This window comes from Panicum virgatum, chromosome 7N, assembly GCF_016808335.1.
Source record: "Panicum virgatum strain AP13 chromosome 7N, P.virgatum_v5, whole genome shotgun sequence".
Lineage (NCBI taxonomy): Eukaryota > Viridiplantae > Streptophyta > Magnoliopsida > Poales > Poaceae > Panicum > Panicum virgatum.
This window is the reverse complement of record NC_053151.1, coordinates 14,730,378-14,802,466: the sequence shown is the minus strand read 5'-3', so window position 1 is coordinate 14,802,466 and position 72,089 is coordinate 14,730,378. Positions and strand designations below refer to the sequence as shown.

At 47.0% G+C, this 72,089-nt stretch overlaps 1 protein-coding gene and 1 non-coding gene across 2 annotated transcripts; both read right to left on the bottom strand.

Moving 5' to 3' along the window:
- Positions 1 to 36,439: 36,439 nt before the first annotated feature.
- LOC120683014 lies at positions 36,440 to 37,015 on the bottom strand (the record flags this gene model as incomplete). Its single annotated transcript, XM_039965031.1, has 1 exon — positions 36,440 to 37,015. A coding segment is annotated over one exon (576 nt), but the record flags the coding sequence as incomplete, so codon positions are not given.
- Positions 37,016 to 47,051: 10,036 nt separating this feature from the next.
- LOC120684116 lies at positions 47,052 to 47,160 on the bottom strand. The gene has a single exon (XR_005679099.1). It is a non-coding gene; the product is annotated as a small nucleolar RNA R71 (small nucleolar RNA).
- Positions 47,161 to 72,089: the final 24,929 nt, after the last annotated feature.

The following is a 72,089-nucleotide window of genomic DNA, read 5'->3' as shown; positions in this document are numbered from 1 at the left end:
CCCCTTCCAATTCCTCGGGTCCTCCGAGGAGGACAGCGAGGAAGAAAGCAGCGGTGGCGGCGGCCGGAGCAGCGGCGGCGGCCGGAGCAGCGACGCCGAGACTAATGGCGGCAACAGCACCTCTGACGGCGCCAGCAACGATGACGACGACGACGACAGCGACGGCGGAGATGCGCTGGCTCGAAGTCCCAAGCGCCGTAGGTACTAGGTACCTACGAGCGGTAGATGTAGGTAGTACTGTAGAAGTAGTATTGTAAAGACGAATGATTTTTCCTTTGTCAAATCGGCTCCTTTGTAAGAATCCAACTTTAATGAAGCTTATTATCCCTTAATCTTGCTTGTTTGGATTATCCCCCAAAAAAGCCGATGGCATCGCACCAGGCTTTACTAATGTCCAAGAGCCGACGAAATTCAAAATTGGAAGCAACCCGTATAAGAACAGAACACCACTTCCACTTCTGAATCCAACTCGAACTAGACACTCCAAATCCGAGTGTAATTCGAGAATCCCGCTCCATAAGTTCGAGCAAAGACTCGCAAAGCATCCGGAATTCGAACCAGAGCCCGCAAAACAACCAAACCCTAAGTCAGCAGATCTAAACCATGGCAGACTCTGCAGCTCAAACAGCGAATTCTTCAATCGACGATGCGGCAATCTGTGGCCTGAAGGTAATATTCAGCCTACTCTTTTAACTTTCTTCAGCTCATTAAGCCTCCGACAAATTAAACTCTGAAATATGACACCATACATAAATTTCTGAATCTCTGAACTTCCAGGTGTCAGATATCCTTCTGCCGCATCCTTCCAATCCCAAATCCTTTTGTTTTGGCCCACGAACTTATGAAAATCCCACAGATTTAATCTCCTGTGAAACGAATAGAAACCCTTTCGTGAGTCAAGGCATTAATTTAAATTCCTAGGCCGACTGCTTAAGAGCCTGGCCTAATCCACCTGAAAACTGGATTACATGGTATAGCAGAATAGCAAAAACCTATATGCCCTTGTGGCAAGAACTGAACATAGCTGATGCACTCAGTCTATCATTATCTCCCCTGGATAAAGATGAAAATCTTCTGAAAACCATCGGCTATTTCTGGTCCGATGCTTTAAACTGTTTCCTCTTTGGTCATAGACTCATGACCCCTACTCTGCTGGATGTTACCATGATCACTGGCCTTGACATTGGATCCCCTGATCCTGCAGCTCACAGAATGGTAGAAGTCCCCTTCAAACTTTCATCTAAAATAGACTGTACAAACTGGAGCACTTACATGAACCAGCACATGAAAACGAAAGGTCTAGTAAGTAAAAAGGAACACATAGCCTTTGTAAATCTTTGGTTAGAACATTTCATCTTCTGTGGTCCTTCCTTAGCCCCAACCAAGAATTATCTTCCTTTGGCCTACCATCTGGCCCATGGCAACCGCACCAGCCTAGGCAAGCTTTTCCTCGGAGAAACATATAGATGTCTCCACTTAATGACAACTAGCTTGCTTAGCCAAAGGAAACTCAGAACTGGAGGTCCTTGGTGGTTCATTCAGTTATGGGCACAACTCTATTTCCAGCATCAAATTCCAAACTTTCAAAGCTTAGCCAAGAATTCCTTCCCTGACGAGAATGGCAAACCAATTAGATGCACCAGCTATGACCAAGCCCTATTCAGCCTCCCTGGCAGTTAACTGAACTCAACAGATGTAGCAAAATGGTTCAGAGTTTTCTACAAAGGCCTAGAGAATCCCCTCTACTTTCCATTCACTGAATCTGAAGCCTTTGAAAACCCAACTACCTTTAGGCTGGACAGCTTTGCCGATGACAACAGCACTCGGCATCTATATTCTCTAATGATTTGACCTAGCTTCCTTCCTGTCGGCATAAGCACTTCCAACAGAATCATCAAACCAGGTTATGAAACCTATCAACTAGTCAGAGCAGCTCGGCAATTCGGCCTAGGACAAGTCCCTCCCCACTTCCATATTCACCACTTGGTGGAGAGGAGAGCCGATCTACCTGACGGTCTTACCAGTTCAAGATGCTACAGCATGTTTGACAATCTCCACATTCCAATACCAGCCGATCTATCTTTTACTTTCTCGTCAATCGGCTTTAACACTTGGTGGGAAATGTGGAAAACTCATGTATTCAGAAGAGCTTTAGGCCCTCGATTGCAGCAAATTGATCCTGAATATGCAATCCCCGAGGAAGAGGTACTGAATCTGTGCTCTTATTCTTTCTAAGCCCTCTCCCACTTCTCTTGGCTAACCTTGCTTGCAGCAACAAGATGATCCAAATCCCATGACAAATAACAGGGAGCCATTCCACTTTCTTCCATCCGCCCCTGATGTTCTCTTTTGCAAGGGATCACCACCAATGAAGAAAGTGATAATGACTGTTCAGCCAGACTCACCCAAGGCGGCCTCTAAGCGGAGACAAACCTTTGGAAGTGCTGCCCCCCGAGTCCCAACTAAGAAAAGGAAGATCTTCATGAGACGGGTCATCAAGAAGACAGCACAACCTTCCCCAAGTCCATCAGACTCCAACACCAACCAAGTAATTCATCTCTCTGAATTTTCCTGAATGTTTTTTTATATATATGCACATATACTCTGGTTGATTATAATTCTTCCTCCAGGACACAACTGAAGAAATCCTTAGCACTGGAAGCCCATCACAACAGAGAACCATCGTTCATGAAGTCAGCACCGGAACAACTGAAATCCCTAAACAGCAAGAACCAACCATCGTCCAAACAGAAACTCGCAGCAAAGAAACTACAGCAGATGATGTGACGATGGAAGCCCAACCCGGAACTCCCGACGCTCTAATAGAGGTGTGTGACGAACAAGCTGACATGGCCGGTGCTACTGTCGCTGCCCCGATTGAGCCGACCACACTCGGACCGACCATCACTTCTTCCTCACAACAGGTAACATCGCATGAGCCGATTCTACATCAGCCGATAACTCTGTTGGTATACCTTGCCCCCAAAACTAACTCTGATATCCCCACAGGGCTTCAACATTTCAGACTTGCTCTCCTTTGACCCGGCATCAATGGGTCTGATCGCCCCTAGAGCGAAGGTACCACTACCACAGATGTCGATTGGCCTCGCGGATCAGCTTCAACAACTCAAAAATCTACTATCTGCTCCAATCAGTACCGTGGTCGATGACTCCAGCGAAATACAGAAAGTCCTTGAGCAAATAGAATCCCAACTCCCAGAGTCACTTCGGGTCAAGCTCTGGCCAGCCGGCCATCTTCCCTTCTTTCGGGCAGAGGTGAAAGCAGCGCAACAGAGGATAGAACTGAAGCATTCTCAAGTTCCTCTGAAAGCCGTCATCGCTGAAAGGTGCAAGATGCTAAACCAGAAGAAGGCAACTCTGGATGCCAAAGCCGATATCTCAGCGAATACAAGGCGACTCAGCCTCCTGGAGAAAGAACTAGCAGAACTCGAAGAAAAAGTCCGCATCACACAGAGACTGATCCAAGAGGAGAAAGCCTCGATTGCAAACTCCAAGCAAGAAGCCCAAGAAATAACCGAGCAAATACGGGCAGAGTTTGCAGAAATCAACACCTTGAGTCAACAGATAGTAACAGGTGAAGACGAAGATGACGAAGCAGTTATAGCGAGAGCTGACACCATACGCGCAGAAGTCATCCATGCCATAAAAGGATTCCTGAACTAGTAGAATAATTCATAAAACATTTAGTGTTGCCTGTTAAACTGAAACTCGTGTCTATTAAAAACATCTTAAGTCGATGGTGACACATCGGCTGCCTTGCATCCCATATATATATATTTTTGCTGGCCAACTCAACGTGTTGGCCTCTCTCATTTTTTTACTGGCCAACTCAACGTGTTGGCCTTTTATAATGCAGCCAGATGGATCTCATCGGCTCTTGTTAGTCACCTTCCCACATGCTCGGAAAATATTTCTTGAGGTGTTGGCCATTGATAGCTACAGGAAACTTGACACCATCTAATTCTTCAAGCATGTACGCATTTCCAGGTAGGACCTGATCAACCTTGTACGGTCCATGCCAAGTAGGGGACCACTTACCATACTTCCTGTCTTTAGTTCCCAACGGTAGCACTGCCTTCCAAACTAGATCTCCAACTTGGAATTCTTTCGGCTTGACCTTTTTGTTGCATGCACGAGCAACTTTAGCCTTGTTTTCCTTGATTTTCTCAAGTGACCAAAGTCTTAGCTCTGTAAGATCCTCCACATTACCGTTCATCAAAGCTGCATACTCTTCAGCCGATAGATCATTCTGAAACTCAACACGCCCTGATCTGGCCGTGATCTCCCATGGCAACACAACATCTTGACCGTAGACCAGATGGTATGGTGACGTCTTGATGGATCTGTGACATGAAATACGATATGCCCACAAAGCCTCTGACAACACTTCATGCCAGCGCCTAGGATATTCATCGATCTTCCTTTTGATCAGCTTGATAAGGCTCTGGTTGGATGCTTCAGCCTGTCCATTAGCCTGGGCATAATATGGAGATGTTCTGATCAGCTTGAACCCCGTATCATCGGCAAACTTTCTAAATTCCTCTGATATAAAGACCGATCCTCCATCGATCGTAATGGTCTGAGGAATCCCAAACCTATGAATGATGTGCTCTTTAATGAAACTGATCACATCTTTCGATGCAACCGACCTCATGGGTACCGCCTCCACCCATTTTGTGAAATAATCCGTGACAGCTAACACCCATTGGTGACCTTTGCTAGATGGCGGGTTAATCTGGCCAATCATATCCATGGCCCAACCCCTAAACGGCCATGGCTTAATGATAGGATTCATTACTGATGCTAGCACCATCTGAATCTTGCCAAATTTCTGACATGCCTGACATCCCTTGTAATATTTAAAACAATCCTCAAGCATGGTAGGCCTGTAATATCCCGATCGTCTAATCAGCCATTTCATCTTATGAGCCGATTGATGAGTACCGCAGGCTCCTTCATGAACCTCATGCAAAAGCCGATTCGACTCCGAAGGCCCCAAACATTTAAGCAACAGTCCTTCCAAAGACCTGTAGAACATGTCGTCCACTATTAGAACATACTTCATAGCTTTGAGCCTTATCCTTCTGGGTGCCCCCCGAGCTGAATCCTTCAAATAATTGAAGATATCGGCTCTCCAGTCTCCAGGTTCTAGAAACTGCACCTCTACATTGACTCCATCGGCTGTCTCCTTGTATCCGGAAGCCATCTGTGCCAAGTCATTGGCTTCACTGTTCAAAGTCCTTCGTATCCAGTGGAAATTAATGTACCTGAATTGTGTCATCAACTCACGGCACTGCATCCATATCGGAAAAAGAGCCTCGCTCTCACATTTATATTCTTCCGTGAGCTGAGAAATCACCAGTTTTGAATCCCCAAATATTTCCACTGTTTCTGCACCAACTTCCAGGAGTAATTCCATTCCCTTGCGAACGGCCTCATACTCTACTAAATTATTGGTGTATGGAGTAGCCATCCTGATGGAAAAAGAATAAGTCACCCCACGAGGCGATACCAAAAGAATTCCTACGCCGCACCCATCATCACAAGCCGATCCATCGAAAAACATGGCCCAGGCACGTACAAAAAGTGCAGACCCGTCAGTGTTGACCCTGTCTGCAATGAGATCCGCCAGTGCCTGCCCCTTGACTGCCTTTGCAGGTTGATATCGGATATCGAATTCTGATAATGCAAACATCCATTTTCCCAGTCGGCCTTTCAGAATAGGAGCCGACAGCATATGCTTGATGACATCCGATTTACATATGATGATCGTTTCCGCCGAGAGGAAAATATGTCGAAGCTTTGTACATGTAAAGAATAAACAAAGGCAAAGCTTTTCAATCTCAGGATACCTGGTCTCGGCGTCTAACATGCGCCTGCTGAGGTAGAAGACAACCCTCTCCTAGTCGTCATGTTTCTGAATCAGAACCGAGGCGATGGAAGTGTCACCCATGGACAAGTACACGTAGAAAGGCCTACCCTGCCATGGAGGAACCAAAACTGGAGGCTTCGACAAGTATTCCTTGATTTCATTGAAAGCTTGCTGCTGCTCTGCCCCCTAGTGAAACTCATCCTCGGACTTGATCTTCACCAGACCCATGAACGGCTCGATACGCCCAGACAGATTGGAGATAAATCATCTGACAAAGTTGATTTTGCCGATGAGCTTTTGTAACTCCTTATTCGTAGTAGGCGGCTTCATTGTCTTTACCGCTTCTTGACTCTTTAAGCCGATCTCGATTCCTCGCTCATGTACCAGGAATCCTAAGAACTGACCGGCCGATACACCAAAGGCACATTTCTTCGGGTTCATTTTGAGCCCAAACTTCTGAGTCTGCTCCAAAACCTTACGCAAATCTTCCAGATGCCCCCCAGCCAATGTGGACTTGACTACGACATCATCATTGTAGATTTGTACCAGCTTGCCGATGAGATCATGAAAAATGTAATTCATGGCGCGTTGATACGTTGCGCCGGCATTTTTCAATCCAAAGGTCATAACCAAGTACTCGAACAAGCCGACCGTGCTTGGTACTCTGAATGCGGTCTTGCTTATATCCTCTAGGGCCATGAAGATCTAGTTGTAGCCGGCATTACCATCCATAAAGCTCAACATTTTGTGACCGGCAGCGGCGTTGATCAATGTTTCTGCCACGGGCATCGGATATTCGTCCTTTGGCGTTGCTCTGTTGAGGTCTCTAAAATCCACGCAGACTCTCCATCGGCCATCCTTCTTCTGTATAGGGACCACACTGGAGATCCATTCTGCATACCTACATGGCCTGATGAACCCTGCGTCCAACATCTTTTGCACCTCTTTCTTGACCTCCTCCAGGAATTCAGCCTTCATCTGCCTTGCTCATTGTTGAAACGGCCGAAATCCTTTCTTAAGCGGGAGCCGATGTTCAATGATGCTTCTATCTAGACCAGGCATTTCAGTATAATCCCATGTGAAACAATCCTGGTATTCCCTCAACAGTGCTATCATCGGCTCTCGCAGGCTCGGGTCTAGCTTCTTGCTGATAAATGTTGGTCGCGGCTTATCCCCGGGGCCAATATCAACTTCCTCCAAATCGTCAGCTGATGTAAACCCGTACCCTAACTTGCCATCGCCTGTAAGATCGACTGTGGACGCAGGCAACTCATCATCATCTGCCACGTCGACAACAAACACGGGGAGATGACAAAAGAAAATTATCGGCCGACCGCACGGGCCTGCCGTTTCTATATTATCCATCGAAACTGAATGCTCATTAAACAACCAGCTGCCAGAACAGGCTAAAGTCTGTCCACAATGTAACAGTTTCGACTCTAAACAAGAATTGTCTATTTTGGGGGGCCGGTCACTGGGATTGGCCTCTCTAAACCTGCTAGGCTCCGTAGCGTGCCAGGACGTATTTATTCTGTGAGGCCAGTGGATAAGATTAGCCTCAATCCGTTTTTTGTCGATTCGATCCAGTCACAATCTTCCAGCGCGATCCCTGAAATCGGCTCTTGCCCTTCCGCGTCCCAGGCGTTCATGTCTGCGAGCGAAACCTCGCTGGAGTCATCTGCACGGACCACCTCCACTTCGTCGCCATCCCATTGGACCAAACACTGGTGCATCGTGGAGGGGACACAACAATTGGGGTGAATCCAATCCCTCCCAAGCAGCACTGTGTACGCACTCTTACTATTGACGATGAAGAATGAGGTTGGGATGGTCTTGCGGCCAACTGTCAACTCCACATTAAGGATGCCCTGTGCCTCCAACGGCTGGCCGTTGAAATCATTGAGCATCACATTAGTCTTGATAAGATCAGCAGCAGAACGACCCAATCGGCGCAGTACTGAGTACGGCATTAGATTGACCACGGCGCCAGTGTCGACCAACATCCTGTTCACAGGCTTGCCGTCGATGAGGCCCTTGAGATATAATCCCTTCAAGTGCTTGTAGCTTTTCTCCTTGGGTTTTTGAAGATGATCGGCTGTGGGCCAAGATCCAGCTGTGCGACGGCCAATTCCTCCGGTTGGGGCGCCCGAAACTCTGACGGGAGCACGAACACCATATTCACATCAGCTGATGGCTTTTCGTCGGCTCTTGGCTGCTTGGGGCGCCACTCCCTCCTTGGAGGGCGCCTTTCCACCCTTCGCGGGTGCCTGACTTGCTCCGCGAGATCTGGGCGCGCTTTCCTCAGCACGTCGAGGTACCTTGCTTCTGCTTCCTCGAGATTGAGCAAGCGCTGCACTCTGCGCTTCTGCGAGCGGCTGAGCCCGTCAGGACACCATCGTGGACGATGATACTTATCTTCCTTTTCTAGCTCAAAATCATCCCCGGATGGCCGCTTAACATGGTCGTCGTGACGTGCTCTGGGCCCCAAGTGCTGGAACACTGATGTCTCGCCTGGCTGGCGTCCCCGAGGCCTGCACTCCAAGCAATCATCGATAGTAGGCAATCGGCTCATGCCGGAATTCCAACAATACCTGAAGAAGGGGCAATGCCAGTGGTCGCGTATAGTCTGGCGCCTCCCCAGCGTCCTCCCTGTGCGGTGCTCATACTCCTCTTCCGATTCATATCGGCGGCGCAACTTGTACTGATACTGGTATTATTCCAGAAGCCGATTGGAAGCTGGGAGTTGATAGCGGATGTGATGCACTTGTTCTTCAGTAACATGCTGCTGCTCCGGTTCGTCTTCATCCTAGGTCCATTTGCCAGAAGCGGCCTCTTTCCTCTGCTCGTCGTGGCGGCGCATGGGTCCCGCCATATTAATCTGGAATGCCAAATCCTGGCCCTCAGGTCCAAAATCCGACAGCTCCACCACATTAGCTTGTGGGAATGGTTGACTGTCCACCTTCATCGTGTGTTGGGCCAGAATTAATCGGCCTTCCTCGATAGCCGATTGGATCTGCCGACGCAGCTCCTTGCAGTCATTCGTGGCATGGGTGATTGAGTGGTGCCACTTGCAGTACAGTCTCCCCTGCAGCTCTTGCGTCATTGGCAGCTTGTGATTCTCTGGGAGCTTCAACTGCTTCTCCTTGAGCAGTAAGTCGAATATCTGCTCTGCCTTGGCCACGTCAAAATCAAAGCCCTTCACAAGCCCCTTCTGTTTGACCCACTTGCACGGGACGGGGTTTGCCCCCCGGGTCCACTCTGCCACAACTACTTCTTGTTCCCCGCCAGAATCGTCAGAATCTTCTGCTTGGGCCATGTTTACATGGCACTTGAATTTTTCCTGGTACAGCTCTGGGTGATAGTGTTCATACGCCGTGAGTTTCTGCACCATGTGCGCCAGAGAGGTAAACTCCAACTGAAAAGCCAGATTCTTGATCGGCTTAGCGAGCCCCAGAACTGCCAAATCGACTGCCTCCTTTTCTGTGATGCGCAATGAGTAGCATCGATTCTTAACTTCTCTGAAGCGCTACACGTACTTTGACACACTTTCCCCACGCTTCTGCTTGACTTGGGCGAGGTCGCCAATCCCGACTTCAGCAGCCTCTGAATGATACTGGTTGTGGAACTGATCTTCCAGCTGCCTCCAAGTCCGGATCGAATCTGGGGGCAGTGACGTATACTACCCAAAGGCTGAACCCGTGAGAGACTGGGAGAAGAAATGGACCCTTAGAGGATCCGACACTGAGATCATCCCGAGCTGCGTTAGGTATCGGCTCACATGCTCGATAGAGCTGGCCCCTTCTAACCCGCTAAACTTGGTGAACTCTGGGAGCTGATACTTGGGTGGCAACGGGATCAAGTCATAATCACTTGGATACGGCTTAGAATAGCCGATCGCCTTTCTCTTGGGCAGGATGCCGAACTAGTCCCTTAGTATTGCACTGACCTGCTCCATACTAAGAACCCCTGGGGCCGAGGGCTCAGCACTCGGCCCGGTAGCGTACTTCGCTAGCCACGCTTGTTTCTCCGCATCTGCTCCTGAAGCTGCCGCATTCGCCAGCTGTCCCGCGCGCGTTGGGTTGATGTTATCAGGTATGTACACGCAAGTGTAGCCGTGCGGGATCTCCTTAGGCGGCTCGTTCAGGAACTGGCCCTCCCCGGGATCGCCGCCGATCTTGTAGACGACGTAGATCGGCGAAGGCTGCGGGGCTGGATTTGCGAGTGAGTACGATATTGGCGGCCAAGAATGAAGTGAGGCCTCTCCCATGTGACTCCCCAGGATTGGTCCTGATGGGGAGTACTGGTGCTTGATCACCTCTTGGACAACGCGATGTGCCACACGCTCGAGCCCATTCACCAGGCCTTCTGAGTGCCGATGAAGCGTGTGAGCCACCATGTAGTTCATCTCCTGACGCAGGGCTCTGGTGCACTCCTCTGATGGTACGGACATGTCAACATTGTCGAGAGCGCCTTCGGGTGAGAACCCCTTCCACCTGATGCCGTGGTTGCGGGTCCTCTCGAAAGAGCCGATGAGATCGGTTTCGAACTGAGCTTTGACCTCATGATATTTTTGCTTGTGTTCTGGAGTCAGCTCTTCATATGTGATAGGTTTGGTGACCGGCGGAATCGGTGCTTGGTCCTGAGGTCCTGTCATCTCTGCGGCGGGCGTTGTTGCTGGTGAAGGTCCCACTGGGCGTGCCAGAATGTGTTGTCAGTCAAAACCCACCGGCGAGTAGCGACAGGCAACACGAAGAGTCGGGATGTCGCCGGGGTGCTGGCAGGCACTGCTCCCTCGTCAACGGCCCGCAATCCTAGCACACGCCACGGCTTTCTAAGACGCAGGGCGTGCCACCTGACCTATACCCGATCAGGAAGGTGCGAACGTGCTTGCGACGATTTGCCTGCATACACAAACACGTGCAAACATAAGTCCGAGCCGTGGTCGGCACCCCGGGACTACTCTTGCATCGGCTTTAAAGAGCCGATCGAGTCCCGGTGTTAGATTGGATCTACATATCCAGATAATAATGGATAAAGCAAATAATTGTAGAGCTGCTTCAATTAAATCTAGCTAATCTAATCCACGACGGTAAAAGCTTCACTGCTAGATCAGAACATCCTACATGTAATTGGGCCTAATGAGCGTAATAAATAACTAAACCTTAACCAGAATAGATGCCTAAGAACAAGCGAAAGTCGATTCCCGGATCAATTCCCTGTTAAGACTAAGGCAAAGTATTTAATACGTCACCGGATCATCCAACCCGTTTGCAAGGCCTAACCTAGCAGATATTATGCCAATTCTTATATATAAGAACAAACCATAATAGATTAGATCTACTAGATAGAAAAGAAGCAGGGCATCACCTCTACGCGACTAATTCTATGCAACGAGAATTAGTATAAGATTAGAAACATGATTGCGCAGAGATGACACGATATTCGTAGATGATAAGCAACAAAAACATGATAAATCTACTAAAGATCATGCTACGAAAATCAGGATAACTAGTACTACTCGCCATCAAAAACACTTCAGTACGAGTAATACCAAGGTAAAAGCAAGAACAACGCTGCCCTGATCGCAAGAAGCGATCAGGGCAGCATGGCGCTTACTTGGTTGAAACCCTAGAATTAGGGGTGGCGATGCGCCACGAATTGTTATTTGCGAAACGTGATGACGTTCTTCTTTTACAAATATCATAGGGCACATATTTATAGTCCGAAGACTTGGAAAATAATCTAAACTAACGTGTCCATATCAGATTCTATCTCTAACTCAAACTGGACTAAATCTAAAGATACATGGCCCACATGGCCCAAATGCTCACACAGGAGCCGATTCGTAAGCCTCCTTCAATTTCTTCATTAAGCCCAACTCACTCGCGGCCCATTAATTAACCTGTTAATTTATGGCGATAACATAAAGACCATATCTGGTTGAGAAGGCTGTCTTGGGTATATCACAAGGTCTGATTTTTATTTGATGATACCCTGAACGAATATCGATTTTAGAGAAGATCTTTGCTCCAGCTAACTGATCAAACAAGACATCAATGCGGGGAAGTGGATATTTATTTTTGATGGTGACCGCATTGAGAGGCCGGTAATCAACACACAACCTCAGACTGTTATCTTTCTTCTTTACGAACAATGTGGGACAGCCCCAAGGCGAAGCACTTGGGCAGATAAAACCTTTGTCCAGTAGTTCTTGCAATTGGATTTTCAATTCTGCCAACTCTTTGGGCGGCATTCGGTACGGCCTTTTCGAGATAGGAGCTGTACCGGGCTGTAGTTCAATGACAAATTCGATATCCCGGTCTGGTGGCACACCAGGTAAATCATCCGAAAAAACATATGCGTATTCACGGACTATGGAAATATCTTCAATACGAATATCTTTCATGGCATATGCACATGAGTTAACATGTTCCGAGTGAGGCAGATATAGAACCGAGTGGCCATGGGTAGGCGAATTAATTTTGACAGCTCGGGAAGAGATATCTAACAGTACCCCATGTCTATTCATCCAATCCATCCCCAGGATAATATCCATCCCTTCGAGTGGTAATAAGATTAAAGTGGTAGGAATGATTTTACTACCCAACTTAAGTGGTGCATTATTAACAATTTGGTTCGATGCGACTTTACCACCCGGAGTAGAGACCATAAATGACCCTTTGGTGTGACAAAAAATCTAACCCAACTCTTGCTCCAAATTTAGAGCTAATGAAGCTATGGGATGCACCAGAATCGAATAAGATAATTGTAGGATGATGGTTTATAGAGAATGTACCCGACATAATCTGTGCTCCTTCTGGAAGTTCAGCTAGATTGGTGAAACTAAGTCGGCCTTGCCTGATGTGAACAGTTTGCTTCTTGCCCTTATTTTGATCATTTCTGCGAGAAGCTTGTCCTGGATTCTGTCCCGCTTGCGGGCACATCTTTGCAAAGTGATTCGGGCTCCCACACTTGAAACAACAATTGTTGTTGTCGGGGCGAGCGGCTTGCTGAAAATTCGACTTGGGGCCGGTCTGCTGTTACTGCTGTGGTGGAGCATAGCGAGTTTGCTGCTGCTGCTGCTGAGGAGGTCGAATAACCCAACGCCCTGGCTGAGGGGCCTTCTGAGAGGGTGCAGCTGGAGTATTCTGAACAATACGATACCTTGGTGCAGAGGAACTCGACGGTCCAGCAGGTGCCTTGCGCTTCTTTTCAGTGCGGTGTGCAGAGATAAGATCCTCCTGGGTGATAGCCAAATTCACCAAATCATTGAAAGAGTCCGCACGGACAAGATTCAGCCTTTCCTGTAACTTGGTACTAAGGCCTCAACGGAAGTGTTCATGCTTCTTAGCGTCGGTATCCGCATGATGTCCAGCATATTGACATAAGTGATTGAAAGCCTGTGCATACTGCAACACAGTCCGAGTGCCCTGAGTTAATGCCAAGAACTCGTTGAGCTTACGGTCAAGCAGTCCAGCTGGAATATGATGAGCTCGAAAAGCATTCTTGAACTCATTCCAATTCACTACATGATTAGCCAGTAGCATCCCGTGGTAATGATCCCACCACATATGAGCTGATCCACCAAGTTGCTGCGCGGCATAGCGAGTCTTGTTCACTTCGGAACAGGGAGCAGTCAATAGAGAAAACTTGGACTCGATTGTGCGAATCCAAGCGTCCGCGTCAAGAGGCTCATCCGCTTTAGTGAATAGCGAAGGCTGCATACTGAGAAAATCCTGGTAGCTTGCTTCTTGCACTTGATGAGCATGATGCCCACCCCGCGGTTGCTACTGAGCTTGAACCAACTGCCGCAATATTTCAGTTTGCGCAGCAAGAACTTCGGCGATACCCACGGGTGGAGGAGGTGGAGGTGGATTGCCATTCCCTCCGGCTCCAAAACCACTAGGGCTGCCTCGAGTTGATCCAACCATCTGAAACATGAGTAATTAGCATTAGGCTCAATATTTTCATCATTTCAGTTGGAACATACAACTCAAGACATAATGGACTTGATAAGAATTGCATAAATCATGTTACACAGGAAAACCGGTGATATGAAAAAGCACATAACTGGAGTTCTGTACATGATATGAACTTGAAATTTATACAGGAGATAGATAATTTCAGGAGCTACAACTTTGGTAGTCGTCGCAAAGTTAGATTCCCAGAGTAATTTAGTCGAAAAATTCAGTTACTCCTCCTCTGGTTTTCTGATTTCACAGAAAACAGAGCTTCTGTAATTTGCGATTATCTCCTGCTATATACCTCCGTTTGAGCTGAAATTTTGTGAGAATTTCGATGATGAAATTTGGAACAACTTTGGTTTTCAACTCACGAGCTAATTCGGAAAGGAAGTGAGGATAAAAAATTTGAACTAGCTGCTGCGTTCAGCTTTTCTCAGATTACCAACATCCCACATGAGTAACATTAGGGGTTCATTACTTGCATCATCTTCCCTTCTCTAGTTGGGTTCTTCTAACATCAGTACTAGGAGTTACTCAACTCTAAGTTAGCCTAGTTGGCTAGTAGCCCATGATCCAAAAGTAGGCTACACTAAGAGGAGTTTACAAAAGCTAAGAAAACAACGCATCGATCTACATGTTGACCGATGTCTCGCTCGCTACGGGAGTGTGAACCTCAACCGGCACGGGCTGTGGCGCCTGCTCCTCAAAGTCCATCTCCAAAACACCCTGGATCTCTTGAGGCTCCTCCTCACCATCCACCTGCATGGGCAGGGTGGCGCGGGCTGATCGACCTGCATCTGGTGGAGCTGAGCCTGAGCGTCGTCCAGGTCAAGCTGGATGTTGTGAAACTGGTCCTCCAGGAAGTTGATCATAGCATCACGATCCATCACTGTGTCCTGAAGCTCGTGGACCTGGCCATGGAGCTGGGTGATAAGAGCACCCCGGCTCTTGAGCTCGGCACTGGCCTCCTGAAGCTGCTCATCCCTCAGCTGTACGGTCAGGTGCAAGGCCTGAGCCTGGTCAACCAGCTGAGCGACGGCGTAGCTCTGGAAGGTCTGAAGTCTGTAGAGACCGTCTAGGCACAATGCTATCGTCCAGAGCACCCCGACCGGGTCGAGGGTCGCGACTGCGTCCACGTGAGTCATCCGGTCAAGCCAAAGCGGGTCGGCCAGGTCGGGTGCAGGGAACAACCCGAACGCGGTCAGAACCACCTCCAAAGGGTGCAAGGAGCAGAAAGTGGTCATCGCCCTCATTGCGGTGAGCTCCCAAGTGTCCAGCAGATGGTGGCCGATCACCTGAGTCACGATTGGCTCCCACCCGTTGAGCGGGTGCTGCGGGATCACCATCGTCACATTGCAGCGACGAACCCCGCTCTCCACAAAGTCGTGGCCATCATAGAGCGGTGGCTGGAGGTAACCGGCTGCACTCAAAAGCTCCCAGAGATGGCGAGGAAGCCCGTCCCAGTGCAAGCAATTGGAGTGCATGTGCCCCTGCTCGTTGACAAACGCCAGCTCGCCCATCTGTCCCAACAAAAAGACCGATGGATCAGCTGCTGGTAAAACAAGGAATGGCTGATTCTGGATAGTGAAAGAAATTGATTGAAATGCTAGATAACAAGCTCAGAAAATTCTCAAAAATTTACAGAAGATTCCTATGATATAAGGAACATTTCATGTAGTTATCACTAAGATCAATTCGGATCTTAAGAGGGTGATATGCTCAGGTTTTCAGAGTGATGTCAACCAGAAAATCTGTTTGTCCAGAGAGGGTGTAATTTGACCAAAACTACCAAACCAGTTGACCAAGATAATTCAAATTTTTATGGTAAGTTCACCATTAAGTTATCTACAACTTTCGTATTGTACAATTTTTCATTTGAGCAACTTAAGTAGGTCGAAGAATTCAGTTTGTGCAAACTGCTCCAAGTTGACAGATTTACAGAGGGTTGATCTAAATTCAAAAACACTAAGCTAGGAGGCTTCCAAAATTCTCAAATTTTTACAGGAGTTTGGTGATTTAGGTAGCTTCATTTCATCTCAATAACCTAACTTGATTTGAGCAATTTATCATATGTTTAAAATTCGAGGAAGCCAATTTCCCTGAATTTGCAGACTACCTAGATGGTCCTTAAGATAGGGTTTTAACCTTTTTGATTACGATTTCTTCCAGGGATTTCTTTGCTGATAATTTGAGGATGAATGCAAAACCTATCCGTCCTCACCAAGAAAAAGAATTGCCAAGTAGCCTTGGTCTTACGCAGTTGACTTTGGTGGCATACATATTACATCTCTCGCTATATAACTACTCGATATAGCTAGATAGCCTAAGATTCGTTTTCGAGTTAGCGTACCTGCAGAAAATTGATAGTATACAAAATGAACCTTTCGTGCCAGCACTCACGAAAGTGTTCCCATACATTACCGATCACTATAGAACCGGCATCCATACAATTCCCGCCGTATGGACAACGTTAAGCATACGTCATCGAAATAACGTATTGACTGAGTACCGTCTTTGATGGGGAATTGAATTCCAATTTCAAAACATTACTCCCCATATAATCAACCAAAGGTTGGTATATGGGTAGCAGCTCAAGTAGGCCACTACTTGAGCTCCAGCGTTCGGCTCGCATCACCGACGGGAAGGTCAGACTCCCTCAGCTAACTGAGTAAGCATACCTCCGCGGCGACGATGTAGTTGCAGAATTTAAATACTGAATTGTAAAGTGCTGGAAGTTAGTCATACAATATAAGCCACCTGAGTATACCCGTAAGATCCCCTAGGGCTTTACGTTCTAGACTTGTCCTTGGAGATCCTAGACTTTTCAAAAACTTTAGTAGTTTTCAAATCAAGTTTTAAGTTTATTGTTTTGAAAACAAGGGTTGCCATCTCTAGTAGGCTGTCTGCGAGCTCTGATGCCAGCTGTGGCGGAACCACCCAAACTAACTGGGCCCGGGTGCACTGATCTTCGTTGCTAGGCAACTCCGACCCAAATCGGCACGCACTGGTAGTTCCTCGAGTGAAGCCTCGATAAAAGCCACGCTATTCCAGGATCGCGCAGACAACACTCACATGAAGGTGAGCCCAGAGATTACAACACAGAACATCTCATACATCTCAGAGTGATTGCAGCGGAAAATAAATTTATTACAAACCGAGTTCAGAATAGTAAAGTACTACAAAGTTCAACTAAGCAAATTATTCAAGTCCCATTATTCAGCGGAAGCAGTAAAAGATAACTAGCAAATGGAGGTGACGCAACGATAAAGCCCGTACGAAAGCGTCACTCAGTGGGAGGGCGGCCAGCACCGGCTAAAGGACCATCCCACTCAACAGACCAGCCCGAAGGCAAAGTACAAGGCCATGTAAGACTCGCAATCATATCCGTGAAGTTAGTACCTGAAAACAGTGCCACAGGCAAGGCTAAGTATACTAATACTCATCAAGACTTACCTGTCACCGGATATACCATAGTCCGATAACTAGACATGCAAGGCTTTTTGGTTTGTGGGGTTTGTTTTGCCCAAAATGCCATTAAGAGTTGATCCTTATTTTCAGATTTTAACTTTGCCACATTCTAGTTGAATTAACTGTTCTAAGTTTGCATCTATCTCTACACAAACATGGTAGATCAACCATTTAATCATACAACACTATCATCATCATCATGTGCCACTTGTTACTCTGTGTGACCGAAACCATTAAGCAATTTCATGTCGTGAGAGGCGGATGATTCCGAATCGAATTTTAACCTGGCTAGGGGAACCTAGACCACACGCATGGGGATCGACTTTGCTTCCGCCCACGCTACTATTCCCCCTTCTTTCCAGCCTGTGGATCCGGCACCCCCCCCCCGACTACAGAGTTCGACCACACTGCACCCGTACGTCCGGACAAAAATAAACCTACTACAACCAAGGGGGTGCGAGATCGTTCCACTCACTGGTCCAATCAGGTACTTAAGCATACCGATTACCATATTTCTCGGTATGTGGCTAGTGCTTTCAAACGCTTAACGAAATGAGCCACACACCGCGACCTTAACCCTTTTTGACTACACCAGCGGGGTATCACAACTACACAACCCTGTCCGTGGTCCTTATATTTCAGCAGGAATTTAAAGTCAGTAAAATTCCTATATGCTCGCGAGAGGCAGGAAACCCCTCGACTTCTACCGTTCCTAATTAGCGGGGCAACTAGTCGATAAAAAGATCCGGGTATCAAATACAGGTACCTAGGGATCATGCATCTAAGGTTTTCGATCAACGCCTAGAAAACTTAAATGGAGAAATAAAATTATTACAACACATTATGAATAGTTAGATGAATAATAACTCTAAAAATAATAGGATTATGCACCGGAGCATGCCTTCTTGGGCACTGTCAGGTAGAAAAACCTCTGGGGCTTGGCTCAGGTCTTGAGCTAAGTTAGTGCAATTCAGATTAGCCTCCTGATCAATACGAGAGTCCGCGGGCACCAATTTGTATTCACCGTCAGCAAGATTAACTGTTTCTATATGCAATGCAAGATTATGAGTTACAACATGATAAACGATTTCTTTCCTTCACGATAAAGTTGTAGTCCAACAAAATAACTTAGAGATGATCTTTGTGAACTTATTTACTGGGTAGTCATTTATGGAGTAGTATTCGTTACTATGTTTCTTCATGAATGAGTGTGTGGTTTGGTTTTCATTTTCAGCATTAAAGCATAGCATGTTTTCACAATTTCAAAACAGCAAATCTACTCATAAGCTAGTGATGAAAATTTAATGTAGAACAGCTCATATACGTTAGCATCTACTGTATAAATTTCAGTATCTACCCATAGAGCATTTAATTATAATAATTCATGTAAACAGATTACTCTAAATGCTTCATGAATTTTCACAGAATAAAAGACTTGGGTTCTGGTGCTACAAATTTTACAGATGCATCTAAATATAATCTACTCGGCACTGTAAAATTTGCAGGTTTTATTTCCTTAAGCATCAGAGGTTATAAAATTAACAAATTTAGCAAGCTATTGAATGAGATTAATTTTACAGAGAGTTATACTAAAGATATGGTTCTCAAATTTTTACCAGAGCCTATATAGGATCTAAGCATGTTCCAAAAAAATTATCAAGCATTATCGTTAATAAATAAATTAACTATGCATTTAACTTTACATGAGCTAGCACAATAATTCAAGGTTCAAGATGATCAGTACTGCATGTGAAATTTTTCTCATAGCATTTATGTGCTGTTACCAAGAATATGTCCAAAAATCATGATCAAATAGGGTTTAGGATACTTTGAACAAAAATAGTAAATCTAACTAGAACATTTTAAGCATGATTTTTGACTGCAACAAAACTTAGTAACTGTAGCTCAAACATTGCAGGCAGGATTACAGAACCAAATTAAGACTCCATAAATTAATCTAGATTTTTCTAGGCATATTAACTATATATGATGATTTAAGTTGGTTTGTCAAGCATTAAATGTGGTATATAGCAAACTAACTCTAACTGTCCTGAAATTTATGGATTAGCAAGGTTTCAGTTACACATGCATGTAGGAAAAATTCCAGAGCAAGATCTTATCCATGTTTTCCAGCATTAAATCATGAAGTGCTTTAAAAGATTTGAGAATCTGGCTTGTTCTAACAAGTTAACAGATTTAGCTGGGTCTCATCTTTTTACCATAAGCCTAACATTCTACCAGTGTCAACATATCCAAAAACCAGGGTCATTCAGCGAGTAACTTCTAGAACCACCATTAGTTGGTTTTCTTATTCTTTTTCATAGATTAAAATAGATAGAGTTTTTGCAGATTTGTTGTTACAAAACATGTAGATTTTGTTACCAGGATTCCAGATCAATTGTGTTTGCATTTTTACGATTTTTTTGTGATTTGTTATGCATTTTTGAAGTTCACTGCCAAACTCTAAAAAACTTGCAACTAGTAACGGAAAAAGAAAATTTACAACCGGGTCCTTCGCCGGCCTTCTCCGCCGTTGCATATTGCTGGTGGTGTTCTGCTAGGCAGGGCTTACCGGGGCTGCAACGGGGAGGCACGCTAGGTAGAGGAGTTCGAGAGCTACCTACCCATGTCGATGTTCGGGTGGATGGTGACCGAAACGTGCTCGTCGGCGATGACGGCGGCGGTGGTGCTCGGGTCGTCGGCGGTGCAGGTGAAGGAGAGCTTGGGGTAGTCGAACGTCGCGTGCACGAGCATCGCGAGAGCGTGAGGAAGCTCCTGGGGTGGCTGTCGTGCTCAGACTCCCCCGGATTTGGCCGGTCCACGGCGGGCCTCGAGCTCGCCGGTAGCGGCGCGAAAGGGCAACGACATCTGGGTGGGTTCTGGTGGGATTCAGTGCGCGTATGAGCTTCGCTGGGTTGGGTGAGGCTGCTGGTGCGGTCGGGTGAGGCAATGTGGGTCTGGGTTGGCCTGCCCGCGCGAGCTCGAGCTCGCCGGCAGTGGCGGGTGGCGGCGGGAAAGGGAAATGAGGGGGTCGCACGACGGCGGGGGTTCTGGTCCTATTTATAGGCGAGAGGGCGTCGAGGCGAAGCCAATGGCGCCTAGGGGATGTCAGTTTGGGCCGGGACGCGCTCGGCGGCGAGGTGGCGGCTAGAGGGGGCGGCGCTGCGCATGGCGGGTGGCGTGGTGCCTCGCCAGCAGGCCGGGGGCGTGTGGCAAGTGAGGGAGAGGCCAGCTTGCGTGCCAGGCGGCAAGTTTGAGGTCCACTGGGGGTCCAGATGGACGTGGACGGCGTCCACCGTACGCTGGCGGCGGGTGGTGCGCCGCTATTGTCGGTCGAAACCCACCGGTGAGCAGCGACGGGCAACACGAAGAGCCGGGAGGTTGCTGGGGCGCTGGCAGGCACTGCTCCCTCGTCGACGGCCCGCAATTCCGTCATGCGCCCGGAGGTTTTGTGGAAAACCAGGCGTGCCACCTGACTTATACCCGATCAGGAGGGTGCAGACGTGCTCCGAATAGTTTCCTGCATACAAAGACACGTGTAAACGTAAGTCCGAGCCGTGGTCGGCTCCCCGGGACGACTCTTGCATCGGCTTTGAAGAGCCGATCGAGTCCCTGTGTCAGATGGGATCTGATTGTATCCAGATATGGTAAATAAAGCAAATAACTATAAAACTACTTCAATTAAATCTAATTGATCTAATCCACGATAGTAACAGCTTCACTGCTAGATCGGAACATCCTACATGTGACTAGGCCTAGCGAACATAACAGACAACTAAACCACAACCCAAAACAGAGGCCTAAGAACTAGCAAGAGCCGATTCCCGGAACAATCCCTATCAAGGCTAAGATAAAGCATCTATTACACCACCGGATCATCCAATCCGTTTGCAGGGCCTAACCTAGCAGATATTATGCCAACTCTTAAGATAAGAGCAAACCATAACAGATCAGATCTACTAGACATGAAAGAAGCAGGGTGTTGCCTCTGTGCGACTAATTCTATGCGATAAGAACTAGCGTGAGATTGAAACGTGACTGCACAGAGACAACATGATATTCGCAGATGATAAGCAACGAAGCACAACAGATCTACTAAAAGCCATGCTACGAACATCATGATAACTAGTATTACTCGCCATCAAAAACGCTTCAGTACGAGTAATACCAAGGTAAAAGCAAGAACAATACTGCCCTGATCGCAAGAAGCGATCAGGGCAGCATGACACTTACTTGGATGAAACCCTAGGGTTAGGGGTGGCGATGCGCCGAGGTTTGTTGTGGTGGAGACACCCGCCGTGTGTAAACGAATGCCGTCGTCTTTATTGAATAGCATATGGGTACATATTTATAGGCCGAAGACTTCTTGCAGTGCAAGGCAACCCCTAAACTCTTTCCTAACTGAAAACTAGAGATAGATTACAACTCAATAAAGACTCTAAGATTAGATAATATGATCTGGACTCTTTCCTCCACCGGCCCAAATCTTCATGAAGCTTCCAAATATCAGCCGAAACATGCCGTATAGTTGTGGCAGATTCTGGTCGTCCTATTGTTTCGGTAATTTCTGTCGACTCCGACCGAATCTGGACGTGATTCCAGTTATATTGCAAAGATTATCTCCTTAGCTTTCCATGCATATCTAGAACATCCAAAACGGAGTCCATATGTGGCTTGGGCGTCCATTTTTGCGCAGCCTCTTTCTGCAGTCCGAACTAGGCTCGCGAATAGACTGGGCTTCAACATGGATTAGGCCCGTAACTCCATCTCGGCTTGAGCCTTGAGTGCATAGTTATCATCATATTTGGCCAAACTTATGATATAAGCCTGGCTAAGTGGACTCCTTCACCGTGGGCTTTTTCTGACATTTGGCCTACCAATCCTGGTCAAATTCTGGCGATAACACATGCCCCCCAAGTTTGGCCAAATATGATAGAATCTTCTAAGCGCCAGCCATAAATCAAGTAAGAACATCATCTCTTCAAATTGTCTTCTCATGCCACTGATGGTCTTGCCCCCCGAGCCGATAGATCGGCTATTAGCCAACTGACTTTGTGGCCGATTGCTTGAACCATCTTCACGCCTTCATGAACCAATCTCAATGTTGTTGCAGATCAGTCCTAATTTTCATATCCCATGAATGGCACTGACTAATGGGATCACACCCGTGCTTCATCAGCTCAACATCAACACACTTGGCCTCTTCTTGATGATCGTTGATCGCCAGGAGTTGGTGTAGACAAATATTCAATAGGTAGTCGATTCTCCATCGGATAAATAATAATGTGGGCTACATGGATTACCTGCAAAAAACAATCACTTGCCGGACCGGCTCTACGAAGATCATTGTGAATCGGCTAAAAGCCGATGGATCATATTCAGTTAGCCAAACAGTCCACATAAACCAAACCATCATCACTGATAAAAATTTCTTCCCCCCACAAAAATATGCTATGTCATGCAAAGAGTGAGTGTGAGCTTCCAGGTATATCTCAAAGCATTTACAAGTGCTCGCATGTATATACAGTGAGGGTATAGCATAAAGACACCGCATAGAAAAGCTCAAGAGAATATATCTATATTAGAACATGAGCAAGCAATTTTTAGAATTTTCAAAATAAAAAGCATCACCACTTAACCCAACCAACTAGTACATTAAAGCTTGACAAGCAAAAACCAGCAAGTATTTATACCAGTGAGCTCTTTCCGATACATGATCTTTTAACAAGCTTGATTATTCATGCCCTCAGGTCTTGCAAGTTAAAACATATTGCATTTGAAATTCAAGCAAGCCGTTTGTTCTGTGCCAGGGGTTATTTGCTTATCAGGCCACTTCTTACCAACCAATGCTAAGCCTAGGTCCGTTGAACCATCAGAAGCTTAAAGCAAGGTTTTGGTCATTCACAGCCTAGTCCAAGTTCATGCTAAAGTGCAATAGCAAGCAGTCTCGAACTAGACCAGTGAGACAAAACAAACCCACCTGGATCTTTTCATTATAGCACAGCATGGACATCACTCAGATTTTTTTTAGCACAAGATTATCATATAAGCATTGAGACTCGAACTGCGTAAATGATTCCAAGCAAAGGATATAACTACCAGGCATGTACAAGCTAGTAAAAGCAAAGTCAGCCTACACATACTAGTAGCCAAGCAAAGCGGTGACCATATTTCAGATTTTCAAAGGGTAAAAGCCATGCTCGGTATCAGATATTCAACATATTCAAATGAGCCTAACTACACATGGTCACCAGCATCCACACCTCAAAATATATACATGAAACCACAAGTAGAAGCTACTAAGAATACAAGGAAGCTAGTGCAAGTGACAAGTGCATAAACTGTATGATAATGCAATGGTGGGTTTGAATATTACCAATCAAATCGGCTGTTGATGAGCCGATGGTTAAAATCCCGTCAGGTCCGTACTTGTCACAATGCATTCTCATCACAACTATCGGCTGTTAGAAAGCCAAACATCTGTAGCCTGCAGTAGACAAGTGAATCATATATATAATGGGAACAATACATGCTGACTTGAGGATACAGCCGGCCTAAAGTCCAATCAGCATATCGCCATCGTAGAGAGTTGGCCGGCTGATGTGACGAATGCCCTGACCCTCTATCCACGGGGGTTGGGCGAGATGAACCTCGTCCGCAAAAGTTAGGCGAGGCGGACCCATTCGTAGGCGACGAATGCCCTGACTGTAAGAGCCGAATTCGCCGATGTCGATGGCTGGATCAGAACGAGAATAGCCGATGACAATGGCGACGCAGAGGTACTATTGGGCGGATCGACCAGCTGACGTAGCAGACACTCCCACGCCCACATGGGAGCAGAAATGGCCGATGTCGATGGCCGGAACTGCGAAGGGGCAGAAGTAGCCAATGGTGAAGAAGCTGTAGGAGCACCGGCGGTAATTCTTCATCCGGACGAAATTTTTTGTATGGGTCTCCATATTTCATCACCAAATCATGCCAGAATGTGTTTACTCTATGAGGCCAGTGGATAAGACCAGCCTCAATCCGTTTTTTTTCGCTTCGATCCGATCACAGTCTTCCAGCGCAATCCCTGAGATCGGCTCTTGTCGCTCCGCGTCCCAGGCGTTCATGTCTGCGAGCGAAACCTCACTGGAGTCATCTGCACGGACCACCTCCACTTCGTTGCCATCCCATTGAACCAAACACTGGTGCATTGTGGAAGAAACACAACAATTGGAGTGAATCCAATTCCTCCCAAGCAGCACTGTGTACGTACTCTTGCTGTTGACGATGAAGAATGAGGTTGGGACGGTCTTGCGGCCAACTGTCAACTCCACATTGAGGACGCCCTTTGCCTCCGATGGCTAGCCATTGAAATCATTGAGCATCACGTTGGTCTTGATCAGATCGGCAGAAGAACGACCCAATCGGCGCAGCACAGAATAAGGCATCAGGTTGACTGCGGCACCAGTGTCGACCAACATCCTGTTCATAGGCTTGCCATTGATGAAGCCCTTGAGATACAATCCCTTTAGGTGCTTGTAGCTTTTCTCCTTGGGCTTCTCGAAGATGATTGGCTGTGGGCCCAGATCCAGTTGTGCGATAGCCAATTCTTCCGGTTGGGGTGCCCGAAAGTCCAATAGGAGCACGAACACCATGTTCACATCAGCCGATGGCTTCTCATCGGCTTTTGTCTGCTTGGGGCGCCACTCTTTTCTCGGAGGGCGCCTTTCCTCCCTTCGCGGTCGCTTGACTTGCTCCGCAAGATCCGGACGCGCTTTCCTCAGCTCGTCGAGGTACTTTGCTTCTGCCTCTTTCAGATTGCGCAAGCGCTGCACTCTGTGCTTCTGCGAGCGATTAAGCCCGTCAGGACACCACCGTGGATGATGGTACCTGTCTTCTTCTTCTTCTTGCTCGGAATCACCCCTGGTTGGCCTCCTCACACGGTCATCATGACATGTTCCGGGCCCTAAGCGCCGAAACACTGATGTCTCGTCCTGCTGGTGTCCTCGAGACCTGCACTCCAAGCAATCATCTATAGTAGGCAATCGGCTCATGCCGGAATTCCAACAGTACCTGAAGAACGGGCAATGCCAGTGGTCGCGCATAGCCTGGTGTCTCCCCGGTGTCCTTCCTGAGTGGTGCTCGTACTCGTCCTCTTCCGATTCGTATTGGCGGCGCAACTTGTACTGGTACTGGTACTTTTCCAGAAGCCGATTAGAAGCTGGAAGCTGATTATGGATGTGATGCACTTGTTCTTCGGTCACATGCTACTGTTCCAGTTCGCGTCTATCCTGCGGCCGTTTGCCAGAAGCGGCCTCTCTCCTCTGCTTGTCATGGCGGCGCACGGGCCCCACCATGTTGATCTGGAATGCCAAATCCTGGCCCTTGGATCCGAGATCTGACAGCTCCACCATGTTAGCTTGCGGGAAAGGCTTTGTGTCAACCTTCATCGTGTGTTGAGCCAGGATTAATCGGCCTTGCTCAATAGCCGATTGTATCTGACGACGTAGCTCCTTACATTCACCCGTGGAATGAGTGAACGAGTGGTGCCATTTACAGTACAGTATTCCCTGCAGCTCTTGGGCCGTCGGTAACTTGTGATTCTCTGGGAGCTTCAGCTGTTTTTCTTTGAGGAGCAGATCAAATATCTGCTCCGCCTTGGTCACGTCAAAGTCGAAGCCCTTCACAAGTCCCTGCTGTTTGACCCACTTGCACGGGACAGGGTTTGCCCCCCGGGTCCACTCTGCCACGGCTACTTCTTGCTCTTCACCAGAGTCATCAGATTCATCCGCCTGGGCTATGTTTACATGGTGCTTGAACTTGTCCTGGTACAGCTCAGGATGATAATGCTCGTACGCTGTAAGCTTCTGCACCAGGTGCGCCAGAGACGTGAACTCCAACTGAAAAGCCGCATCCTTGATCGGCTTAGCAAGTCCCAGGACAGCCAGATCGACTGCCTCCTTCTCTGTGATGCACGACGAGTAGCATCGGTTCTTGACTTCTCTGAAGCGCTGTATATACTCCGACACAGTCTCTCCTCGCTTCTGCCTGACTTGGGCGAGGTCAGCAATTCTAGCTTCTGCATCTTCCGAGTGGTACTGGGTATGGAATTGATCTTCAAGCTGCCTCCAAGTCCGAATTGAATCCAGAGCTAGTGACGCATACCATCCAAAAGCTGGGCCTGTAAGGGATTGGCCGAAGAACCGGACCCTCAATGGATCCGACACTGAGATCATCCCAAGCTGCGTTAAGTATCGGCTCACATGCTCGATGGAGCTGGCTCCTTCTGACCCGTTGAACTTGGTGAACTCAGGTAGCCGATACTTGGGTGGCAGTGGGATCAAGTCATAGTCGCTTGGATACGGCTTGGAATAGCCGATCGCTTTCCTCTTGGGCAGGATGCCGAACTGGTCTCTTAGTATTGCACTGACCTACTCCACACTAAGAACTCCTGGGGCCGATGGCTCAGCACTTGGCCCAGTAGCGTACTTTGCCAGCCACACTTGTTTTTCTGCGTCTGCTCCAGAAGCTCCTGGGTTCACCACCTGCGCCGAGCGTGCTGGACTGACACTATCAGGGATGTAGGCGCACGTGTAGCCTTGCAGAATCTCCTTAGGTGGCTCGGTGAGGAACTGGCCTTCTCCAGGATCACCGCCGATCTTGTGGACGACGTAGATCGGCGAGCTCTGTGGTCTGGGAGCTGCAAACGAGAATGGCAATTGCGGCCTAGAATGCAGTGCAGCTTCCTCTGTGTGACTACCCAGGATTGGTCCCGATGGAGAGTACTGGTTCTTGATTATCTCCTGGATGACGCGATGCGCCATGCGCTCAAGCTCGTTCATCAGGCTCTGAGAATGCCGATGAAGCGAATGGGCCACCATGTAGTTCATCTCCTGACGCAGGGCCCTGGTGCGCTCCTCTGATGGTACAGACAGGTCCACATTGTCGAGAGCGCCTTCAGGCGAGAACCCCTTCCACCTGATGCCATGGTTGCGGGTCCTCTCAAAAGAGCCGATGAGATCGGCTTCCAGCAGAGCTTTGACCTCATCATACTTCTTCTTGTGTTCAGGAGGAAGCTCTTCATACGTGACGGGCTTGAGAGCGGGTTCTTGATCTTGAGCTCCAGTCATTGTTGCAGTAGATGTTGTTGCCGAGAGGAGTCCCACTGGGCATGCCAGAATGTGTTGTCGGTCGAAACCCACCGGCGAGCAGCGACGGGCAACACGAAGAGCCGGGAGGTTGCTGGGGCGCTGGCAGGCACTGCTCCCTGTTCGACGGCCCGCAATTCCGTCACGCGCCCGGAGGTTTTGTGGAAAACCGGGCGTGCCACCTGACCTATACCCGATCAGGAGGGTGCAGACGTGCTCCGAACAGTTTCCTGCATACAAAGACACGTGTAAACGTTAGCCCGAGCCGTGGTCGGCTCCCCGGGATGACTCTTGCATCGGCTTTGAAGAGCCGATCGAGTCCCGGTGTCAAATGGGATCTCATTGTATCCAGATATGGTAAATAAAGCAAATAACTATAAAACTGCTTCAATTAAATCTAATTGATCTAATCCATGATAGTAACAGCTTCACTGCTAGATCGGAACATCCTACACGTGACTAGGCCTAGCGAACATAACAGACAACTAAACCACAACCCAAAACAGAGGCCTAAGAACTAGCAAGAGCCGATTCCCGGAACAATCCCTATCAAGGCTAAGATAAAGCATCTATTACACCACCGGATCATCCAATCCGTTTGCAGGGCCTAACCTAGCAGATATTATGCCAACTCTTAAGATAAGAGCAAACCATAACAGATCAGATCTACTAGACATAAAAGAAGCAGGGTGTTGCCTCTGTGCGACTAATTCTATGCGATAAGAACTAGCATGAGATTGAAACGTGACTGCACAGAGACAACATGATATTCGCAGATGATAAGCAATGAAGCACAACAGATCTACTAAAAGCCATGCTACAAACATCATGATAACTAGTATTACTCGCCATCAAAAACGCTTCAGTACGAGTAATACCAAGGTAAAAGCAAGAACAATACTGCCCTGATCGCAAGAAGCGATCAGGGCAGCATGGCACTTACTTGGATGAAACCCTAGGGTTAGGGGTGGCGATGCGCCGAGGTTTGTTGTGGTGGAGACACCCACCATGTGTAAACGAATGCCGTCGTCTTTATTCAACAACATATGGGTACATATTTATAGTCCGAAGACTTCTTGCCGTGCAAGGCAACCCCTAAACTCTTTCCTAACTGAAAACTAGAGATAGATTACAACTCAATAAAGACTCTAAGATTAGATAATATGATCTGGACTCTTTCCTCCACCGGCCCAAATCTTCATGAAGCTTCCAAATATCAGCCGAAACATGCCGTATAGTTGTGGCAGATTCTGGTCGTTCTATTGTTTCGGTAATTCCCGTCGACTCCGAGCGAATCTGGACGTGATTCCAGTTATATTGGAAAGCTTATCTCCTTAGCTTTCCATGCATATCTAGAACATCCAAAACAGAGTCCATATGTGGCCTGGGCATCCATTTTTGTGCAGCCTCTTTCTGCAGTCCAAACCAGCCTCGCGAATAGACTGGGCTTCAACATGGATTAGGCCCGTAACTCCATCTCGGCTTGAGCCTTGAGTGCACAGTTATCATCATATTTGGTCAAACTTATGATATAAGCTTGGCTAAGTGGACTCCTTCGCCGTGGGCTTTTTCTGACATTTGGCCTACCAATCCTTGTCAAATTCTGGCGATAACAGCCGCGGCAGAGGACTGGGGAGCGGAGATGAAGGTAGGGACTTATTTGCAAATTCAGAAAGTTCAGGGACCTCTCGGTAAACTAAAATTTTCTCTATTTCCCGGGACTCAAATGAAAAAGTGTTGAATACCAAACTTGCATAACTTTTCAAGATCTACAACTTTTGTTTTATGCAAATTTTCATTTGAAACCCACATTTTGAACTATTTTAAATTTCCTAATTTGCACATAAGGGCTTTGAGTTTCATTCAGTTTTTGGATGGTTTTGGCTGAAGGTTCTAATGAGCACATGTCATTTAAGGTACCATTTATGAGCCAAACTTATTTTTGTGCACATTTTTTAATTGGATTTTGAGTAGGTTTTCAACCCTTTTCCTTTCTCATTTTAATCCCATTTGCATAGTTTGACTTTTATTTGACCTTTCCTTTCTGAATTTAATTCCCAAACACTTCCTTTAAGTTTTATTTAGGTAAAGTTTTCTGTGTTTAAATGCTCAGACACCAGAGGTGTCACATTCGCTTTCTTCCCGGCCAAAATCATCCCCTGGACCTCCTCTCGTGCTAATACCCTCCACATCTGGGCTATAAATAGCCCGCTCGAGCTTCTTCGCCGGCACACACCGCCGCCACATTCCTCCAACTTCGGCGAGCTCTGTCACCGTCGATCCGCCGCCGCAAGCCCACCCCAATCCTCACCACTCCCTTACCAGCTTTGCCTTGCTCCAGCGCAGCTCACCAGCCTCTCCTTCCCGCCAATCCATTGCTGGAATCCCGCATCCGCCGCTCACCTCCGCCACCTCGCTCGGTCCATCGCCGACGAGCCTCTTCCGACCACCCCACGCCCCACCAAGCCCCTCTACAGGTGCGCCTTGAGCTCCTGATCCTCTCTGGCCCCTCGGCCCTCACCGCCGGTGACCCTCCTCGCCAGAACACAGCCGGGCCCCTCCCCTGTCCTCTCCTCCCTCCGGCCAAGGACCCATTTGTAAGGATTTAAAATGTTCCAGGGTCCTTTCTACAAGAATTTAGATCCTTTTCAATGTGAACTTTGAAAATTCATAGGAATTTCTAGAAAAATCAGAAAAAATGCAAAACTAATTCTTGTCATCTCCCAAAAATTCATATTTCAATCCCTTGGGGAGTGGCTTCATCTCAATATCGGGCGCACCATCCTCTTCTTGATCTAACTCTCCAATGTCTTCAAATTTTTCTTCCCCCAAATTCCCGTGTTGCGGCTTCAACTCTTCCATTGTTTCCACTAGTTCTCCGTCTTGATCATCTTGAGCGTCTCCATTCTCCAATGCGCATTGGAGAGGATCCCTGAAAGAATCACTAGAACGAATGCTCTCTACCTCTTCGTTATCAAGAGGTAGAGGTGAAGCAAAAGACGGTTTTGAATGAAATTCGAATGAGCACTTCTCTCAATCTAGATCAAAAGTGACAATCCCTTTTCCAACATCTAGAACAGTATTTACTAATTTGAGAAAGGGTTTTCCAAGGATTATGCCTTCATGCTTATCATCACTAGCGTTAATCACAAAAAAGTCGGTAGGAATTTTTTTCCCGCTATGGCAACATTTTGATTTCTAATCACTCCTAGCGGTTTAATTAATCTACCATCTCCCATGATCAATTTAATGATTGTGGCATCTAGGTTTGATGTTTCGTTAAAAAGCTCAACATAAACCTTGGAACTCATCACACTAATATGGGCACCAACGTCACATAAAACATTGCAACATTTTGTTCCGTCTATCATGCAATCAACATGAGGTGTGGGTGCTGGATTACCTTCGCCTTGATCGCTTCCAATCGCATATACTTGGGCTATGTGCACGTAGGGTGATGATTCCGATTTCACTCCCATGATCTTTTTGACCTCCAGCACTTCGTCCAAGTCAATCTCTTCCTCTTTTTCTTCAAAAAGTTTCCTAATAATATCACCGGCCGTTTCCTTGCCAAATGTATATCCCGTGTGATTATCCGGCGGGAAGTCTTCCGCTATCACCTTCACCATTCCTCGCTGATTTGGATGCGGTCTTGCTTTGTCGAACAATCTTCCAAAGTCAATTGGTATCCAATCCATTTGCTCGAATTCTCTTAGCGATTTGGCGGTGCCCATGGTTCTTCCTTTCTTTTCCGGGTCGTCTTTCATTGCACTCCGGATCGATGCTTCTTCATCGTGGTTTGTCTCTATGACTTTCCGATGCTTCGGTTGTTCTTCCCTCACTTCCGATGCCTCTTTTCTGAAAATTCCAGCAAGCACCCGCACTTGAGATTCTTCCTCGGAGCTTGCCGAACATCATTTTTCCCAATCTCTTCGCATGGCCGCACCCTTGCTGATATTTTGTAGGAGTTGGGTGGCTTCCGTTAGTGTTTTCTCCATGAGATCTCCTCATGCACACATTTGAACAAACTGCATACACTCGGGGGTTTGGGAAAAGTAAAAGGTATGCAAGAGTACTTCACCGGAAAATCCGAGCTTCGGTCCTTGTTCAATCAATCCATTGAATCTATCCCATGCTTGATCTATCCCTTCTTCTTCTCCTTGCGCGAAGTTGATCACTTGCTTCCGAATATGTTGAACCTTGCTTAACGGAAAGAACCGCTCATAAAATTTCTTCATCAAGTCATCCCAATTTCCTTTTACCTCAAAGGATGCAAGTGCAAACCATCTTCTCGCTTCTTCCACAAGTGAGTATGGGAAGAGATTCCATCTAAACCAAGCTAGCAGAACTCTGTCTTGTTGTACCGTGTTGCATAGCATTGTGAACCACTTGATATGTCTATATGGGTTGTCCGTCTCATCTCCTCTAAAGGGGTTTGCCGCCGCCATCTTGATGATTTGAGGCTTGATCTCGTACTCGATGGCTCGCAACACCGAATCTGATTTTTGCATGTCGAAGTCCTTCGATCGCGGGCTTGCATAATCTCTTAGTGATTTTTCTCCTTCCTCCACGTGTTGAATGAGATGGCCCATCTAGACAATCAAAACAAAAACAAGAAAATAAAAATTTTCTAGAGAAAAAGGTTAGGTGTTAGTGACCAACAAAATTAATACAAAGTTAAACGTAGCAAAATCGCTTGTTCCCCGGCAACGGCGCCAGAAAAGCTTGTTGACGCTTCTTAAAGCGCCAATTTATGTACCGCAAGCGCACAGATCGTGTAGCTTTTCCCTTAGAGTATTCCCCCAAGGTTTATCAATCCACGGAACAAGTGTATTACTATGCTTAACTAAGCAGTAATGATGTTGGTAAAAGATCTATATTGAGTGATTGAGTGTGAAATAGATCTAATCTAACCAATCTAATCTAATCTAGACTAGTGAGCAATGGTAAGTGTGTGCACAAGATATGAAGAGCATTTGTCCATAGGGTCTAGGATCACTAGAGATGTAATCGCCAAGCAACGAAGAACGGATCTAATCTACCAAAGGTGTGTTCCAAGATAAAAACCTTTCCCTCCCGCATACTGTCACTACACGAGGATAATCGGTAACGAATCAACAAGAATACGATAGTTGATGTAATCTAAGTAAACCATGCAAGAGCAAAGCAAACCCAAAGCCAAGTCGCGAACTATTAAGCATCAAAGCATCATCAACAAGAATCGTGATAGATCAATCTCATAAAGGATTCGGCAATTACAACTCAAGATCTCCTTACAACCCCATGAACAAACGAGGACTTTACCCCATGAAGCTAAGCGAAGCGTAGTCGATCATGGTGGTGAAATGCAAGGGATGGATCCCTTGCTGTCCTCCAACTTGCAGCGGCGCCGAGGGATGATGAAGCCTCCGGTGTCGCCTTTCTCTTGTGTCTAACTCGAATGTATCTCTGGATGCTCTCTCTCTGCGATCTGCGCGATCCTCCTGCGATCCCCCCTAGATGCCCCCCTCTTTGACGGCGGCTTCGGGGTATTTATAGGCAGTTATGGTCGGTGGTTTTGGTAAAACACAGATTAGGGTTGACGCATACTTCGTGCTGAAGAAAACTGAGACCGATTGGGCTCCGAAATAGGCTAGGCCGGCCGGCCCAGGGCTCCAGGCCGGCCGGCCTGGGCCCTTTCTGGCCCCTTTCGGTCCCATCTTTCGCGTGTGGCCTCTTCTTCTTATTCCTCATCTTAGCCCAGTTGTAACCATGCGTAAAAACATCTCCAAAAATGTCCAATTTCCTATCAAAATGCAACATGCTCAAAAATCCAGGACAAAATCGAAAACGGTCAAGTTCGGGTGCGAAGTGGCGGGTTAGTACATGAATCATCCCAAAGAATTTACCAAAACAACTCCTAATCATATAGTAAAATGGGTACTTAAGGAGCGCCAACATTCCCCCCATGCTTAGCTTTTGCTCGTCCTCGAGCAAATCAAATCATCAAATCCTTCCAAGGGTTGCTCAAGAGTTCTCGAACTGCAAAATTCACTTATGCAAACAAGTCTAATAATATTTCTTCAAACAAAGGTCAGAGGAGCAGCGAGGATAACCATATCATGGGCGTTTAAAAACTCATCCAATATTACTCCACGACTCTTACCTTTAGCTGGCAACTCGAATATCGACAACACTTGCTTTTCTTGCCATCCTTGGAGGTTTTTCTCTCCTTTTTCTTCTTCTTTTTTTAAGAAACAAAATACCCTGCAACAAAGGTTAGACCAAAAATTCTTGCACAAGTCCTTTCATGTCTCTCGATAAAAGTGGCTTTCCTATTATTATTTGCAAACTCTCATCTCCCAAAAGTCTCTCAAGTATAAAGTGGGGCTATAGGTGAGGCTTAGCAAAGTATATACATATATTGTCAAATTAAGAAAACCTTCTAATGATTGCTTACCTTCCGAGCCAATGATCATGAGAGTTTCTCCATAATGTAAAGGGTTCAAGGGTAAGAAGATTTAGAATGGTGGACATGTGCAAAGGCATACAAAAAGATTGACTTCAAGGCACAAGCATCATCCTCGTTGTCGGATTGCACATGGTTGGAATTGAGGATATTGTTCTCAAACAACAAGGTGATATCTCTTTGCACTTCTCTAACCATAGAATCGCTTCATTTATTCTTTTCTTTTTCTTTTCTTCTCATTCATTTTTTTCTTTCTTTCTCCCGAATTTTCTTTCTCTCTTCCGAACCTTTTCATAGAACACTTTCTATAAAACATAGATAGGCAAATCTCCAAAGTGTCTCCCTAAATTTTTAGAGCCCGAACCGAGACCAGAGAGGCCTAGGCCGGTCGGCCCAAGGGGTGTAGGCCGGCCTGGGGCTTTCCCAGGTCGGATTCGGTCCATCTTTCGAATACTCCTTCCTTTTTCATCCCAAAATTTTGTTTTATACAAATCATGCGCAGAAACAGAACGTATCCTCATAATTGGGTTGTGGTCAAGGAAGACAATAATAAACAAGATAATCTCGGGTTCGGGTTTTGGAATCCGGTAGATCTCATGAGTTATTCCAATGAGGAATTCTCATTACCGAATATTGATGTGGCAAGCAATTCAGAGATGAAAAGTACGGACATGATCATTGCTCGAAATTAGAACTCCCAAGAGAAAGAAATCCTAACTCAACTCAATGTACATCCAATACTTATGGTGGAACGAATATAGCTTTTGGATGATAGGATTTTTACTCTCGACTTGACAAGAACTTGATCAACCTTATGCTTGTAGGGGTTTTATTATTTTTATGAAATTAAAGTCCTCCAAATCATGCCTTACTCGCAAGCATAATCAAAACCAAGTGCTAGATCAAAGCTCAAGTGTGGGTATTAACATGGATGAATAATTTACTAAGCTCCACAAATACGAATTAATTTTCATGACAACGCTCGTGAACAATTGCTTTAAAGAAAATAAAGTAAAACTGAATGCATAAATAAAATGCACGATCCAACAAAAAAACAAAGACTCTTTTTATTTTGTTTTCATGACTCAACACTAATTTAAGACTCACTCTCACACATGCGAAAAATAAAGCACTCAACGCTAAACTATGACTCTCACACATGCGGAATTAAAGACACGCACACGACGAACTTTCGAGTAAACAAAGACCAAAATTCGATCTACGAGTCGTCACAATGCTTAGATTATGCGGCGTCCTCGTTGCAATGATATAAAAGACGGGAGTGACGCTCGTCGGTGTTCTCAATGGCACCTAGGGCAATTGCATCTAGGGCGCCCTCCTCCTTGCTTTTGTAGATCTCCGACCATCCCGAATAACTTCCTTATGTTGCGGACAAGGAAGTTGTAATCTCTCTCAACCAAGCTCTCGATGTCGTCCATCCTTCGATCCATTGCCATGATTCGATCGTGGCACCTATCAATGGTGGCATGGAGGTCCGCGATTTCATTGCGGCACTTGATACATCACCCGAAGTGATGGCCACCGCGGTTGGGGCTGTCATCTTCGGGTTCGTCGTCATCCTTCTTCTTCTTCTTGCCGCTGTCACCTTCGAAGGGGTCGTCTTCCTCCCTTCTCTCCCAATCGCTGTCCCCCGCATAATCCTTCGGTTCCGGGGTGTGCTCGATGTAGTTCTTTCTTTTAACTCCGAGGAGGCGCAAGGAACGCCTAGGCGCGGGTGGCTTTTTGTCTTGTCGCTTCTCGCCTTCGTCTTCGTCGCTGTTGATGACGACGACCACCCTTTGTGCTTGAGCTAGCTTCTCGTTGTACCATTGAAGGCCCTTCCCTCCGACGCTCATCCTTGCCTGAGTATTGAATTTCTTCGGAGGGGCCTTCGCTTCACATCGCTTTGCTTCGACAAGGAGGGGCTGTGCACCGGTTGCCAAGATGGGACTAGGCGTCCTTGGCGTGGGGGTGTCGGGCGTCATGCCCCTCATTAATCTCCATCACTTCAATCATAGCTCTTGCGCTCGCTGGACTGGCCATTGTCGATGTCTCTCACGAGGTGGTGGTGTAGATTGAAAAGTATGAGAGAATAGATCTAACCCGCGCCTCTATTTATGTCCCGAAAAGACTTGGACGAGAAGTCCAAAATCTCTTCGGTTTTGGCATGTGAAATCTATAAGGCACAGGTTTGAAATTTCCTTATCTCGCACCTACCAAAAATCGAGACCGATTCACACACGAGAAGGCTCAGGCCGGCCGGCCTAGGGGTGTTGGGCCGGCCGGCCCAGGGGGTTTTCCGGCCCCCTAGACTCCAACTTTTTCCGAGGTGCTCACCAATAAATTAGAAGCCTATGTTTTACTTAAAGTTCATCCAGAATAGAAACAAAACTACGAAAATAAAATCTAAAAGAGAGTATGTACAAACTTACATTGCTTAACGTCATTAGGCTTGACGTTCCGGTTCCTCATCCATGGTGTATATGTCAATGTAATGAAGGGGCACGACGTCGGGCTCCAAGAATACCTTTAGTCGCTGTCCGTTCACCACATACTGGTCGCCTTTCGCATCCATGATTGTCACCGCTCCCGTGGGTGAAACCGAGTGTACGACGTATGGTCCATCCCATTTGCTTTGTAATTTTCCTTTGCCAAAGAGTTTGAATCTTGAATTGTAGAGTAGGACCTTGTCTCCTTCTTTGAATTCCTTGTTTTGTAATCGTTTGTCGTACCACCTCTTCATCCTTTCTTTGTAAATTGATGCACTATTGTACGCTTTCAATCTTAACTCCTCCAATTCGCTTATTTGAATTCTCCTTTTAATTCCAGCGGCTTCCGCATCAAAGTTCATCTCCTTCATCGCCCAATACGCCTTATGTTCTAGTTCAACCGGCAAGTGGCATGTTTTTCCATAAACAAATTGATAAGGAGTCGTACCAATCGGGGTTTTGTGTGCCGTACGATATGCCCATAGTGCACCATCTAGTCTCTTCGACCAATCTTTTCCTCCTTTTACCACGGTCTTCTTTAAAATATCCTTCAATTGCTTGTTTGAAGTTTCCGCTTGTCCGTTTGTTTGGGGTTGATAAGCCGTGGACACTCTATGTTCAATTCCCAATTTCTTCAAGCATTTACCAAAGTCTTTGCCCGTGAAGTGTGTTCCTTCGTCGCTTGTCAATATTCTTGGGACGCCATATCGAGGGAAGATTACCGATTTAATCATGTTTATGGACTCCTCCGTTGATGCCTTCCGGCATGGCATAGCTTCAACCCACTTTGAAACATAGTCCACCATCACCAATATATGCTCAAATCCATGTGAGTTCACAAATGGTCCCATGAAATCAATTCCCCAGACATCAAATAGATCTATTTGCAAGTTGTAGTTCAATGGCATGGCATTCCTTTGCGAGATATTCCCGTCCTTTGGCATTCCGGACACGTCGAAACAAATCTTTTCGTGTCTTCATGCATCTCGGGCCAATAGAATCCACTAGCCCATACCTTAGCTTGAGTTCTAAAGTGCTAGTAGAATAGTCTTAGCTTAGTTTTGTTTGCTATTTTTATGTATTGTTATACCGTTTCTTAGTGTTTGCCTTTGTTTGCATGTATGTGTATGTGCTGGACTTGTTTTGGCATTACGATCGTGAGTAGACATTGACCCTTCGGAGGAGTACCAGTACCCGGAGCAGCCACCGTCTTCATAGCAGTTTGAGCAGCAGGAGAATTTTGAGGAAGGCAAGTATAACATGAACAACACCTATCACCTTTTAAATACAATTTCATACTGCATGTAAATATTGTATGCCTATAAGGACTTTACTAGCCACTTTATATCCTTCATATATATATCCCTTGGGTTGCATTTTGGTTAGTTGTGCTAGGTTGCTGCGCTATAACACACTTGGTCCTTTTTAATTAATTTGATTAATGGTATATGCAACTTAATTCTGGGAGTGGCCCGCTTGAGTGGCTCACGTCTCGTTAAAAATTGGTTTTTCTAGAAACATGGTTTAGGGGGCCAGCATGGTGCTTATTGCTGGGTTGGCCACTCTCCATAAGGACTGGTTCATAGAGCGACAACCTGGGACAACAACGCTACCACAAGACTGGAATGGGACGGTCTTGGCTTACTAATTAGGTCTTTTCTATTTGGAGTAACTTACCTGTGGGGCAAGGGTGGTAAGCTTCTATTGCCCTCGTACTGAGTGGCCTCGTCTGTGCTTTTGTGTCTTGACACCCACTAGACCTGCTCCATCGTCGCCGATCCAACCCTCGCGGTTACTCCTTACCAACGAGATTCTTTGTAAAGGCCTCGTAGTGTGTTTGCTAGTCATCTCACCTACGGAAGTGTGATGAACAACTAGCGTAGCTCACGACATATGGGTAAAGATGTGCAACCTCTGCAGAGTGTAAAACTGGTATACTAGCCGTGCTCACGGTCATGAGCGGCCCAAATCCTCCTTTTGATTAGTGGGGTTATCTTCCTTTGATTAGTGGGTTCCCCGGGTGGTTTGGTTTGGTTTGGTCCTCAGTAGTTCATAATTAATTTTGATTAATTTCTATGTAACTGGGTTTATGGTAATTCATCCACTTGTAGTAATTATCTTTAATAAAATTTTGCCAAGATTAAAAGCTAATGTAGTTGAGTCAGCCAACCTTAGAGCCTCATAGTTTGTGTTATACTTGTTGAGTACAAGTTGTGTACTCACTCTTGCCTACTCTACTCTTTTCCTCTTGTTCTCTTTGGGGACACCCTACTGCTGCTCAATTCTCGGCGACACGGAGGAGTTCACCCGGAGCTACCAGGAGTACAAGGACTTCTAGGCGGTCGTCTCCCAGTCGACGTCCCTGTGGCGCCCATATTTAGAGTTTCGTACTGTTTTACGCTTCTGCATATTTGTATCAGATATTTTGTCATTAATGTAATAAATAACATTCGTACTCGCTTTATTATATCTTTTTACGTGATATGTGCTGTGATATACTGTTCATTCTGTTGTATATACGTGTGACTTGATCCTGGCACGTATATGATTGCTCGGTTTATGTCCTTTTGTAAACCGGGTGTTACAGAGTGGTATCAGAGCTATATCGACTGTAGGACGAAAGCCTAGATAGAACTGGTTGAGTTTTAGGTCTTCTTCTCTCTAAGCCTTGTCTGCTGAAACTATTTTGCTATTATACTCCTTGAATTCTAAGATTTGTACTCGTCTTACCTTGATTTTTCTCTATAGAATTAGTTTCCGTAGCTTTGACCCTGAAGTATCTCACTGACCCTTTTCAGTCTAGGATTCCCTGACCTCAGCACGATAGACCGTTTTGCGACGCGTTGTGTTAGTCGAGTGGTGTGTTAAACTCGGTGAAAGTGTAAAATTTGTATACTTGTGATTATGCAAAAGTTTGATTTGGATTTTGGTTGATTGCATAGCTTAGTAGTTAAATTTGTTTAATGAAAATCAGTCTTAAGCTAAAGTTAATTAATTAATAAAAATGAGTTAGATCATTGGGGGTAAAACTGTACACTCTGTTTCCCTCTACCTTATCATGCCTTGGGCTTCTCCTGTCTTGCTTGTTGAGAAGAAGGATTGCGCGAAGAGGATGTGATATCCCCGGGTTTAACCGACGAGGACGTCGGTCCTGTAAGGGGGTAGGGATGTGACAACCCGGCCTACAGATAGTACGAGAGAATTTGAGGATTGCTCAGACGAGGTAGAAGAGTTATGCAGATCTGAGTTGAAGAAGTGCTTGAGAGTGCTAGAAGAGCAAGCACCATTGAAAGGATTGGATTTGACCTATACCGAGCATCCGATGAAGATACTGGAGACATCAGAGAGAGTTACACGGAACCGGAAGATCAAGGCGTGAAGAATGCAATGGAGTGACCACACCGAGAAGATAAGCTGCGGAAGACCTATCCTAATCCCTTTGCTAGCCAGCCCTTAGAATCTCGGGACGAGATTCCTGTAAGGGGGTAGGATTTATAACACTCTAGTTTAAATTTCAGTATTTAATAATAAATTTAATTGGCTTTTTTTAATTTTCTAAGGTTTATTATGATTAGTCTTGCATTTAATCTAATTTTGTTTCACAAGGAATTAAAAAATTTCTAGGATAAATATGTTTGTGCATTCATGCTGGTGCATAATCTTATTTGATTGAGTGTGGTTTGAATTCAAATTCAAATAGGTTTAGTTTGGTTTGAAATAGGAAAAAAAGAAAAGAGAAAGAAAAACCCAAAACCCAACAGCAAACCTGGAACCGGCCAGCAGCCCAACAACCAAGTCCAGCCCGAGCCCAGCTCCTTCCCTCTCCCCCCCACGGACGGCCCGATCCCGCGCGGCCCGTTTTTCCCTCCCGCTTCGGCCCAGCTCACACGCACGGCCTGCTTCACCACTCGCCGCTCAGCCGCGCTGCGCATCGCTAGCTCCCCGTCACTGACCTACCGAACCCACCAGTCAGTTCCTTCCCATTCCTCCGCCCGCGATCTTCGCCCGCACTCTCCGCTCCGCTCCGCTCCGCTCACCCCGCCTCCCCGCTGCGCCGTGGACCGCTCCGGCCCTGCAGGACCCACTGGCCAGCCTCTCGTGCGCGCCCTCCCTTCCAGAATTTTCCTTGCCTGAGTCCCGGGCCACGCAATGCCGTTGGGCGCGATCCATTTCTTCTGCACGCCGCGAATCACGCCGAGATCTCAGCACTGGGCACACCCGCCCCTGATCCCCGACCTTTCCCTTTATTTAGTCCACCGTAGCCTCCTTGTGCCCTACTCTCGCCACACCACCGCCACCTCTGCACCCCAGTACCACCCCCGCGACCTCCACGCCGGAGAAGAGCCCCTGCTCCGCCGTGGCCTCGCCGCTCCGCCACACCCCAGCCACTGCGAGCCACCGCAGCAGCTCCACCGTAGCCCCAGGACACCTCCCCAGCTCTTTGCCTCGACCCTAAGCCTCTGCATCGCCGAAATCGCGCCGAGCCCCCAACTCTGGTAAGCACCGAGCTCCGAGTAATTGCTCGCCGCCGGTGGTTCTCAGGTCACGCTGACCCCTGCGCTGGCTTCGCAGGAGTACCACGAGTCGGCCCGAGGGATCCAGGCGCCTAGAGAAGCACTGCACCGCCCGGACCCCGAGCTTCGTCTTAGCGCTACCGCACGACCTCGCCGTCGACGCCCCGCACGGCCTCCCTGCTCGATCCCGAGCCTCGGTAAGCACCCCCAGGCCTCCCCGCCCTTTTTGCTCTAGTTATTTTGGCCCAGGACGCACTCTAGGTGCTTGTGCGCCGCTCGCCGGCGACCCTTGCTGCAGCTCTGCCGTGGCGAACACCCTGCAGCCCTGCACCGCACCGCAAAACCCCTGCACCGGCTCGCCCATGCCTCGCGAAAACCACACGACCCTGTTGCACACGCGCCCAGGCCACAGAACGGCCTACACGCCCGCACGCCGGCGAGCCTCGCCGCGCAGAGCCGCCCTCCCCGCCACGCACTCCGTCCCAAGCTCAAATTCCCCAACCTGAGTCCCCAAGTGGTTTAGCCATGTCGTGCTGAGCATCCACGGCCTAACCGCACCTTAAACCGAGCTCCGGAACGCCAGGAATGGCGAACTCCAGCGAGCATCCGCCCGCGCCGCCGCGGAACAGAGACCCCTGGCGATCTGCGCCGCCGCCCCTCGCGTCCGAGCCATCCCGGCCGTTCGATCTAAGATCAGCGCGCCAGATTAGATCAGGCGTACCGTTTCGCTGGTAATCTTGCTAAAGAGACCCCCGCCTTTCCCTATATCACGCCGCAGTCCATGACTGTGTAAAAATATTTACATCCAGGCCCTGTTTTATTCACTTAGACCCCTGAGCTTTCCCAGTTTTGAACCCGCAGTCCAGCCCAGTTGTTTTAGCTCTTTAGCCCTCAGATCTTTTCTGTTTTTATGTTTTAGTCCCTAGTTTTGCGCAGAAGCCCCTGGAACCTTAGTTTTTCTCGCAGTTTAGTCCCTAGACCTAGTTTTAGCTCTAGTTTTCACATTCTAGCTCCGTTTTAGGTGTTCTTTATGTCCACGCGATCGTTGTAAAGCGTAGAATAGTCTTAGCATAGTTTTGTTTGCTGTTTTTATGTATTGTTGTACCATTTCTTAGTGTTTTCCTTTGTTTGCATGTATGTGTATGTGCTGGACTTGTTTTGGCATTACGATCGTGAGTAGACGTTGACCCTTCGGAGGAGTACCAGTACCCGGAGCAAGCCACCATCTTCACAGTAGTTTGAGAAGCAGGAGAATTTTGAGGAAGGCAAGTATAACATGAACAACACCTATCACCTTTAAATACAATTTCATACTGCATGTTAATATTGTATGCCTATAAGGACTTTCCTAGCCACTTTATATCCTTTATATATATCCCTTGGGTTGCATTTGGGTTAGTTGTGCTAGGTTGCTGCACTATAACACACTTGGTCCTTTTTAATTAATTTGATTAATGGTATATGCAACTTAATTCTGGTAGTGGCCCGCTTGAGTGGCTCACGTCTCGTTAAAAATTGGTTTTTCTAGAAACATGGTTTAGGGCTTATTGCTGGGTTGGCCACTCTCCATAAGGACCGGTTCATAGAGCGACAACCTGGGACAACAGCGCAACCACAAGACTGGAATGGGACGGTCTTGGCTTACTAATTAGGTCTTTTTGGTTTGGAGTAACTTACCTGTGGGGCAAGGGTGGTAAGCTTCTATGGCCCTCGTACTGAGTGGCATCGTCTGTGCTTTTGTGTCTTGACACCCACTAGACCTGCTCCATCATCGCCGATCCAACCCTCGCAGTTACTCCTTACCAACGAGATTATTTGTAAAGGCCTCGTAGTGAGTTTGCTAGTCATCTCACCTACGGAAGTGTGATGAACAACTAGCGTAGCTCACGACTTGTGGGTAAAGATGTGCAACCTCTGCAGAGTGTAAAACTGGTATACAAGCCGTGCTCACGGTCATGAGCGGTCCAGATCCTCCTTTTGATTAGTGGGGTTATCTTCCTTTGATTAGGGGGGTTCCCCGGGTGGTTTGGTTTGGTTTGGTCTTCATCAGTTCATAATTAATTTTGATTAATTTCTATGTAACTGGGTTTATGGTAATTCATCCACTTGTAGTAATTAGCTTTAATAAAAATTTTCCAAGATTAAAAGATAATGCAGTTGAGTCAGCCAACCTTAGAGCCTCATAGTTTGTGTTATACTTGTTGAGTACAAGTTGTGTACTCACTCTTGCCTACTCTACTCTTTTCCTCTTGTTCTCTTTGGGGACACCCTACTGCTGCTCAGTTCCCGGTGACGCGGAGGAGTTCACCCAGAGCTACCAGGAGTACGAGGACTTCTAGGCGGTTGTCTCCCAGTCAACGTCCCTGTGGCGCCCATATTCAGAGTTTCGTACTGTTTTATGCTTCCGCATATTTGTATCAGACATTTTGTCATTAATGTAATAAATAACATTCGTACTCGCTTTATTATATCTTTTTACGTGATATGTGCTGTGATATACTATTCATTCTGTTGTATATACGTGTGACTTGACCCTGGCACGTATATGATTGCTCGGTTTATGTCCTTTTGTAAACCGGGTGTTACACTCATGATCGAGAATCACGTACACACCACCTCCACATGCAAAAACTTCCACACTGGAAGAATAGCATTTCCATACCATCCACTCATTCATATCCTCTTTGATGTTCCATATTCCATAAAGTCTCTCCCAAAAATTCTCTCCAGTAAGGGCATGAGCTATGTATTGAAAAAAAGAAGAGGGCACATGAAGGCCATTGAAAAAAAATGGACACATGAAGGTCCATGCAAAAATAAGAAAATTAGCCATGCCCAAAAATATAAGAAGGGAGAGACAAAATCATGGAACATCCTATCCTCTTGCTTTCCACTCCATCCACCACATATCCACACACATGCACTTCTCGATCATGGTTGTATGAATTGCTTAATCTTTGGGTCCGATCTTTGACTTTGCAAAATATTCGAAACAAGTATGCCTTAGTCTTTCTCCCTGCCTTGAGCTCCACAAAAGCCTTTAGAAGTAGGAGAAAGAAGGCACACAAAAAGGCCTTGGTGAGGATAAAACACCTTTGAGCGAATGAGAGTGTCATTCGAGGAACTTGTTTTTATTTTTCAAAAACTTTCGAAAACCTCCGGACGTAATCTTGAGCACGGAATGGGTAAGTGGTGCTTTATGAATCGTTCTATGTCTCAACCGCCCAAGACAAGGAGAAGGCCAAAAGCCCCATGGAGATTAGGGTAAAACGGGTGAGCAAAGTTTGACCAACTTATTCAGTTCAAGATAGAATGTTTTGTTGTAACTTGTGCATGATGAAGAAATGAAGCATTGCAGCAACTCCTGATCAACAACCTAAAGTTTAGCTTTGCTCAGGGACGAGCAAAGTTCATCTTGGGGGGTCTTGTTGACGCTCACTAACGACCAGTTCTGAGCGTCAATATTGCCATAATAAATGGACAGACTTGCATTTCTTACACTCATGCCACTAATAAATCACCGAATTCCACATGTCCCTCTAGATTTCTATGAGTGCAGGATTTAGCTGAAAATGGAGGGCAATCACACCCTTTTGGCCAAGGAGAAAACACCGACTAATCAGACATCGCCACACATGGATCAAAAGGCCACCAGAGCAAAAATTCAGTAGGAACAAGGCCGAGCCACACACCAGTGACAAGTGGGCTCCGAGGGCAGCCCATGGGGCAAAGGAGAAGGTCGGTGGGCCCACTGACAGGCCGGCCGACCTACCCAAGGGCCCCACTGCCTCAAGCCTTCGACGTGGCAGCTCCTCATTGGATGGGGAAGTCGGTTCAAGGAGTTGTTGACGGTGCTTAAGTGCCATTTTCACCCGTCAACTATACTCAATAATAAAGGAAAACTGCATGCCTTACTCGCATATTTGTATCACTAACCTTGCTCCACAATTGTTTTTGAGTTTTGTACATTTCAGATGAGCGTTACTCGGAGTAAGACGAAAACACGCAGTAGATGCCATACAACTACGCAGAATATCGCGTCCGGTGTCACCCACTTACAAGGAGGGCCCATCTGGTAGAGCAAACAGGCGCGCCACGCATAATGCATACAAGGAAAGATATCAGGACCCACATGTCAGCCTGCTAGAGAAGGGTAAGGACGAGGGGTGGCCAGGTGGGGCCGGCCGACCCCCTGGGTCAGCCGAACCTGGCCGGCCTCCTGTCCAGGTGCATTTCGAGGAGGAGTCGGCCCCAAGTCTCATGATTACCTTCCATACATGCATTTGGAGGGAACCGACCTCCACTAGTATAAATAGGGCCCCCTCTCACCCCTCATACACACACACACACACACTTCATTCCATTCTCTCCAAGAAGGCTCTCCTCTCTCTTGCTCTCTTATCTAGGTAGTGGAGCTAGGCTAGTTCTCTTTAGCGAGCAAGTCGTCCTTGGGGTCGTTGAGCAATCCTCGGCTCATGGTATGGCTTTGTATCCGACTTGTTAGACTTCTATTCATAATACAGAGTTTTGCCATGTTTGCTTTACTACCTTGATAGTTTATCAATCCGCTTAGTTCATTCATAAGTTATGCTACGGTCTTGGTTAGGCCTGATGATCCGGGTACAGATAGAGGTTCATTGTGCTTTTGGGCTTGCTCTAGTGTTTTACTCGTCCATCCGAAGGGTGGAAGACCTGGGGGCACTAGAGTAGTAACTTCATACACGAGCGTGGTGCTCGGGTATGCGGGATCCTTCGGATATGATCGTGCCCCACGGTGTGACTGGGGTAGACGGCAGGTGGTGACAGCCCTGTCCGTCCGGCGTAACAGCGGTGTTGCATTTAGCGTACTCCCTGACGTTCGGGTTTGGTGTAGGAGTTCATGCAAAGAGGTAACGGGACTGGATGTACTCCGGTTCGGGATCTTCTCCCCGCTATCCCATTTTTCCTGGCACCTGCAGTCCTAACCATGATCTAACATGACCCCAGCTTTGGATAAAAGCACTAGGACACCTAACCTAGCCTAAGCTCCAGCTGACTTGATATAGGATAGAGTAGTTCTTTATTTTATAGTTTCTCTCCTTTATTCCTTCCTCTTGGAGTGTGGATGTGTGCTGTGTCACATTACCCTTGCTTATTCTTTATCTGTACTTACCCCTGTTAGAGTATTGCCTATTGCTTGAGGCACAATTTCATGGTTAATGTTGAGTACAATACCTTTGCCGCTGCAGTCCTTTGGGACACAAATAAATGACGATACCCTTACTCTCCGGGTGAAATGCTGCAACGGTATATCCGTGAGCTTGCGGATACATCTGTAATCATATTGATTATACCACGAGAGTGGCACCCCTTGGGTGCAGTTGCTGGGATGGGTTTGGCGCCCTCATTTCTAGTGATTGCACTAAGGACTGCCAACAGGCATTTCTGGCGCTGTTGCTAAGGATTAACCATTCCTAGTGATTGCGCTAAGAAATGTCAATAGACATTTCTGGTGCCGTTGCCAAGGACAGCATGTGAACAAAGATATTGTGCTGATATTAACTTAGACCTTGTACTCAGGATATAGTCTTTACTCTTTCAGGCTAATGTCACTTTATGTCTTCTTTTATTTTTGATTTGAAAAGAAGACATGGGTAGTGTATGACCGGTTTCACCCTGTTGGAAAACTACACAGACAATCCAGAGAGGCTGGTGAGAAGGGCACATCCTCACGTCGTTCCTCCTCTCGCTATCCTCCCGGCACAGGAACCCATCTCGGAAGCACCACTCGATCTTGAGGCTATGGCTGAAAAGACTCTCCGCGAGTTCTCCGTCCCCTCCACCAACAATGTGGCCACTGGCCCCAACCTCAATGTCGTGGATGTGAACTTCGAGCTCAAATCAAGCCTCATCAACATGGTGCAGGCTAGCCCATTTTGTGGCAAGCCGAACGAGGACGAAAATGCACATTTGCAGAATTTTCTGGAGCTCTGCGACACTGTTGTTATACGGGGTGTTGCTGCTGAAGTTGTCAAGCTTCGTTTGTTTCCCTTTTCTCTCCTAGGGAAGGCGAAATAGTGGTTTTATAAAGAAAAGGACATCGACACCTGGGCCAAATTCACCAAGGCGTTCCTCACAAAATTCTTCCCGCTGGGCAAAACAAATGCCCTGCGCGGGAAAATATCAAGTTTCCAGCAGGAGGGGATGGAATCCATCCCAGAATCTTGGGAGAGGCTGCAGGAATACATCCTGGCCTGTCCTCATCATGGCATGGACGAGTGGTTCGTCCTGCAAAGCTTCTACAATGGGCTCACAACGACATGTCGAGCAAATATTGATGCCGCTGTTGGAGGAGCCTTCCTCGACCAGACTATCGCCAAAGCAAAAGAATTGGTTGAGAAGATGGTCTCCAATCAGGGGTGTAGCGATGAACAACTCCAACCCCGCACCAAAGGCATGCATATCATCAAAGAGACGGATATGATTGCCGCGAAGCTGGACCTCCTAATCAAGAAGATGGAGGAAGGGAGCAAACAACTGATCCATGCTCCCATTTACGCCATGGGTTTGCACTTCACGTGCGAAGTCTGCGGAAATGATGGACATTCGGGGAACAATTGCCCCGAAACCCGTGAAGACTGCGCATACCTCAACAACAACAACAACGGGTACCATCCACCATAAGGAGGCCAGGGGTGGAACCAGCCACGTCCACCTTTTCAGGGAGGTAATAACTACAATCCTTCTTATAATTCGAATTTCAATTCAAACCAACCTCCCTTGAGAGAACTTGTTCTTGGCCAAGTTAAAATAAAAAGCTTTTGGCCAATGACAAATCCCTGGAAAGTTTAAATGTAAAACTTGAAACTTTGTCTTTAAATAGGGGCCGAGAGGGGTGTTGAGCTCTCTCATACTCGCACACTCACTCACACTCCCTCTCACACATTCTTGCTCGGGTTTCCATTGGATTTTGGCTCATGTTTGGTTTCAAGAAATCTCTCTCTCTCATTTCTTTGCTGCAAGATTGATCACATATTTGGAGGAACAACTCTCAGGTAAGAATTTCATTTTGATTTCGCTAACATAACCCGAACCGAGTTGTTCTTGTTCGTTCTTGTTCGCTCTTGTTGCAAACATGAAGGGTGTAGGTCGGAAACTTTCCGGAGCTATCAAGAAGATGATAGGGTCAAGCACATCTCATTCACGGGACCTAAGGCTAGCTTGGGGGAGTTGTTGACAGTGCTTAAGTGCCATTTTCACCTGTCAACTATACTCAATAATAAAGGAAAACTGCATGCCTTACTCGCATATTTGTATCACTAACCTTGCTCCACAGTAGTTTTTGAGTTTTGTACATTCCAGATGAGCATTACTCGGAATAAGACGAAAACACGTAGCAGATGACATACAACTACGCAGAATATCGCGTCCGGTGTCACCCACTTACAAGGAGGGCCCATCTGGTAGATCAATCCATGCTTAGTTCATTTATAAGTTATGCTACGGTCTTGGTTAGGCCAGATGATCCGGGTACGGATAGAGGTTCATTATGCTTTCGGGCTTGCTCTAGTGTTTTACTCATCCATCCGAAGGGTGGGAGACCTGGGGGCACTAGAGTAGTGACTTCATACACGAGCGTGGTGCTCGGGTATGCGGGATCCTTCGGATATGACCATGCTCCACGGTGTGACTGGGGTAGACGACAGGTGGTGACAGCCCTGTCCGTCCGGCGTAACAGCGGTGTTGCATTTAGCGTACTCCCCGACGTTTGGGTTCAGTGTAGGAGTTCATGCAAAGAGGTAACGGGACTGGATGTACTCCGGTGCGGGACCTTCTCCCCGCTATCCCATTTTCCTGGCACCTGCAGTCCTAACCATGATCTAACATGACCCCAGCTTTGGATAGAAGCACTAGGGCACCTAACCTAGCCTAAGCTCCAGCTGACTTGATATAGGATAGAGTAGTTCTTTATTTTATAGTTTCTCTCCTTTATTCCTTCCTCTTGGAGTGTGGATGTGTGCTGTGTCACATTACCCTTGCTTATTCTTTATCTGTATTTACCCCTGTTAGAGTATTGCCTATTGCTTGAGGCACAATTTCATGGTTAATATTGAGTACAATACCTTTGCCGCTGCCGTCCTTTGGGACACAAATAAATGATGATACCCTTACTCTCCGGGTGAAATGCTACAACGGTATATCCATGCGTTTGCGGATCCATCTATAATCGTATTGATTATACCACGAGAGTGGCACCCCTTGGGTGCAGTTGCTAGGATAGGTTTGGCGCCCTCATTTCTTGTGATTGCACTAAGGACTGCCAACAGGCATTTCTGGCGCTGTTTCTAAGGATTAACCAATCCTAGTGATTGCGCTAAGAAATGTCAACAGGAGTCCTGTGCACAATTCCCGGCTGAGCAAGGGATATCTCCCCTCTATATATATGAGGGGAGGGGCTCCATTTCAAGCATCACCAAGCATCCAAGCAATCAAGTTACTCTCTCAAGATGTAGTTCATCTTCTCTTGTAGAGGTCTTAGGACTAGAAGAGTTTAGGTTTCAGTCGTAGTTCGAGGTCTTAGAGTCTTCATGGAGAGTCCGGTATGTCTTTTACCTTCACTTTATGTAATTCTCTGAGTTTGTACTAGATGCTATTTATTCTATTCAGTACTTTGTATCATATGCTCTGTTATGTATGTGATCCTTCTTGTGAGTTATGAATGTCTTGAGTGATTCACATGCATAGACTAGTCGTGTATCATGGCTTTGTTTCATCTTCCTTAATTGGGCGCTCTAGAACTAAGGCCCCGAATAGACAAAGGTTCCTTGCGCAAGGCTAGAGTGGTGCTCGTTAGCGTAGGCGTGGTACCTAGGTTGATGACCACGTTTGAATGCGATTCTGCCCCACGGTTTGTAGAGGTAGCCGGCAGGTGGTGACAGCCCTGTCCGTGCCTCGAGTAATCCTCCACGTTCGAGTAGAGGAGTAGGAGGTACATAAAGCCATCGAGTATATGGTCTCCCTAGTCCATTGATCAGGCTTTTCCTTTTGCTGTGAACGACTCAGTTCAGTTGTTCATGAGAGTACAATAGAATATAGCTCTAGTTATCCTTGATCTTGCTCTTTCCTCTCCGATATCCTAGGTGTGTTATCTAGTTGTGCCTGTGTGTTCACGACCCCCTTTTACCATTAATATTATTTTCCTGTTCGAATCGTTGACATTAATCCATAGTGGTCTCTCCGAGCTTAATTAAATTCTATACACCGCCGCCTTCCCTGCGGATATATAAAGGACACCCCGGGTTACTCTCGGGTAAAATGCTACGGCGGTACTCCGTGCGCTTGCGGATTTATTCGTGGCCCATGATTTACCTGCCACCCCATTGACGTTTGCGGACGCCATCGCTGATCTCCAGTGGTGACGTTGGTAGGCGTCAACAATCCATGAACCGGAATGAAAGGCAAACGGTTGCTTGGGAGTGACTCGACAATGCTCCAAGCGTGTGTGTTAGGTTTACCTTGCAAGGATTGAAATTAGGTTTTAACTGTTCAGCCGCTCACAGATATTGAGACTGCTTAATCTCTTTGCCACATAGAGTAAGAAGTGGAACAAAGATGATACTTAATCTTGTTGGATGCAAATAATTTCTCTACCATGTTTCTATAGATAGGTGCTTACTTAGAATGGTAAATAAAACTAGAATCTGAAAGCTAAAATTTGAAATTAAGGACATACTCTTTGTTGCTTTTCAGCAAAAGAAACCCCATAGCCTTCACAAACCTTGCATGTCTAGTTAAGGATATATATTATATACCCTTCTTCGGGCCAGCCTTGCTGAGTATTAGTATACTCAGTCTTGCTTGTGACCTTGTTTTTAGGAATAACTTTGGAAGACCCAAACACTAGTTTGACTTGGCCTAGTATTTTACCTCCTAGCTGGTCTATGGATTGGGATCCATCTTCGACCAGCAATAACTCGGCTGAATGATGTCATGCTTGAGCTTACCATGACATCAACCCTATTATGTTTGTGTGTAATCGTGTTTTACTTTTCCGGTGCAGAAATTCTCCTTTACACTTAGTTTCTATAAAACATCATTAAGTTCCTTTAGTAATAAGTTGTAAAAGCTAGAACTTCAGCTTTCTAGTTTCAAACTCTGATGTAAATTACACCCCTTGTCAATGTGATGTAAAATGTTGTGGAATGTTGTATCTCTGACTCGCCTTCGTGCGGGATGTATACTTGTGTTACGATCCAATAACAAGTGGTTTCATTGGGATTTTACCCGACAGACTAGTGATTATACCGATTGAGGTGCATTTAGGTGTTAAGTGCACTCGAATTGGTGTAATTTAAACTAGTTCTGCCACAGTCGGTCGGCCCAAGGTTGGCCCCTCTGGCCTTGCCCTTCTTGTGTGTAGCCCGTCTTGGTGTTGTGTGCTGTGTTAGGTACATGCTGCTCCCCCACACTGGTCTTTTGCCTGCGATCTTATTCAAAAAACACATGGAAACAAAACAAAACTCTGCCGGTTTGAAAACCGGGGAGTTGATCTTTTATTGAATTATCAAATATGGGGGCACATTACATTTGAAGGGAAATACCTAAAAATAAATGCTGGAAAGTAAAGTGGTAATGTACCCAAAGGATACTGTGAAGGGTGATGTGCAATCTAGAGGTTGCCCTTCTCAACTCACTTTTCCAGACGTTCTATCTTAATGCCTAGACTGCAGCGGAGCGTATTGTAGTCGTCCTTGACGGACTTGAGCTCTAAAGTGAGCTCCGCCACGCGGTCGCTAAGCTCCTTGTGCCCATCGCGTAGTTTGATCACTATGCGGAGGAGCTGGGCGACCTTAGGTCCCTTGAGGACCTGCTCTTCCTCGCTCTCATACTGCCCACCGGGACGCGTGATCGGAGGAGGGGGATGTGTCTCTTGACACACTTGGAACCCTTAGGGGAGGATGCCACGGACTTAGCTTCTCCTTTATCCTTAGGAGAGAGTCCGGGCATCAACCCCTTGCCGTACCCACCGCCTGGAGTACGGATGCCCACAACGTGAAAACGCTATGGAGGCGAGGGTGTCGTGGTCGTGCGTGTGTGTGTAGTTACGTAGTTATGGCTAACGACATCCCCACTTTTTGTGTACAGTGAAAATACGTGTTCCTGTCCCTCCTCTAACGGCATCGACGGAAGCGGGTCGGCGAAGAGGCGCTTGGAGACGTCCTTCGGTGCGAGCATCCCGGTTGTCGGACATGCAGAACCTCCTGAGACCAGGCACCTGCCCCACTTGGCGGAGATCTTCCTGACGGTGCGCGGCGTCAAACGGGAGGCCGAGGGGCCGCTGGGGTGGTTCGGCCGAACCAGGGGTTCGGCCAGCCCCTTGTCGGCGCCCCTCACCTCCCCCTTCGGTGCTGGTGCAGGGATGATCACCAATGGTGTCTTGGCGATGTGCTCGGCTTCCTGGTCGATTTCCATGACTGCAAGGGCAAGGTTCGCCGGCAAGGGCTCTCCCTCAAGGGCGAACGTGGACGAAGCTTCATTGAACGGGATGATTGCCTTGCCGGCCATGGGGAATGATCAGAGTTGTGGAAGGGATGAGAGCAAGAAGATCAAGATGGAGGTGAGGAAGAAGGGAGAAGGGGAGGATCATTTTAAAGCCAAAAACCGGGAGAAAATTTCCTTTCTGCAGCCCGGCACGTATGGAAATGAGAAGTGGCCATTCGAGGGGATTCAAATACAAAATTTGAAAGGCTTTCGCTGCTAGGTGGGGTCGGCCAACCCAGGGGTTCGGCTGGCCCCACTTGGGCCCTCTGGCTCTCAGTTTTCTCTCATGGGTCAGGGGGCACGAGGTGGCCCCCATGCAAGTGGTTTTAAGTTTTATTTTGGGGCTGAGGAGTTTGAAATGTGTCGAATTCTACTAAATTTATAATATCGAACTCGTCACTGGAGTTATATGGCATATGAAAAACTTTTAAACGTTGGCCATTTACCTTGAACAACTTACCTTCGTCGTCTTGGAGTGTGACGGCTCCATGTGATGATGTGTTAACGACGGTATATGGCCCCTTCCACTTGCTTCGGAGTTTTCCTTCGCCGAAGAGCTTAACCCTGGAATTAAACAATAGTACCTTATCCCTGGGTTTGAATTCCTTCGGCTTGATCCTCATGTCGTGCCATCATTTTGTTCTGTCTTTGTAAATCTTGGCACTGTGGTAAGCCTTCTCTCTCCATTCTTCCAATTCTGCCAGTTGAATTTCTCGATTCTTTCTGGCTTGCTTCAAATCCATGTTCCATTGCCGGAAGGCCCAGTGGGCTCTGTGCTCTAGTTCCACTAGCAGATGGCATGTTTAGTCGTAGACAAATTGAAATGGGGACATTTCGATGGGGGTCTTGTATGCTGTCCTGTATGCCCAGAGTGCATCAGGTAACTTACTTTTCCACCCCTTTCCCATCTCGTTGACGGTCTTCTGTAGAATATTTTTGATTTGTTTGTTGGATGTTTCTGCCTGACCGTTGGTTTGTGGGTGGTATGGAGTGGCAATGTTGTGCTTGGTTCCTAACTCCCTGAGGTAGTTTCAGAAGGTCTTGTCAATGAAGTGTGACCCTCCGTCACTTATGACCATTCTTGGAGTTCCAAACCGAGGGAAGATGACTTCTTGGAACATCTTCTGGGCGTGTTTGGCGTCAGCAGCTCTGCATGGTAATGCTTCCACCCACTTTGATACGTACTCCACTACCACCAGTTTGTACTCGCAATCCTGGGACTTTGGGAATGGTCCCATGAAGTCAATGCCCCAGACATCGAATAGTTCGACTTGGAGATTGTTTGTGAGGGGCATTGCATTGCGAGTTGTTATACCACCATGCATCTGGCATCTGTGACACCTTCGAATGAATTCTCTGGTGTCCTCATACATTGTTGGCCAGAAGAAACCACTTTGGTAGATTTTTGCTTGAGTTCTGAATACTCCATAGTGGCCTCCATATGCTGCAGTGTGGCATTTCTCGATGATTTGTATGGCTTCTGCTGCGGGTATGCATCGTCTCAGCAGACCATCTGAGCATACACTGTATAGGTATGGATTGTCCTAGAGGTGTCGACGGCTCTTGTAGATCAGCTTTTTCTTGTTCTCCCCTGGTAGCACATATCCTGCAACCATAAAGTTCACAATATTTGCATACCACATGGTAGAGTCCGTCACCTTCAGTAGCATGTCATCACGTAGAAAGTCGCTTATCGGAGATTCCTACAAGTTAGTAACCTGCATACACGATAGATGATCTGCAACCGTATTCTCTACTCCCTTTTTATCTTTTATTTTAAGGTCAAATTCTTGGAGTAAGAGAATTCATCTTATCAAACGAGGTTTAGCATCTTTCCTGGTGAGCAAGTATTTTAAAGCTGCATGATCAGTATAAATAATGACCTTTGCTCCAACCAAATAAGATCTAAACTTGTCTATAGCAAAGACGACTACCAAGAGCTCCTTCTCTGTGGTTGCATAATTAAGTTGGGCTCCTGTTAGCGTCTTGCTAGCATAAGTGATTGCGTGATGCTTTTTATCTTTGGTTTGGCCTAAGACCGCCCCAACAGCAAAGTCACTGGCATCACACATTATTTCGAAGGGAAGGCTCCAATCCGACGGTTGGATGATCGGAGCCAAGATGAGTGCCTTTTTCAGAGTGTTAAAGGCTTTCAAGCACTCGTCGGTGAACTTGAAGGGTGCATCTTTAGCTAACAGGCTTGTGAGGGGTCTAGTAGTTTGTGAAAAGTTTTTAATGAATCTTCTGTAGAACCCCGCATGACCTAGGAAGCTACGAATGCCCTTAATGTTCACCGGAGGTGGAAGCTGTTCTATGACCTCAATTTTGGCCTTATCCACCTCTATTCCTCTTTTGGACACTAAGTGTCCAAGGACGATGCCTTCCCGGACCATGAAATGGCATTTTTCCCAATTGAGAACCAGATCCTTCTCTTGGCATCTTTGTAAGACCCTGTCTAAATTTTCAAGACAATGATCAAAAGTTTTTCCATAGACGGAGAAATCGTCCATTAAAACTTCCATGATTTCCTCGATCATGTCGGAAAAGATAGACATCATGCATCTTTGGAATGATGCAGGAGCGTTACATAGCCCAAACGACATTCTACAATAAGCATAGGTTCCGTAGGGGCATGTAAACGTGGTCTTACACTGGTCGTCGGGATGGATGGGAATCTGATGATAACCCGAATACCCATCGAGAAAACAGGAAAAGGAATGTTTAGCTAGCCATTCTAACATTTCATCAATGAACGGAAGCGGAAAGTGATCCTTCTTTGTGGCTGCGTTGAGCTTTCGGTAATCTATGCACATCCTCCATCCCGTGACGGTTCGATGTGGGATTAGCTCGTTTTTGTTATTTTCAACGACCGTCATACCTCCTTTCTTTGGCAATACCTGGACTGGGCTAACCCACTCGCTATGTTGCACGGGATAGATTATCCCGGCATGCAGGAGTTTCAGGACCTCTTTCTTGACAACCTCTCGCATCGTATGGTTGAGCCTATGCTGAGGCTCTCTGGAAGGTGTTTTTGTAGAATCTATCGGAATATGATGCGTGCAGAGGGCATGGCTGATTCCCTTAAGGTCTTGGAGTGAGTAGCCGAACACGGCTCTATGCTTTTCCAGAACAGCAATTAATTTTGCTGTTTCCATGTTAGATAGCTTGTCGCTAATGATGACGGGGGTTTCTGTGTTATTATTTAGAAAAGCATAGCGGAGTCCAGAAGGAAGAGGTTTTAGTTCTATGGGTTGACGAGTAGGTTGCTCCTGGGTAGGTAGCTCAAGTGTTTCATCCTGATCGTCCTCTTCTTCACTAAAGAGTTCGGCATCATTTTCTATGGAGGATTCAGGAGTGTCTACCGGAAGGATGGCTTCTACCTCGTCAACTATTTCTTCTTGGGGTGTAGGTTCGGTTATGGAATCTTTTGACCGGAGCATTAGCAAGCTAATGTACTTACCCCCAAGAGTTACGTCGAGCATTCCTAAGGAAGAAATATATTGGAACATCTTCTCGACGGGATGCCCAATCAGAATGTTGAAGTCTTGGACTTCGAAGATATGAAAATCTAGGGCAAGCTCAGTCTTATTGTACCAAACTGCGTCATGCAATATTCCGAACCCTTCCATGGTGGAGTGAGGTCCACTCCAGAGGGATCATGAGGTCGGGAGCAAAGGTTTGTCGCTCAGGTGGCTAAGCGCAAAGGATACTGACATGATGTTTGCTCCGCCCGTGGGGCTGTAGTGAGCTGAAACAACAGTTCCTTGGATGAAACAGGGAAGGGTATATAAGGGGGTTTGTAATCGAATTGCTTCGAGTGACATCTCCCCTTCGTGTACCCATTCACTGTTCATAACAGCTATTTCCAAAGTTTTGGAAAACGCCCTCCTCGATGTTGAAGGGAAACTCTGGAGGTTGAATTTCTTCTTCCTCCATTGTTTCTGGTTCGGGGGAAATTTCGGTGGTTGGTTCTATGGGATTTGGTGGTGGGTTTGTAGAATCAACCAACGGAACTTCTTCATGGCTTGAAGATTCCGCTGCCGGAAGGGTTTCTGTGAAGGATGTGTTCTCTAGGATACGATCCAGGAGAGCTTCTCCTTCGACTGTTGTTTTATGGGTGAACGACCCTCCGGCAGAGATGTCAAACTATAGGGCAGATTCCTTGCTAAGCCCTAACCAGAAGTGTTGGAGCAACACGTGGTCAGGGATGGACAAGTCTGGGCTGGCATGCATAAGCTGTGAAAACCTAGCCCAGACTGCACCTAAGGATTCCTTCTCGTCCTGATGAAAGTCGAGGATTTCTTTTTGTAGGGAAGCGATGCGAGAAATGGGGAATAATGCGAGATAGAATCTATCCCGTAGTTCTTCCCATTCTCCATTTACCTTTTCTATGTTGTGGGCATACCATTGCCTCGCCCTCTCACTGAGAGAGAAGGGAAACAACTTCCACTGATGTGTTTCTTGTGCCATGCCTGCGATTGACAGGCATGAGCACAATTGCTCGAACTCTCGTAGATGGTGGTAGGGATTTTCGTTATCATGTCCTGAGAAGGTTTGTTCCCGAACCATGGCTATAAAGCCAGGGTGGAGTTCAAAGCTGGAAGCTGTGATTGGCTTCGACGATTGTGGTGGCTCTACGAACTCGCCCTTAGGAGCAAAAAAGTTTTGGATAGAAAGGTTTTCCATGGTAAAAGAAAAGGATAAAAGAAAAAGTAAAAGGTAAGATACACGGGCAAACTAGGTTTGAAGATAACTATAGCAACCGTTCCCCGGCAACGGCGCCAGAAATGCTTGTTGGTATTTCTTAACGATCACAGACTAATCCGTAAGCGCACGAAAGATACCGTTGTAGCACTTCACCCAGAGAGTATTCAGAGTATCGAGATTTCGTAGGGAACGGATGTGTAACGATCTTCTGGCTACCTTAACCTAGGAGAACAAGAAGTAGGCGAGCTTCGGGTAGTGTAGTTTATCTAAGGTTAAAGGTCAAGGCAAGGTAAACTTAGGCTCGTCACTTGTTTACTTCGGGCACCGGTCTGACCCAGGTACTATTAGGGACCTCCAGCTTGTGGCTCTATGCCGTACTCGGACATGGGGGAGTGCACTAACCACAAAGCAGCTTCGTAGCGGACCGACATGGCTGTCACCACCTGTGGTCTACCCCGCAATACTGTGAAGCACGAGGCAAACAAAGGCAATCTTGGACCTAAGCACCATGCTTAAGCCTTCGACTACTTACTCTAGCGTTGCGCAGGGTTACCCGTATTTATCAGGGGCCCTCTACTAGAGCAACCGTTACGAGAATGGACGATGAACCCGTAAACAAATGAATAACTTAAGAATACTAAACCAAGAACTTAACGAAAGATGAACTCTGGATACTTACTCAAGTGATTCGTACCCGTCGAGGTACAAGACGGAGAGAGGCCGACACGTCCGGCTCTTCTCCGATCCTTCTCCCGCACACTACCTCTACTCTACTGATACAAGTGGAGACCTACTACTACTTCTCCAACAAGTGAATGGAATGGTGAATGGTGATGCCTTGAGAGGGTGTGTGGGGCTCCTTTTATAGCTCCAAAGGTCGGTTCCCGCCATCAACAGATATGGGAACATGGATAACCGCCTTCTAGAGGATAAGAACGTCATTCCCGCCAAAACTCAGTCTGAGTCCCTTCCATGTGGGGTCGGCCGAACCCCTGTGGCCGCCTCTGGCCACCGCCTTCGTCTGGGTCTCTGCTTGGTGGGTCCTGATGTCAGATTGGTCGGTGCCAGGGCTGGGTTGGTCGGTTTGGTCTAGTTTGTGGGCCCTCTTTGTTGGTATGACACAGCGTTGGATATTCTATGCAAGTGTGTTGCGTCTTTCGTCTGTTTTTGCTCTATTCTGGGTATGGGTGCCTGCAATCCAAGAATCACCAAAACTTGTGGAAATGGTTAGTATTAAGCCCTATAACTACTTTTGGTGCTTAAAAGTTATGAAAAGATGCAGGAGTTGACGGCTTTATTTCTGACTTACGGACCGTCAACACAGTTGTGTCGTGATAGTCCCGTGGAGTTCTCGTTGGTTCCACGGGGTCTTCCTGGGTAGCAGAAGTGTTGGATTTGACAGCCTCCTCCTGCACTTCATCTTCAACTTCGGTATGGCTAGTGGTTACGGTCTTCCGCTGCTTCCCTGCATCCTTTGGAAAAGGTGGCTCTTGCGTGGTCTCACCACCACGCATGGTCACCGCACTAACATTTTCCTTCGAGGGTACTTCCGGTTGCCTAGGCAGTTTCCCCGCATTAACGTTAGGACAAGAAGATGCAAGCTGAGCTACATGGGTTTCTATCATTTTATCAAAGCTCAGTTGGTTATTAATAACATAATTGAATCCCTCTAGTTGTGCAGCCATAGATTCTAGGATCCTGTCATTAGCAAGAAATTTCCTACTAATGTTATCATTGATTTGCTTTTGGCCGTACACTAGGTCTTTTAATGTGGGCTGAAAACTATTATTAAAATTTGTACCTTGTTGTTGACCGAAGGGGAGGTTAGGCTTGGAGTTCCAACCCTGCTGAGGACGAAATCCTAAGTTGGGATTATTGTTGCTCCCAACGAAGTTTGCGTCCTCTTGAGTTAATGGGCATGAAGTGCTCGAGTGCCCAGTCTCGCCACATGTTTCGCATGTCATACGAGACTCCAAAACCTGATTAACCTCCTGATGCGGAGATTCCAGCTTCTTCATCAGAAGTTCCAACTTGGAAGCTAACATGTGGACCATGTCGATCTGATGCACACCCCTGGGACGGGCTGGCTGCCTTTCTCCTTTCCAGCTTTGGTTGGAAGCTATCTTGTCAATCAGCACCTTTGCTCCCGCAACATCGAGAGAAAGGAAGGAACCACCTGCTGCTGCATCAACGTGGTCCTGGGCTTGCTGATTCGGGCCATGGAAGAAGTTCTAAATGATCAGCCACTCTTCTATGCCGTGGTGTGGGCATGCTTGAATGTATTCCTGGAGACATTCCCAGACTTCTGGGATGGTCGCATCTGGTAATTGCTGAATTCTGGTGATCCTGTTCCGGAGGGCGTTGGTTTTGCCCACTGGAAAATACTTTGCTAGGAACGCATTTGAACAAGCTTCCCATGTAGTGAAAGCTTCCTTGTTGGAATAGAACCACGTCTTGGCCTTCTCGAGCAGTGAGAACAGGAACAGGCGAAGACGGACGTCATCCAAAGTAGTTACTCTGGGGTTGACAGTGTTACTCACCTCCAGGAAGTTCTGGAGATGGGCATTGGCATCCTCGGATGCCTTTCCGCAGAACGGACTTGCTTGGACCATGTTCACGAGTCCAGTCTTCAGCTCAAAGCCGTCATTGCCGGCTTGGTTGGCGTTCAATCCAGTAGGAATGTGGCTACTGGACGGGGCAGAAAACTAGCGGAGAGTCTTCTGAGCCATGGATAAGGATGCTGAAGAGGAGGGTGAACTGACAGGCCAAGTGAGTCTCTTCTAAGGTGGGACGATGCGGCGTCTCACAATTCTCCCAATTCTTTCTGGATTTGGGTGGAAGATACTTGGTAGGTCGAAACCGGTCATGCACCACTCTGCATCGATCAAAAGATAGAGAGAGCAATGGTAAGCCCGCTAGAGTTAGCGGCGATAAACTAGTAGAGTTTATCAAATTATCTATGATATCTTTAGCCAATTGCTTCCCCAGCAACAGCGCCAGAAATGCTTATTGGCGTTTCTTATGCCCGATAGAATAGATATTCTGCAAGCGCACAGAATCACTACTGTAGCAATTCAACTTGGAGTATTCCAGGGTATCATATTTTTCCTCAGGGAAGCACTATGGTAAAGAGTATCGTAAATCGAATGATAACCGTACTAGCTTGATCGACCGGCTAACTAGACGGGGGTAAGCCAGGTAGGTAAGTGGGATAAATGGCCAGACGATGACCGAATGACACACGGAGATTCTAATCCTTAGAGAGGTAGCAGTCGGGAGGACAACGAGCGAGATAAGACTCCTGGTACACTTCTGAACTTTCGAGCTAGCCTCTCTAGATCAGACTAAACACCTAGCTAGTTCTCGGGAAAGGAGAGCTTACTTTAGCGGCTGGAAGAGGAAGGACTTCAGAAAGGGATGAGAGGGGAGTCCAACGGTAACCTGCACTACTGCTATGAAAACACCCGAACGTGGTGGACTACAAAGGACGGATAGGGCTGTCACCACCTACCGACTACCACAACGGTTCCGTGGTGTGGAACACACTTTCTAGCTAACACTAAGGTCAGACACCACGTCTACACTAGGTGTTAGGATTTCTCTCGAGGCCTTCGAGAGAAATCCCCCAGAACCTAGAGCACTAACTTGAGATACTTTAGTGCGGGCGAGAAAACCCGTAAGATATGTTCCCGAGCACTAAGAAAGATAAATTAGACTAAGCTAAAGGAAAACTTCCGTGCTCAAGCTGAACACTCAGACTTGAGTATATAAAAGACTACGGAAAGTAAAGCTGACTCTGAAAAGTAAAGAAGATAACTTATATTGATAATGTTAAAAGAAAGATACAAGAGCTATACCAGACTTCCGACGACTCTGGAATCCCGAGCAAGCTCGACTCGACTCTAACTCCCAAGCTACTAACGTACTCTAGAAAGTACAAGTGAAGAGAAAAAAGCTCCAATGGTGCCTTCTATTTATAGCCTTCCAAGGTCGGTTCACGGCCGGTATTGCAGGTAGTGTCGGTTGAAAGCAGGTAAGACAGTTGAGCGTAGCTTCCACGCCAAGACCTAGCCCGAGAGGCTTCCAAGTGGGGCCGGCTGGCCTCCCCTAGGCCGGCCGGCCTTGGCATCCTGCCATGTGGCCACCGACTTTCGGACAATGGCTCTGATCTTCTCCTGGAGACGGTTGACGGTTGCTTCAGCTCCACGGTTGCAGGTGCTAGGCCGGCTGGCCTAGGGGAGGCCGGCCAGCCTCCCTCTAGCCCATCTCGGCCTTTTGTTTTGAGGAGGCTTCACTCCTTATTTCTGTATTGTCCAGGGAAGTGGGTCATTGAATTCTTCCTGATCTTGGGCTGCTTTGTGGGTTTTTGAAACAATGTTAATGCCTTTTGGTGCATCCAATTGAACCGAGGCCCAACCCTAGACTCAGAGCCTCATGAGTGTGTCTCATTGCCACTGGATTGAAGTCGGGGCCATGTTCTTGAATGTGCCAGGCCGGCCAGCCTTGGAGAGGCCACCCGGCTTGGGATTTTGCCCATTTCTCTTCATTTTTGGTACACCTGCTCCTGCAATCAGAACTCATCCAAAACTTGTGGAACTCATTAGAAATAAACAAAATACGAATGGAACATAGTGTAAAGCTCATGTTATTCCCGAGAAGTTGACGGCTAGAATGTGAATTTGTGGCTGTCAACAGGCAGCCGCCTCGACCTCAAGCACGAGCTCAGACTTTTCGGGCGAGAGCAGTGGCTACCTCATCGGCGGAGCTGACTCTGCCGCGGTGGCCGAAGCCCTGGCGGCCTCTGGGGCAAAACTCATTGGGGGTCACGTTGTTGGCAGCCACCTCTTCGAGAGCCGCGACAGAGAATGCGAGTTCTTGGCTGAAGCCGGGGCGTCTTTCTGCTTTCCCCTGATGGAGCAAAGGCTGATGAACATTGGTGCTGCCGATGCCTTGCAGTGTGCGGAGGTCCTCGCTTTGAAGTCCTTTGTGGCTGCTCGCTGTGCCCGAAGGCAGATGTAGGTGGACGAAGACCTCTATAAAGCAGCTGGCGGAAGCATGCAGTCGGGCAAAGGCTACGGAAGATGCTGCCAAGGCTACCAAAGACCGCTACCAGAGCGCCGAAGAGCTGGTCAAGATCTTCCAGCAAGCTGTTGCCGACGGAGCCCTCCCTCTTCAGAGTGAGATGCACAATCTCCTGGAACGCTTCGGCATCAATGCTCCACCGCTGGCGGGCGAGGACGTGAACTCCGTGGAGCTCATCGAGTTCTTCCGTTGGCTTCGGTGTTGCGTGGCCATGACTGACTGTGGCAGTCAGTTCTTCGGGGAGCTGAATGCCGGTGTCGTGGCGCGCTCACTTATAGCCGCGGTGTGCTCTTTGATCGATGCCCCGGCGGGTGGTAAAGTTGTTGTCTCAAAGACAGGGCTTCGCACCCTTCGCGACCCGTCCGTGCAATGGCCATCTACTGACGAGGTGAAGCCGGAAGCCTTGGCATCTCTTCCCCGCAACATCGCCAAGAATTTCATGGCCACATTCTTCTAGGAGAAGGGGCGAGAGCTAGTTGCGCACGAAGGCGCATGCATGAAGAGTCAGGTAGGTCCGCTGTTCGTTCGATGTTGCCTTCGGCTCTTCCTGATCAGTGCTGATATTGGTTATGTTTAGCTACAAGAGAAGGCTATGACTTGGGCCGCCGAAGTACTGAATCTCAGGCGGAGCCCTCCAATTAATGATGATGGAGATGCCGAAGATGGCGCAGGTGGTGGAGCTGACGCCGGTGCTGGCAAAGATATTGGAGAGGTGTGAGCATTGCTTTGGATTTTGTGATGTAATTGACAAGTGTAACCATAACTATTAATTAACACCATCGGCGTCTGTGCAGGACCCTCTGTCGGCGCCTGCGCGGATCACCGAAGGTATTTTGCCTTTGCTATCGTTATTTTTACCGCTCGCCTACCTTGGGATGCCCTAAGGTAGGAGATTATTGGGAGCAGATCGCCGAATCTAGAACTTGAAGGTAAATGCAAGGACACAAGACACAAATTTAGACAGGTTCGGGATGCCGAAATAGCGTAATACCCTACGTCCTGTGTGGTGGTTTGGTATATTGCGCCTTGCGCTGGGGTGTTGTGCTCTGTTGAACAATCTAACTATCTGTTGGTTCATACCGATCTAGGTACCCCGTCCTCCTTTATATAGTCCAGGAGGTGGAATTCTAGTCGGTTTACAAGGTAGGAGTCCCTGGAGGATTACAAAGTAGAGTCCTAGGAGGATTACAAAGGAGTTCTTGTTGGAGTCTGGTTTCTTCCTTTCTTGTGTGTATCCGGAATCTTCTTCATATCTATTCGGTGTGCACAGTCCTGTGGGCTCGGGTCTAACAAGCCCCCGAGCTCTTCGTAGCCGAGTACTGCAGGCGTCGAGTACTTCTAAAGTCGTCTTCGAGTACTTCGAGTGCTCCGTCGAGTGCTTCAAGTGATCTTCCGAGTACTTCCGTCTGCATCGAGGCTGTGTGGTGCTCAAGCCCCGAAAGTCTTCTTTTATATGGTGTGCGATGAACTCGCGCTCCATATGGTGTAGCCCCCAAGCCTTAGGTTGAATTGCAGAATTAGGCTGAGGGTCAAATCAGTCTTCAGTCTCCTTGTCTTTATCTTCCAAAAATTTGAAAAATAAGTGTTGATGTCAAGTGTCCCGTAGTTCCCGAGCCTTGAATCCAAATTCCAAGATTTGGAATAAAGGATCCAAAAGTCGTGGCACGTAGTGTAGAATTTTTCTTGCCTCCAGTCTTCACATGAGTCAGCATCGAATAGTTTTGCGGCGTCCAGCCCCCGAGGTTACGAGCTAGGCGAGCCAAAGAAGTGACGTCGAGTAGTTTTTGGTGTCCAGCCCCCGAGCCTGAGAGCAGGACGTGCCAGCAGCATGCTCTAGGTCCGATCTCCTGTGAAACAAACATAAAAATATGTTGTAAAATGATATACATGATATCAAGTCTGGAGCGAATCCCAGCATTGAAGAAAATGCTTGGAAAAGAACGGGAGAAAATCCCAGCATCAAAGAATGCATATATAAATTTATTTTTTCATGTCTTGCTCTAGCTAGGTCATGTAATTTCCCCGAGCAGTTAGCCTATTACGTTTAAGCACCTGATCCCTGATAGCCGTAGCCCATAGCACAGGGAATGTGGCCGCATGCACGCGTAGGAATATAGGCGTACAAAAGAGTCGAGGTTTCATAGATTAAGGCATATGCTCCTCAAGTACTTTAGCAACCGTTGAGAAGAGACAACAAAAACAGAGAAGAAGTTGACAAAGCAACAAATAAGATGCACGGCTCGCATAAAGCACTCGAGCAGAGTGCGGGTTGCAGACAAAATAGTCGGCAAAAATGTGCGGGTTGCGCACAAAAAAGTAGGCGAGAGTGCAGGTTGCACACAAAGCAGTCGATTACGGTGTAGCCCCCGAGCGTAGCTTCGGTCGAGAGGCATACCCCAAAAAAGCAGTCGATCTTGTGAAAAACAAGTCAAAAAAGGTATAAGTGACTTAGCTTGATTGATGCCAACTAGTCGGAGTTGAATCCGACTAGTTATTGATGGTGCGACGCCTACTCTTGACTAATTTTCTAGTCGAGACAAGTAGTCGAAGTAGTCGACGCCGCGTCACCGAGTAGTCGAAGTAGTCAACGGCGATTGTTGACGTTGCCGATTAGTCGAAGTAGTCGAAGTAGTCGTAGTTGCATGGACGTCGCTCATTGTTGTGCAAGTCTTTTTTGCTACTAGTAGCAAAGAACTTGTTGTTTCTTGGTAGCTTCTCATGTGTGTACATAGCAATTTGATCCAAATTCTTTTAGTGGCATGGCCTGTGCAGCTAGATGCACCTTGATATATTTTTTAAAGCAGCGGCATCGCTTCTTTATCTTCGATCAGGAACACAAGCTGTCTCCTGGTTGCAGCACCACTTCACAGCCTCCTTCCTGGTCTCGGACTCGGTCTATGGGCTTCACGCTCAAACAACAAGCAACTAACTCTGCGAGACCCTCCAGAACTTGGGTCAATAGACGAATTCTTTTCTGCTTCGGATAGTAACTCTCAAATTTGGATGAGCAGCCTGGTCTTCGTGCATACTGCGCCAAGTAGTTGATCGATTGCTGACTTCTCCTGTGAACAGCTTGAACTTGCGTGGAGCCCGTAAATCTTGTACAATTTGACTTGACAAATAAGCACAGCGAGCTGCCTGACTTGATTTGTCGTTAACCTCGACGTGCAAGAAGATTAACTTTTGATGATGATGTCCTTCAAGCTCGCCCAATGATCGCGATGATCGGCCCCACGGTGGGCACCAACTGTCGGTATTTTTACCGCTCGCCTACCTTGGGATGCCCTAAGTTAGGAGATTATTGGGAGCAGATCGCCGAATCTAGAACTTGAAGGTAAACGCAAGGACACAAGATACAAATTTAGACAGGTCCGGGCCGCCGAAATAGCGTAATACCCTACGTCCTGTGTGGTGGTTTGGTATATTGCGCCCTGTGCTAGGGTGTTGTGCTCTATTGAGCAATCTAGCTATCTGTTGGTTCATACCGATCTAGGTACCCCGCCCTCCTTTATATAGTCGAGGAGGTGGAATTCTAGTCGGTTTACAAGGTAGGAGTCCCAAAAGGATTACAAAGTAGAGTCCTCGGAGGATTACAAAGGAGTTCTTGTTGGAGTCCGGTTTCTTCCTTTCTTGTGTGTATCCAGAATCTTCCTCACATCTATTCGGTGTGCACAGTCCCGTGGGCCCAGGTCTAACATTTGCAGATGAAACGCGGAAACTTTGTGATATCTGGTGCAATGTGGTACAAATTTAATGCGAATCGGCCTTGGATGACCTTCGCGGAATTTTGGATGTGTTAAAGAGCATGCTTATAACCGCCGCAATGCGTAGTCAAAGCGTTTTTTTGATAGGTTCACGCGCGACACGGACAAACACCATGAGGTTCTTCGCGATCGTACTATTCATCACGAAATTAAACACATGTTGAACACGGATGTTCCATACTTGCCACCTGCTGGGCTCATTGAGCCGAAGCCGGAGCCCGTGGAGGAAGTCCACGGGGACTATTGCGTCATGTATAACGAAGAGGATGCCTTCGTACAAGATGACTGATGGGAGCCATCATTTATTGCAGGGCCAAGATTCGAAGCCTATCTCCGAAGTCTGGCCGAAGAGATCTTAGACATCGCGGTCTGCGAGGTCATTGACGAGTTGGACCGCATTATATTCGAAGAGAAAGAATCTATTGTAATGTCAGAATGATATGGGCGAAAGCCCTATGTAGTTTTTATGTTGTGGTGTCAAATTAAAAACCATTGTGTAAAATTGGGCGAAGTCCCAGTGTGTCATTGTGATGTGATGATTTTGATTTCGAAGCACCACCCCTGTTAATGGAAAATTGTGTCCCTTTGAGGAAGCATTGTATTCTATTTGTGAAGCGCCACCCCCGCCCTTTTGCGTCCTTGGAGGGTGACATTTTCGTTCTAAGAGTGTGGGTCTTCGATTTTGCGAAGCCCCCTTTGTTATAGACTGAGCCCTTGAATAATTGCGAAGCGCCACCCCCTTTATTTCCTGGGGTAGCCCATGGCTGCAAGCACGCAACGTATTCATTCACGAAGCACCACCCCCCCCTTTTGCGTTCTTGGAGGAATGGGCATGCCGCTTTAGTCGTTAAAAAATTGCAAAGTGTGTTCAGAACTTTGTTCTGAAGAGTTTTTTGATAGGGGGACCTTCGGCACTTTAGCTCGCTTAGGTGGGCCCTAGCCTTCGTCTTTTGCACGATAGGACTTTCCATGCCCTCGGCGCTTTGGTGAGGAGGGTCTTCTCTGTGGGGTTGCCTTCGGCTCTTTAGCTCACTTAGGCTAGCCCTGGCCTTCGGCTTTCGCACGATCGGATTTTCCATGCCTTCGGCGCTCTGCGCGGAAGGTCTTTTCAACTAGGAAAAATTAAGAACTGAGACCCGAGGGTGTTGCGGGCTGTTAGGCTTCACAAGCCCTGGACTCATTTCTCGAAGTGGCATTCACGTATAATGCGCCGATGACTTCCCCCCTTCGCTGTGATGAAGGGGGATAGACGCTTCGGTGCCTTCTCAGATACATGCTGTTCTCTTTTTGGGACCTTGCTTATATTTCACAAGGGGTTACATAGGGTTGCCGCCTCATTAAAAACCTCACACCTTCGACAACCACAGTGATTGTACGAAGGCTTCCCCTGGGAGGAAAAGAGTACGAGCCCAAGAATACATTGTTCAATCTAGTAATGAAAGAAAATTACAATTTATTATAGAAATTGAGGGAATCTAGACATAGTAGCGCTGGAGCATATCCTTGTTCCAGGAGTATGGCTCTTCGACACCTTCAAGTGTTCGAAGCCTACAAGCTTCGGGTCTTGCCATTGAGGTGACCAGGAATGGTTCTTCCCATTTGCTGTACATTTTGCCTTGCAGCTTGCTCTTCGGGATACGGCAAAGTACGAGATCACCTTCTTTGATTTCCCGAGGTCTCACCTTCTTGTTGTGCCTTCTTCAGGTCTCCTCCTGGTACTTGACAAGGTTGATGGCTACTTGTGTTTTGATGGCTTCGATTGTGTTGATTGTTGGCTTGATGTCTTCATCTGGAGCTTCGGTTCTGTAGGACCCGTGGCGAAGTTCTTCTGGTGTCATTGCCTCTTCACCATAGAGGAGCTTGAAGGGACTGAACTTTGTTGCCCTTGACTCCGTTGTGTTATGCGATCAAATTACTTTTGGTAGCTCGTCAACGCACTTGCCCTTCGGCTGCTCCGTGATGTTCTTCTTGATTCCGGAAAAGATGATATCATTTGCTCTTTCGACGGCCTCATTTGACTGTGGATGGTACATTGAGGCGAAGCACAACTTGGTGCCCAATTGATGACAGAACTTCCTGAACATGGTACAATCCAACTGCTTTCCATTGTCCACTGTGACTTCTTTGGGTACGCCGAAGCGGCACACTATGTTCCGCCAGAAATTTTTTTGAAAGGTTGCGGCTGTTATATCGCGAAGCACCTTGGCTTCGATCCACTTTGAGCAGTATTCCACTGCGACTACTGCATACTTGAAGTTGCTTGGGGCTATTGGGAGGGGACCCACAATGTTAATGCCCCACCGCGCGAGGGGCCAGACCGGAGGTATTAGATGGACTACTTCTGGCAGGAACTTGCTATAGTGGGCGTGCTTCTGACAATTAGGGCACGTGCGAACAATTTCGTGGGCGTCCGCCACAGCCGAAGGCCAATAGAACCCTTCGTGAAAAGCTTTTCTCACCAGAGCCCTCGTTCCAATGTGCGAAGAGCACATGCCTGCGTGAATTTCTTGCAGCAACTGTCTTCCTTCGACTTGTGAGATGCATTTCAGAAGAGGTGCACAGACGCCCCCTCGATACAATGTGTCTTTGACGATTGAGTAGCTTCGCGCTTGAAGGGCTAGTCGTTTTTCCTCTTTCTCGTCCTCTAGTACAAAGTTTCCCCGAAGGTAAGCCAATATTGTTGACCTCCAGCCCTCACTTGATATGGCATTGACAAATTTTGCTGGCTCTTCGGCGCAATTTACTGAACCGCTCCGGAGTGTTTCAAAGAACACGTCCAGAGGCAATGGATTGTTTTCTGCTGCGGCCTTCACCAAGACATCTGCCTGTTTGTTCTGTAGTCTGGGGAAGCTTCGCACGCTGAAACCCAAAAAATACTTCTCCGTGCTACGGACTGCTGCCAGATACTTTGCTAGCTCAGGTTTTAGTGCTCTGTAAGTTTTGCCAATGTGGTTGGTGATGAGCTCGGAGTCGGACTTGATGGATAGCCTCCTCGCTCGAAGTGCTTGTGCCTTGCGAAGACCTAGGAACAAGCCTTCGTATTTAGCAACATTGTTCGTGCATCCTGGGAAGTCTAGCTGGTTGACGCTCCTTAGAGCGCCAATTTACGTACCGCAAGCGCACGGATCGTGTAGCTTTTCCCTTAGAGTATTCCCCCAAGGTTTATCAATCCATGGAACAAGTGTATTACTATGCTTAACTAAGCACTAATGATGTTGGTAAAAGATCTATATTGAGTGATTGAGTGTGAAATAGATCTAATCTAACCAATCTAATCCAATCTAGACTAGTGAGCAATGATAGGTGTGTGCACAAGATATGAAGAGCATTTGTCCATAGGGTCTAGGATCACTAGAGATGTAATCGCCAAGCAACGAAGAATGGATCTAATCTACCAAAGGTGTGTTCCAAGATCAAAACCTTTCCCTCCCGCATACTGTCACTACACGAGGATAATCGGTAACGAATCAACAAGAACACGATAGTTGATGTAATCTAAGTAAACCATGCAAGAGCAAAGCAAACCCAAAGCCAAGTTGTGAACTATTAGGCATCAAAGCATCATCAACATGAATCGTGATAGATCAATCTCATAAAGGATTCGGCAATTACAACTCAAGATCTCCTTACAACCCCATGAACAAACGAGGACTTTACCCTATGAAGCTAAGCGAAGCGTAGTCGATCATGATGATGAAATCTCCGGCAAGGGATGGATCCCTTGCTGTCTGCAGTGTCGCCGAGGGATGATGAGGCCTCTGGTGTCGCCTTTCTCTTGTGTCTAACTCCAATGGATCTCTGAAACTCATCTCTGGATGCTCTCTTCTGAATCTCTCTGCAATCTTTCGATTCTCCGTCCCCCACTCCTCTTTGACGGCGGCTTCGGGGTATATATAGGTGGTTCTGGTCGGTGGTTTTGGTAAAACACAGATTAGGGTTGATGCATTCTTCGCGATGAAGAAAATTGAGGCCGATTGGGCCCCAGAATGGGCAAGGCCGACCGGCTCAGAGGGCCCCAGGCCGGCCGGCCTGGGCCGTTTCGGTCCCATCTTTCGCGTGCGGCCTCTTCTCCTTATTCCTCATCTTAGCCCAGTTGTGACTATGCGTCAAAACATCTCCGAAAATGTCCAATTTCCTGCCAAAACACAACATGCTCCAAAATCCAAGACAAAATCGAAAACGGTCAAGTTCGGGTGCCAAGTGGCGGGTTAGTACATGAATCATCCCGAAGAAATTACCAAAACCTCTCCTAATTGTATAATAAAATGGGTACTTAAGGAGCGCCAACATTCCCCACATGCTTAGCTTTTGCTCGTCCTCGAGCAAATCAAATCATCAAGTCCTTCCATGGGTTGCTCGAGAGTTCTCAAACTGCAAAATTTACTTTTGCAAACAAGTCTAACAATATTTCTTCAAACAAAGGTCAGAGGAGCAGCGAGGATAATCATATCATGGGCGTTTAAAAACTCATCCAATACTACTCCACGACTCTTACCTTTAGCCGGCAACTTGAATATCGACAACACTTGCTTTTCTTGCCATCCTTGGAGGTTTTTCCTCTCTTTTTTTAGATTTCAGAAGCAAAAATACCCTGCAACAAAGGTTAGACCCAAAAACTCTTGCACAAGTCCTTTCATGTCTCTCGATATAAGTGGCTATCCTATTATTATTTGCAAACTCTCATCTCCCAAAAGTCTCTCAAGTATAAGGTGGGGCTACAGGTGAGGCTTAGCAAAGTATATACATATATTGTCAAATTAAGAATACCTTCTAATGATTGCTTACCTTCCGAGCCAATGATCATGAGAGTTTCTCCATAATGTAAAGGGTTCAAGGGTAAGAAGATTTAGAATGGTGGACATGTGCAAAGGCATACAAAAAGATTGACTTCAAGGCACAAGCATCGTCCTCGTTGTCGGATTGCACATGGTTGGAATTGAGAATATTGTTCTCAAACAACAAGGTGATATCTCTTTGCACTTCTCTAACCATAGAATCCCTTCATTTATTCTTTTCTTCTCATACATTTTTTTTCTTTCTTTCTCCCGAATTTTCTTTCTCTTTTCTGAACCTTTTCATAGGACACTTTTTATAAAACATAGATAGGCAAATCTCCGAAGTGGCTCCCTGAATTTTTGGAGCCCGAGCCGAGGCCAGAGGGGCCTAGGCCGGCCGGCTCAAGGGGTGTAGGCCGGCCGGCCTGGGGCTTTCCCAGGTCGGATTCGGTCCATCTTTCCAGTACTCCTTCCTTTTTTCGTCCTAAAATTATGTTTTATACAACTCATGCGCAGGAACAGAACATATCCTCATAATTGGGTTGTGGTCAAGGAAAAGGATAATAAACAAGATAATCTCATGTTCGGGTTTTGGAATCTAGTAGATTTCATGAGTTGTTCCAATGAGGAATTCTCATTACCGAATATTGACGGGGCTAGCAATTCAGAGATGAAAAATACGGACATGATCATTGCTCGAAATTAAAACTCCCAAGAGAAAGAAATCCTAACTCAACTCAATGTACATCCAATACTTATGGTGGAACGAATATAGCTTGTGGATGATAGGATTTTTACTCTCAACTTGCCAAGAACTTGATCAACCTTATGTTTGTAGGGGTTTTATTATTTTTATGAAATTAAACTCCTCCAAATCATGCCTTATTCGCAAGCGTAATCAAAACCAAGCGCTAGATCAAAGCTCAAGTGTGGGTATTAACATGGACGAATAATTTTCATGACAACGCTCGTGAACAATTGCTTTAAAGAAAATAAAGTAAAACTGAATGCATAAATAAAATTGCACAATCCGACAAAAAACAAAGACTCTATTTTGTTTTCATGACTCAACACTAATTTAAGACTCACTCTCACATATGCGAAAAATAAAGCACACAACGCTAGACTATGACTCTCACACATGCGGAATTAAAGACACGCACATGACGAACTTTCGACGAAACAAAGACTAACGAAATTCAATCTACGAGCCGTCACACCTCTCCCCCCATGCTTAGATTATGCGGCGTCCTCGTCGCGATGATATAAAATACGAGTGTGACGCTCGTCGGTGTTCTCAACGGCACCTAGGGAAATTGCATCTAGGGCGCC